General features: G+C 40.8%; 1 protein-coding gene and 1 non-coding gene across 2 annotated transcripts; one reads left to right on the top strand and one right to left on the bottom strand.

Moving 5' to 3' along the window:
- Nucleotides 1-40,430: 40,430 nt before the first annotated feature.
- RAP2A (RAP2A, member of RAS oncogene family) lies at nt 40,431-69,767 on the bottom strand. Its single transcript, XM_008143984.3, has 2 exons — nt 69,185-69,767; nt 40,431-44,224 (listed from the first exon to the last, which is right to left on the bottom strand). The coding sequence occupies exons 1-2, from the start codon at nt 69,496-69,498 to the stop codon at nt 43,987-43,989; spliced, it is 552 nt and encodes a 183-aa protein (XP_008142206.1). The 5' UTR covers nt 69,499-69,767; the 3' UTR covers nt 40,431-43,986.
- On the top strand, nt 52,788-52,894 carry LOC114232403 (U6 spliceosomal RNA). Its single transcript, XR_003618460.2, has one exon. It is a non-coding gene; the product is annotated as a U6 spliceosomal RNA (small nuclear RNA).
- Nucleotides 69,768-72,089: the final 2,322 nt, after the last annotated feature.

The raw sequence follows: 72,089 nt of genomic DNA, 5'->3' as shown, positions 1-72,089 counted from the left end.
TAAAAATATTTTTTTCAGTCAATTTTGTTACAGGTATGTGTCAAAATTTCATGAAAATCTTGCAACAAGGGGAAAATATCCTCTTACAGGCCAAGGAAGATTCACTTTTGGTAAAGATGTTTTACAGAAGAAGACAATAAGTAGATTATCCTTCTTAGATGGATTCTTAAAAGAAAAGCAAGTCATTAGAAATAGTCACTAGGCTCTTGACTGATTAATCAGCTGTGGTATGGGTAATGATTTATGAGAGAAAGTCTTAATCCCATTAAAGCTAATCAGTAAACTGCTTAAACATTCGGTAAAATCCTAATTTCTTTTCAGGAGGAGGCTATAAATTACATCATACAGACCAGGTTCAGGACAATTTTTTTTTTCTATTACAACCTTGTAGGGTTATTGCAAAGGCTATATGAAGGCCTGGTGCATAGAAAATGCTTGATTCATGTTCATTGCTATGTTGTTGTTTTAGGATGATCTTCCCTCCATTTTACTCAGATCCCAACTTTGAATGGGCTCTGACTGGTCTGGTTAGGAGCTGCGTAGGAATCAGATGCTGATTTAACTGATTCTTTGTTGGTTGCTACAGAAAAAACAAACAAACAAACAAAAAAACCCCTGGATACCTGGTCCTTTGTTAAGCAGGACCTTCTTAATATAATTTTTGACATTTTTTGATATTTTGAGGTTAATCTACTTTTAGGAGATAGAAAGTTTAATGTAATAAAGAAATAGGACTTTGATGACAACTGTTAGCTAGAAACGGAAGAGAGTTGGAAAAAGCAAGAGGCAAGGAGACTGCAGTAAGACCAAAGTGTTTATGTGCCCAGTAAAGAAATAGCTACTTAATTCATAGTTCAATGATGTCAAATATTGCATTTAAGTTTTCTATGTTTTTCTTGAGCAACAATCTCTTTCTGTCACTATAAAACTTAACTAAAAGGCTGCCTTGTTTACCCCAAATTATCAGTACCCACGACTGTGGAATATAGCCTCCTGGCTGTGTGGCTGTTTTTGGCCGAGAAGAAGTCACCATAGAAAGCAATAGGGAACATGACTGAAGACATGTCTCATTTAGGGAGTGGGTGTTGTGGGCTCCTGGGACATCTAGCCCCTTTGGTGCTGAACTTGAATGAACCACAGTTCTCTGAGGTCCAGTAGGAAAGAAGTTTTTCTTAAAAAAATTTAGTAAAATAATTTTTAAAAAAATAGTAACAAGCAGTGAAAGAATATATACCGTACTTTCCGGTGTATAAGACGACTTTTTAACCCAGGAAAATCTTCTCAAAAGTCGGGGATCTTATACGCCGGAAAATACGGTAGGTTAGAAAAATCTCTGACAATGTATATCAGATTGCTTAAAACCCAAATACCATATTTTCTGGTGTATAAGACCCCTGACTTTTGAGATTTTCCTGGGTTAAAAAAGTCGTCTTGTACGCCGGAAAATACGGTATATATATAAAAGGCTAAGTGTCTGTCCGACTGTCCAACTGACAGATAGCTATTGCACACACTGACCACCAGGGGGCAGATGCTCAAAGCAGGAGCTGCCAAGCTGCGGTGACTTGGCAGTGGCGGTTCTTGGTTGATGCACCTGGAACCAGAGAGGAGGGAGCCCCATTCTGGGGTGTGTCACCTGAGAACCTCCCTCTCACAATCCAGAACCCCTCGGGGGATGCCATAGAGCTGGTTTCGGCCTGATCCTTGCAGGCCAGGCTGAGGGACCCCACCTGCCAGAGGAACCCCGCTCACTCTGCAGACAACCTTCAAGCCATGGTGTTGCCCCAGGCGTGGCTGGCTGGGAGGGATCTCAGGAGGTTGGCTCCAGGGAGTGTCCAGCCCATCTTGCCCAGTCCCACCCTACTGGCCACCTTCTAATTAATTTCCTTTCAATGTGCATGAATCCATGCACTGGGTCACTACTAATTAAATAATATTGTGAAAGTTTCTAATCTTCCCATCACCCTCAATTTTATTTCCTAGGGGAAACCAATGGGTATCCCTTCAAGTGTTTTCTGTGCCTCTGCGAACATTTCTTATACATCATGCATGTATATTTGTATATTATTTGCATACTCTCTGCATGATTTTTTGGTGTTATCTTATGACACAAATGCAGCATAGGATCAGCATCCAACCTTGAAATTTATTTTCCTTTGTTTTACTGCTCAACACAGATCATGCATTTTTGTGCTTACCTTTCTTGATTGAATCTAGAGTGAAAACTAAACTTAGATTGGTAGACAACCAAACTTAATACAATGGAAACAAAAGCATGAACTGACTGAGTGTTTTTAAATTCCTAGGGAGTAGGACCAAGGTCAAGAGTTGAGTTGGCATTCATAGGCAATAAGAAATAGGGAGGAAAGAGGGCTTTCTAGGAAAAGGAAGCAGTGGAAACAAAAGCTTGGAAGCACATTGATGTGGTGCAGAATTTGGAAATAAAAAGTATGGGGTTGTACAACTTGCATAAGTCAGAATGGAATTCACAGAGTTCACCATTGGTTAATCATTAACATTTACTAAGTGACCGAATGACATCCTCATGCAATGAAAGGTTTGCTTCAAGTTTTGCTTAACAGATTGAAGTTTTCTTGTTAAGCTTTCTCTATTTGTCCCTAAACTCTATTTTCAGTGTGTATTACGGTGAAGGCGCATGGGTGGAAAATGGACTCAGGGAAAGTTTTATTGGAGGTATTTTTATCTTTGCCAATAACTCTGGAACAAATCTGTTAAGAAACCCCCCAGAGGAAGACAGACAGGAGTTTGTAAATTGAAGTAAGTTACAATATCTTTCTTTAATTCCAAACAAAGCATTGGGCTTTCACTGACCTAACCACTTTTCTCTGGAATTTTGGTTTAGGCTGGAAGCAACCCTGAGACTGCCTACTAGGCAATCTCCTTTAACAACTGTGTCTGACTCTAAAGCATGCCCTCACCTGTCCCACTGCTAAATAAATGACTTTCTGCTCTTGCCTTTATGGTTAATTTTTATTTCTTTTAATGTTATTGTGTTTGGGGCTCCACTTTTCTACAATGGGATATTTAGGGGTAGCTCTTGTAAAGTAAGTTTGAATTTCATTAAATTACTGATAGTCAACCTTTTTTGTTAACTACAAAATGGCAGTTTCTTATTATTCAATCTAATATATTTAACTATATTATTTCTTGTCATTAAAATTGGGGTTCACAAGTGCTTTGTTTCTTACTAGTTTTCTCACTTACAAAAACTATTAAAAAATGGATTTTAGAGATAGAGGGCAGGAAAGGGAGAAAGAAATATATTGATGTAAGAGAGAAACGTTGATCAGCTGCCTCTTGCAGGCGCCATGCTCCTGGGGATCAAGCCTGGGTATGTGCCCTGACTGGGGATTGAGCCAGCAATCTTTTGGTGCAAGGGACGATGTGAAACGAACTAAGCCAAGGCACTAGTTGTCTTACTTTTAATTTCAAGGTTAATAAAAATGAATTTTTATGAACTTCAAAACATCTCCCAAATTCATCCCCTTTCTTCTATTTGACTGTTAGCATACTAGTTCAAGTCCCCTTATCTTTTACCTAAATCAGTGGTCGGCAAACTCATTAGTCAACAGAGCCAAATATCAACAGTACAACGACTGAAATTTCTTTTGAGAGCCGACTTCTGTGCATGGGCCACGAAGTTTCAATCGCACTGTAGGTGCGCGCCAGCATGCGGTGTTTTGTGGAAGAGCCACACTCAAGGGGCCAAAGAGCCGCATGTAGCTCGCAAGCCGCAGTTTGCCGACCACTGACCTAAATTATTTGAAATGTCTTTCTACCTGACTTCCTGTCTCCTAAAAAATTTGTCAATTTTTCTTGTCAGTGTAATCTTCCTAAAGCACAATTTTTTTAATCCTCACCCAAGGATATGTTCATTCATTTCCTAGAGAGGAAAGGAGAGAGAGAGTGAGAGAGAGAGAGAGAGAGAGAGAGAGAGAGAGAGAGAGAGAGAGGTGAGAGATAAACATTGATCAGTTGACTGGGGATCGAACTCACAACATATACCCTGACCAGGTATATAGGTATATACCCTGACCAGGGATCGAACCCGAAACCTTTTGGTGTACAGATGACACTCCTACCAACTGAGTCACCTGGCTGGGGCCCTAAAGCACAATTCTTGATGACATAACACTTTAAGATCAGTTAGGAGGCTCTCACAAGATAATCCAGCTGCTTCTCCTCTCTGTTCCTCTTCTTTAGCTCATTCCTCACATCTTGCAACTCTGAGTTCACTTTTGCTTACTTCCATTTGCTGCAGAGCTTACTTTACCTTATCTTACCATTGCTTCTGTGCAATTGTTTCCTCCTCCAGACCATAAGCTCTTTGAGGGCAGAGTCCTCCTCAGACTTTGACACATGCAGCATCTAGCATGATGGTCACCACATATAGCCAAGCAGACTTTGGACAGCACAGTCCTGAGGAGGCCATTCTTAGAGACCAGGTTGAAATGGCTCCCCCAGGAGTCATGCAATGACGTGGCCACTTCTAGTTCAGTGGCATGCACAGAGTAGATTCTCTATAAGTACCCACAGAATCTCAATTTAGATCCAGTCATAAGAAGTGCTTCTGAAGCACTGAAATCATCCATCTTCTAACCTGGAGTTCCAGTCTGATCTTAAATGGAAACAGACATAAATAGGGAAGAGATGCTGACTACAACATCTCCACTTACTTGAAGAAGCTCCTGGATCCTCAACAAAAATCTGTTGAGCGTTGGCCAGTTTCTCAGTGGTTAGAACATTGGCCCACAGACCGAAGGGTTGCAGGTTCAATTCTGGATCAAGGGCACATACCTCAGTTACAGGTTCACTCCCCGCCCCTGGGTTGAGCTGTGTGTGGGAGGAAACCAGTCCATGTGTCTCTCTCACATGAATATTTCTCTCTCCCCCCTCCTCCTCCCTCTTTCACTCTCTCAAAATAAGTAAATAAATAAATAAATAATCCTTGGGTGAGGATTTGAAAAAAGAAAAGAAAAGAATCTGTTGACAATCTCTCCATGATTCCAGGATAGTCCCTGGGCCTTAGGCTTGTGGGGGAGGAACAAACCTCAAGGTTCTTCTGGCTGGCCTAATAATCACCAGGACATGAGATAAATTAGCAAGTGAAAATAACCAAGCTTAATACATACATATGTATGGGAACCCCAAATACATGAGAGACTCAGAGACCCCACATGCAGGAGAGGTTCAGAGAGATAAAGGGGGATTGAGGTATATAAGCCATTCTGAACTAAGGATGAGGTAAGGAACCTTTGGGCTTCCAAGGGTCATTGCATTGCAGGATGATAAGAAGAGCAGATGTTTAGTACAGTAAATAGAAGTTTGTCCTGCCCTATAATTTTTGTTGTTGTTAATCCTCACTCAAGGATATTTTCCCATTGATTTTTAGAGAGAGTTGAAGGGAAAGGGAGAGAGAGAAACATCAATGTGAGAGAAACACATCCATTGATTGCCTCCCACACACACCCTGACCAGGGCTAGGGATCAAGCCTGCAACCAAGGTAGTAAATACCCTTGACTGGAATCAAACCTGGAACACGTCAGTCTGCAGGGCGGGTGCACTATCCACTGAACCAAACTGGCTAGGGCTATCCTACCCTACAGATAGGTCAAAAGAAGTTACCTCTGAGAATCTCTTATTGTGGGCACGTCTCCTGATTCATGCTCTTCTAGGTAGTTAAAGGGAGCGGCAGAAACTTCTTTTGAGCCTGAAGCTAATACTGTCTTTAGCTCAAAGTAATGTGCACACCACAGAAGCACATCTTGGGGGTGGCTCTTCCTAAAGCTCCACAGCTCCTCAAAACAAAGGGCTTTCCTGCTGCTACACTCTGTTCCAGTTATCTGTCCTGCAGATGTCTGCGCCGTTTTCCCGCTCACAGGACTGCATGACAATATGAAGCTAAGAACTGTAGCTCAGATAGGTGTGTTTCATTGGATGATTCTGATGGCTGACAGGGCAGATATAAATTAGTTGGTTATATTTTCTGCCTCGTCCTCTCATCCCCTCAAAATGAAGAATGAACACTATAAAATGATCCTCCGGAGTCTTCTAACTGGAACCACTTTCTGCGGGTATCCACCACCTCTAGTTTATCTTGATCAAGTCCCCATTCCCTTTTGTTGCTGTGTTTCATGTATAACTAGGAAACACAATCTGGCAAACTAGTACTGGCTTTAAGAATTTCGGAGGTAGGGGTGGGGGTGAGGGTGAGGGAAGAGTTTGTGGAGGAATGGGGGGCAAGCTGTATTATATGGCCAGCCCCACAAGGAGCCCTTGGAGCTCTTGTTAAGAGAAAATGATGAGTTTGATCCTAGGAAAGATTTTTAAAAAATGGAGCCCAATTAGCTTTTGGAAATGCTTCTTGTGTGTAAAGAGGAGTCCTGAACCAGGCAATAGCTGAAATTTACTGAGCAAATAAGGAAACAGGCTGCCATTGTTGAAACCATGTGGTGCAAAGGAAAATGTATTGCACTGCTATGAGGTGTCAAATTGGGGAAGGATATTAAGAAGCTAGAAAAATTCCTTGGCAAGTGGAATGAGGAAACTGAGACAGATAGCTGAACAAACTGGCTGAACAATTTACAGCCAGATATAGAGGGTCACCAGGGCGGAAAGCCCTGGGTGTCTAGCAATGGGCAAATCTGGCAATGGGCTTTGCCCCCAGGCTGGCCTTTCCTCCCCTTGCATATGGCTGGTCACGAGATTTAGAACTCCTGACCATTTATCCCTAAAAATAACACCTAGGCCTCAGTTGTATTTCAGCTCCTGGCCCAGAAAAGTAGCAAAATCAGGTAGGCAATGCTAGGACCAGCTGCAATGACCCTCTACCCTAGTGCCAAGCAATCAGTGAAAACCACATCCCTGAAAGGGCACACCTGGAAAAGCTGGTGAATGTTCTATTGAGACCTCCCCCTAAGACTGCCCCCAAACTCCCAGTCTTTAAAAACCCTCAAAACAAAGAAACCAGCACATGCTCTCCCTCCCAGGAGCACACACCTTCGCCTTCCCTTTCCATCTCTTCTTTCCCTTTCCCTTCTTCTTTCCCCACAGGGGTGCATCTCCTAAACTCGAAGGATCCTCATGAGACTTGCAATCAGGGGAGCAATGGGCAGTGGTAGCTGGTCCTGGGCTAACCCCCTGAACCTGTCTCCAGGGTCCCTTTTCTCTGACTTCCCAGTGAGCTGACAGCAGCTCTGTCAAGGCTCTCTCCTGTTGCTTCCCTATCCTAAACTCTTCCTTGTTTCACTATCCCCAGCTTTAATAAATAGACTTTCAAAATCACCTGGACTTATGTTGTGAAATCTTTCCTGCATGAAGTGAAGAACCCACACACTACCGTCCGGCCCTAGGCAGACCCCCTCGGGGAGGGCCCAGTACCCTTTCCAGTAACAAAATTAGGAAAATATCCATAATGAGCTGCCCAAGGACTTGCTAAAGAGGGCAACAATGGGGAACATAATGATTGATTTAGGAATGCACACTAACTGTAAAGTTTCCTGTGGGAAAAATAAGCAAATATTTAAAACATCAGAAAGAAAATGCCATGGGGAATTTCAGCCCTTCTTCAATACAGTATGTCTTGGCACCAGTACAAGAAGGCTGGAGTTATTACTGTTCCCAAACCGGGCAGATGTAGCCCAAATGACCCTCTCAGGCAGGGTCACATCCAAATGTTTAACTGGGGGACTGCAGGGCGGATGTTGTTGGTATACATCTTTAAAATCTTAAGAACAATTTTAGGTAACTTGTATTCAAACTTGGAGTGAGAATGAGGTGAAACGAGGAAGGCAAGAAGCTAGGAATAAAAATAATTTTTTTTTTCTGTCTTTAGTGTGGGAAAAGGCAATAGTCCATGGGAGAACAGCAGGACCAGGATGGTATTCAGAGGGCTCTGAAGGCTATTGGTGGGACCAGCTGAGCTGGAGAAACCCTGAGTGCAGAGGCTGCAGGAAATTCCGAAGCTACTCTTGTTCACTTCTGGACTGTGTCCCAGGCCTGGGAAAGCCTAGGTCCTACCCCCACGCTGTGAAGACTTGTTGGCTCTGGTGCAAATGGGGGAGGTGGAGAACAGGCCTGGAAAGGGCCTGTAGAAACCAAACATTCAACTGGCTCCAATAGAACTGTGGGAGCCAGTTATCCCCAATCCTGTTGAGTACCCCCAGGAGCACCCTTCTCCAACCTCACCTCCACTCCCATTCAGCACATCACCTGGGGTTCTTGGATTGAGGAGTAGGTCCCATAGCTCCTTCCCACTTTTCGAGAGATGGAAGTTTAGGTTTCGTTTCAGCTGGCACTGAAGGCTCCTCTCATTGTTCAGAGCAGGGGAGATGGTGGTTAGATGTTTATGCTATGTACTCATTTCTGTACAGTTGCTCCCAGAAGTGGTTTACTGAAAGATTCAATCAAATTGGCCAAACCAATTAAGTTTTCAAGAAGATTATTTTTCATGAATTTCAGTGTGTTCAGGGTATGCTTCAAATGCAAGCCCTGTTCCTTTCTTTCTAAGCACTGGGTCCCTCCATCTGTTTGGAAAATTCCTAATGGAATGAAGGGAGTGTGAAAGGATAGTTCTCTGGCTCACACAGGTTTCTGGTCCTGAAAAGAAACTGTCTACATCAGTTTGGCTAGACCCGTGGTCGGCAAACTGCGGCTCGCGAGCCACATGCGGCTCTTTGGCCCCTTGAGTGTGGCTCTTCCACAAAATACTACGGCCTGGGCGAGTCTATTTTGAAGTGGCGTTAGAAGAAGTTTAAGTTTAAAAAATTTGGCTCTCAAAAGAAATTTCAATCGTTGTACTGTTGATATTTGGCTCTGTTGACTAATGAGTTTGCCGACCACTGGGCTAGACTATCTCCAAATAGCCAGCATCAGGCAACGTCTGTGTTCTGTCTCCTGATTTTCTGCGGCCGGGGTATAATTTCCACTTGGCCCAGTGTGTTATATCAAAGGTGCATACAAGAAGTTCAAGGCAGGGGATGAATTGCCACTATAACAGCACTGACAATTTCGAGCTCCAGCAAAGCTGAGTTTTCAATAAATGACTTTTCCTCTTTCCTCCCTGAAGTGAGAATCAAATAGCCAACTATTTTTTTCTAGTGCAATGATGATGTTTCTTCTTATAATGTTAAAAAAGGAAAGAGTGCATTTATTTACCTAACACCATGAGTCAACAGGCATATACAACTTCAGATTATCAATAGATATTTCAAATACATCAAGAGATATTCTACTCAAAATTTCCCCCATTTGCAACCTAGGACCCTCTATCACCTTTCCTTGCTTAATTTTTCTCCATAGAATTTATTATCTGACATACTGTGTATTTTACTTATTGTAGACAAAAAAATGTTACCTCTCTCCCTCTTTTACACACACACACACACACACACACACACACACACACACACACACACACGCACTCCAGAATGTTCACAAAGGCAAAATTGACTCTTTTGTTCACTGCTATGTCTTCTGAACCTAGAAGAATGCTTGTTGCAAAAAAGGCAGCCACTAAGTATTTGTTGAATGAATGAATGCCTCAGAAGACTGTTTTCTCTGAAGTAGATATTTTGACCTTCTTTTCTAACCTGTGTAGATGGAAGCTAGATCACGTGACTGCAGTAAGAATACACCCTTTTTACAGCAAAGTCTGAGAAAGACCTGGCAAATGGCTCAGGAATACAGTCCAGCCTGAGGGTCAGAACCACTGATATACCTTCTGGGCAAGCCTGGGTTTAGTCTTCATACACTAAATCAATATTCCAGACACACTCGGAAACATAACCAGAGAATAGAGGCTGGATTAGAAATCCACTCCCTCCACGCTAAACTGCCAATTGCTCCTTTCTCTTCTGCAAACAGTTCCAATCAGAGTTTTCAAATAAAGAAGAATGATAAAGAACAAAATTCCAAACAAAGCCATGAATGGACAAATGCAATAAAATTCCATGATAGATAGATGTTTTATGTTTATTTAAAGCAGGGGTGGGGAATGCCCTCGGGCCGTATAAGACCCGAGAAATCACTTGGTCTGGTCCTCCCAAGGCATTAGGGGTGAGTTAATTAAATGTTTGACCAAATAGAGAAGGCTGATTTTTAAGTTGATGATTTTGTGTGGCCCGCCAATGAAGTTATAAATATCCAAATGGACCTTGGCAGAAAAATGGTTCCCCAGCCCTCCTTTAAAGGTAAGTTCCTTTGGAGAAGGTGTTGGGTCTAATGCTGTCTGTTAATGTATACATGCTCTGCAAAGGGAAACATTCATCCCTTCACTCAGCAAACATTCATCGGGCACCCTACTGCCCTAAGCCCTATGAGTCACTTGTAGCTACGAACAAGACAGACGTATTTGCTGCCCTTCACAAGTTGGAGTCTAGTTAGCTTACAGTTAACTGACAGTGACCTCAAACACACTTGTGATGTTACCACACATCACATTCCCCTGTAAAAGTGAACCTAATTCAGGGCTGGCAAACTTGATTGTAAAGTGCCAGATAGTAAGGAAATACATAAGGCTTTGTGGACCATACAGTATACGGTCTCTGTCACAGCTACTCAGCTCTGCTGTTGCAGCATGAAAGCAGACAATACACTGATGATTGACCATGGCAGCATCCCAATAAAACTTTATTTGCAAAGACGCAGGCTGGATGTGCTTCTCAAGCTGCTTGCTTGGCCCTGCTCTCAATGCTTTTTTTTGCAGATAAAACTATTGTTTTGGTTTCAAATCTCCTTTTAGTTTGCATGCAAAGATTTATGAAAATATGGGTTGATCAAGGAGTACAGACTTCCAGTTTTCAGATGAAGAAGTTCTGGAGGGGTAATGTACATCATGGTGATTATAGTTAAAAATGCTATCTTACCTAATAATAGACAAACATGTAAATTGACTGTACCTTTGCTACGCCCATAGCCAATCAGAGTGACTATGCAAATTAACCCAAAAATGATGGTGGTTAATTTGCATACATAGGCGCCCAGCACCTGTGTCGGAGGAACATCCTGGCACCTAGGTCACTGTGAGGTAAGGCCTGGGCAGAAGCAGACCCCCTGAAATCGATCGCAGGGAGCTGGTGGTCCGCTCCTGTCCAAGAGGCTTTCAGCCTGGGCAGGGGTGGAGCCGGTGATCAGAGGGAGCTAGAGGGCCCCTGCCCAGGCCTAAAGCTTCAGCCAGAGGCTTTAGGCCTGGGCAGGGCCCAGCCCGCGATTGGTGTGAACTATAGAGGAAACACTTTTTCTGACTGCACATTGGCTGAGCTTCCTGTATGCCACTGGTAATATTCTTAGTAACTGGGGTAATAAGAATCCAAAAAGGTCATCTAGGGTTTTTCCACCACACTTCTGGAGAAAAAAACGAAGATTCGCTGCTGGAGGGGCTAAGAAATATCATATCCTGTCCTAGCCGGTTTGACTCAGTGGATAGAGCCTCGGCCTGCCAACAGCAGGGTCTGGGTTCGATTCTGATCAAGGGCATGTACCTAGGTTGCAGGTTCCTCCCTGGCCGGGCGCCAGATCAGGGCTCATGCAGGAGACAACCAATCAAAGTGTTCCTCTCACTTTGATGTTTCTATCTTTCCCTTTCTCTTCCACATTCTCTAAAAGTCAATGGAAACATATCCTCAGGTGAGGAGAAAGAAAGAAAGAAAGAAAGAAAGAAAGAAAGAAAGAAAGAAAGAAAGAAAGAAAGAAAGAAAGAAAGAAAGAAAGAAAGAAATGCATATCCTATGAAAGACACATCTTGAAAATGCCTAAAGAAAGTTGTCATTTTTTCTTGGTGGAGGGACTGGAGTCCGTGTTTCTGAAAACACCTTGGTGACTGTGGTGACTGGCAGTGGCTGCAGCAGCGGGGTGATGGGGCTGGTGCCTTCCTCTGATCAGCCCGGTTGCCTCCCACAAAGGGAGGCCAGACTGTGGCTTAGGCCCGCTCCCCATGGGAAGTGGGCCTAAGCCATCAGTAGGACATCCCCTGAGGGCTCCCAGTATGTGAGAGGGGGCAGGTTGGGTTGAGGGACCCCCCCCCCACCCCCAGTGCACGAATTTCGTGCACCAGGCCCCTAGTAGTATATAATTGAAAGAGAGTAGTAGATCTTGTATTCTCACCACAAAAAATAAATAGTAGTTATGTGACATGGAAGTGTTAGCTATCACGCTAAGGAAGATAATCATTTCACAATATATAAGTGTATGAAATCAACACATTTTATACCTTAAACTTACATGATGGCATATGTCAATCATATCTCAATAAGTGAAGAAAACATTATTATTTCCAGAGTTTATAATTGCTATCTATGGAAAAGTTAGTCTAAAAAAGCTACTAAAGCATTAAAAAACAAAGAAGAAAATATAGGTTCATAAAATACTCACTGGTAATTTGCAGTTCCTCAGCAAGTATTTCTGTCAGGATGAGGAATACAGGTTATATGCAACTTTGCCTCCGTGATTATAATTGTCACATCTGCCTGCTTATCCCTGGGCCCCAATAGAGATAGCTTTGTTTTGTCTCCAGATGTTTCCTATACATCACTTAGTGCAATGACCAGAGAACAAACTGACCCACTGACCCCTAGCCACAGGCTGTATTTATAACTTGAGACTGCATGGCTATTTAACCATCCTCAGCTTATAGTTATTTTGGCAAAAGAGAACAGGGCCATCTTGTCATGGCTCTTGGTTCATGAATCATTGTTCTGACATCCCCGTCTCCTCTGCTGAATCTCTTTCTTACCTTCTATAGCTGGTGTGGGCTCTACCTCAGCCTCTATCTATAAATAATCTAGTTGACCCCTGGGTTGGATATTTTTTATTTTCCTCTCCAGACCACTCTCCCTCTCCTCCCACTGTTCTCTGCCCCAGAAGACTGACTTGTATGGATCAAAGGAATCTCAATATCCCTTGCTTCCTTTGCGTCCAGCCAAGGAGGATTCTTGGCAAGACGTGGAAGGAAGGAAGAGAGTGAGGATGGGGTATTTATTCCCCGGATTCTCTTCCTGTAAGGTCACCTCAGGCTGGCTGCATCCCTTAATTGAAGGTCAGTGCTCTTGTCTAATCAACCAATTGCCTTGAGCCTTTTTCCAGATGCTGTAGCCACTCCCCCAGGTCTAGGGGCTGGCACAACCACACTGCTACCAGCTCAGGTTCCTGTATGAACCCTGTGCTTCCCCCACGCCCCACCCACACCTTTGCACCTTAGTCACTTTGTAAATAAACCCTTCCTTGATTATCCTAATGTAATGGTACCGACTGTGCCTGTGGGGGACCTGATTGATGCAACAGATTTGGGCTGTTGGCTGCACCATTACTGTACCCTCTGGCAGAAAGCAGAAAAGCATGGAGAGATTTCTAGGAGCTTCTTACAACAGCTCCCTCCCCTCTGATACAGTATCTCTAATGGTTAAGTCATCCAGATGTTGAATTCCTCTGAATGCAGCGTTCTCCCTTCAAGCATAAGCCTCCAACTAGATGTCATATTGATCTGCCAGGTGTGCCTCATGGCAGCCAGTGTACAGGGCTGTGAGTGTGACTGTGGCCCGCAGGGGCACCTCCTCATGAGGCCGAAGTCACGAGCCTTCCCAACTCAGCATCACCCAGTCTCAGAGCCAAGCACGGTTCTCAAAGGAGAAGGTAGACCCTAGAACAGTTTCTGGAAACAACTTGCAGAGTTTAGATTAGCTGGATCTTAATACCAAGTACCCTTTAAAGAGGTGGTGTGTGTGGTGACCAAGGACAGATTCTGGAGCCAGCTGAGTTCTGTCCCAGTTCTGTATGATGTGACCTTCAGAACACACCAGTGATGGGACCTTAAGCAAAAGGCTTAACCATGGTTGGTCTCTGTGTCCTCATCTTTAAAACAGGGGCTTCTGCAAGAATTAAATTGGCTAATATTTGTAAAATATTTAGAGCAGTGCCTGCTACATAGTATGTACAGTAGTCATTAGCTATTACTGCTGTTGAAGGAGAAACTCTCCCCACCATCTTCTGTGTTGGAATCTGCTTGGTTACTCTTGCAAGAATGACTCCTCACCCAAAATACACTTTAAAAAAATAAATAATAAAGGAACCCATTACAAAGCACAATGACCCGATATGCTTTGCAGAATTTTTTACATGGGGTCACAATTTCCTTGTTTAATTCAACCCTCAGTCAGCAAGCATAGAATGTGCTCATCCTCACTGTGTGTCCTGCATCATGCTATGTATGACAGAATGCAGCCATGAGCAAGAGAATCCCAGGCCCCACCTTCATGAAAGTGCTACAGAAAAATACAGCTCAGGCTGGGAGCCAGATGTCTTCACGACTGCATTTAATTTGAAATCAGGCCACTTGAGAAAATTCATCTGTAAGTTTGGCCTTCTCTCATCTCTCTGAGCACAGAGCAGCTAGCTGCAAGCTGTGACTTACTCAGACTTTTCCCATCAAGGCTCAGGTTCTTTCAGTGGATTCCTTTGACTGGAGAGTAAATAGAGTACCTATTAGCACCTGTACTCTGAAAGAGTCTTCTGGCAGCACGAATGGGCTTTCAATTTAAAATGCTTGAAATAAGCAGAAAAGTCTTCTGGTTACTTTTCTACAATGAACATGTGCTGTTTTTGTAGTGGAAACTAAAGATTTCTTAATTTAAAAAGTTTACAGTTGCAATGCCTAGAGTATCCTTATTGAATTCTAGTGAAGCACATCATACACAGACACACCACAGGTAACACTAATCACATTGAATAATATGTCCAAAAACAAGTGGGAAAATTCAAAAGTGTTCAAGCTTTTTAAAAAAAATATATTTTTTATCGATTTCAGAGAGGAAGAGAGAGGGATAGAGAGATAGAAACATCAATGATGAGAGAGAATCATTGATGGGGTGCAGGAGGCACCGGGATCAAGTCTGCAACCCAGGCACATGACCCGACCGGGAATTGAACCATGACCTTCTGGTTCATAGGTCGACACTCAACCACTGAGCCATGCTGGCTGGGCCATGCCTTTTTTTTTTTTTTTTTTACCTTTAAGTTGAGAATTGGGAACCCCAGGCAGAAGGGGCAGAGTGTTGAAGGCTACACAGGCATGGGATATATAAGACGCTCTCCAAGAAAGTTAAAGGAGCCAACAAAAAATACTTTTGTTCTTATATTAAACCATATAACCTTCAGAAAATGCAGTTAAAATTGCATGACAACATTTCTTGTCACTTGCTTGGTTTGGGAACGCCTTGTAGAAAGTTGGACTCAACAGCTGTAATCTAACTAAACTTGGTCCATTTTTCTTCCACCCTTGTTTTCTAGCAGAAGAGAAAATTCCTGCTTCTACAAAAGGGATCAAAGGTGGCTCCTGGATTTCTTGGATCACCCTTTTCTTTCTTGTTCAAGGTCCACTTAATCTTTATGTCCAAAGAACCAAGTATAGTGTCTTTATATGTTGTCAATGCCAAATGAATGTTTGATATATAAATAGGTAGATGGATGGATGCATAAATGAAGATAATAGAATTTGGGGTTGAGGAAAAAAGTTAAGGTAACTAAGAGAATGGTTTCACTACTATTTGACATAGATAATGTAGGAAAAGGAATAAATTTGCTTTTATTTAAGCAAATTTATTCCACAGTGAGCTTAGTCTGGGCCATGGCCTTGTGGAGCATCTATGAGTCTTGTGCAGTTGTAAAAAGTTCAAGTTCTATGATACTAAGTATACTGCAAAAGAACGAAGAAGAGCAGAATTTACCAAAGTTTAATCATGGTTTTAAATTGTGAGAATGCTTTGTCATTAGCAAGAAGGCAACTGGGTATTGAATTTTTTACATGTTTGGTTTTATGATACCTTCTTCATAGTAGTATGTTCCATTTGCATTTACACAAAAGTGAATTCAAATTGATTCAGCAGAGAGTTCTTGACATACTTGTCCAACATGGTGCAAAACCTAGTTTGAAAGTTTTTCTTTTAATCTTTGCACTGGTTTCTAAGGGAGGTTGAGAAATGGCTTCTAAGAAATCCTTCAACCAGGGCAGGCCACAACAGTGGCTTGATTCATTAGCACCCACCTCTAACGGATAAACAAGAGGATTGCTCAAATCTCTTTCAACCCTTGAATTGTTTGGTTTTACAGTCTCCACCTTCTACCACTGAGCCAAGGTTTTTGTTGTCCAGGCCCACTATTTTGCAAACTCTACAGCTCTTTCTGCCAAAACCAAATGCTATCTCTTTTCCCCCTTTAGATGATTAAATCGCACAACCTTGGACCAAAATATACATCCACATGCCAGCAGTCAATGTTTTAGCTCCTCTTCTGTCAACATTGTCTCTCTGCCCAGGGCCAAAAAAGTCAGGAAGATCAGTGCCAAATAGTACTGTGCTTTTATATTGATTCTCCTTCTTAAAATTAATTTCCTTAGAGACTTCTGAATATTTTGTTTACATTAAGTTTTATTTTTTTTTCCTCTTGAGTTCTCACTAGAGGGTGTTTTATCTTTTCAAATGCTTTAAAGACAATGGGTGTGCATATAAAATATGTTCTGCTATGTTCCATTTATTAGCCTAGTTCCTGGAGATTTCTGACTTTCAAAAGGTCAATGTACACATTTACAACAGAAATAACCACAACAAAAATGCCACAGTATTTGATTTTTATTCATTTTCAAGGCAACTGTCCAAAGCAGAGTCATTTTATTTTTTTAGTTTTAAATCCTCACCTGAGGATATGTTTTCATTGACTTAGAGTGAGAGAGAGAGAAAGAGAGAGAGAGAGAAAGAGAGAGAGAGAGAAAGAGAGAAACATAAGTGTGAGAACGAAACATTGACTGGTTGCCTCCCATTCATGCCCCAAACAGGGATTGAACCCACAAACTAGGTATGTGCCTGACCGGGAAAGAAACCCACAACAGAGCCACCCAGCCTGGCAAAGTGGGGTAATTTTAAATATCCAAGTCCTCTGGTCCTCTGTGTAGATCCACACAGTCACTGGGCTCAGCAAAATTTGCCTCCATTTGTTTCTGATTATATACAGGAGATTCCTAATGTATTGAACATATCTTTTTCAATAGCTATATAAATATAATATTTGATGTCACAAACTCCTATTCAAAAAGTCCACAGAAAGAAATAAAGCGAAAATAACTAGGCTTTTATTTACCATATTATGCAAATGGTGTTGAATTGACAAGCCAGGGCACTATAGGATCGTGAGTTAATGTTTGAATCTGCAGATATTCAGATACAATCTATGATTCACAATCTATGATTATGTTCAGAGCAGTTTCAGATGAAATATCTTTTGTTAAAAAGATTTTAGTTATTTGGGAATGTGTAAACTGCATTTATATTTATGGTAATACTAGAGGCCTGGTGCATGAAAATTCATGCATGGGTGGGGGGATTCCTCAGCCCGGCCTGCCCCCTCTCATAGTCCGGGAGCCCTCAGGGGATGTCCTACTGATGTAGTCTAGTCTCCCTCTGCAGGAGGTGACAGGGCCGATCAGGGGAAGGTGCTGCCCCCATCACCCCGCTACTGCTGCCACTGCCGGCTGCCATGGCTGCTGGCCCTTGGCCCTCGCTTCTTAGCACTGGCCCCGCCCCCTGCCCACTGGTGGGTGGGGGGAGATCTGGGGCCAGGCTGGCTGGGAGAGGGGCTGTGGGAGGTTGAGGCACAGCAGGTCACACCCCATCCAGCCTCTGTGGAGGTGTGGTGCCGGGACCGGGCCTGCGCCACTACCTCTGTGGCTGCCTCTGCAGAAGGGGCAGCACTGGTACCAGGGCCGTGCAGCCCCTCTCCCACGCCGCCGGCCCTCAGCCCTCGAAGCCGCTGTGGCTTTGTCCAGAAGGACGTCCGGTCTATCTGGTCTAATTAGCATATTACCCTTTTATTAGTATAGATGAGGGAATCAAGATATTCAATTTACCAGAAAACTCAGTTTCTAACTATCCTGAAAAGAGGGAAGGGGTGAACTTGGGGGTTGGGAGTGGGGCAAGGAAGGATGGGGAAGGGAAGCCTTGAAGAAGCTAAGCTAGCAAATGTAGCTTCAAATATCTCTCTGGTCTCTTATTCCAATTTCAGTCATTTAGTTTTGCTACCCTGTTCTAAACTTAGGTTTATTTTCTGTGCTGCTTTAAGAGCATGCTCTGATCTTAGAAATACAACACTTTTAAATTGCACATTGTTTTCTGTTTAAAATTTTGATCCCTAAATTTGGTTCTCTGGGGCAAAGCCTAGCTTTTCCAATCTTAGCCACAAATATGTTAGGAATTATCTCAATGCAACTCTTAAAATTCTCCCCATTGCTTAGTTGAGATAACAGAGGGTTGTAGAGGTAAAATACTTTGGACAAAGTCATAGAAGTAAGCAAGTGAATAAATTGGAATTTTCACTAAGATTTGACATGTCATGAGGTCCATGCTCATTTTCTTCAATATTTCAGGAAATTATTATATATAGGTACTCTCTGATTTTCATTAGATAAACAATATTCATTAATAAGAATCAAATGAATGTGACCCTCAATTACTTTTTAGTTGAATTCCTTTTTTAAAAAAGAAAAATAAATTATAAGAATGGTAACTCTATTAACAATAATTAAAACATAAACTTATATACATACAATTCCAGAAACTATTCTGTCATTCCCCTAAAACACATTAGGTGTAACATTCTACTCTTTAATATTGTAAATATTATAGAACAATTAATATCTTCAGAGATAATCTCAGGGCTTTTAAAAAGCTCAAATCAATGCCAAAATACTAAACTAGTTTAACATCACTAAGACTGGAAAGTAGATTTATATATTTTATTTCATTTAAAAAATGTTTAGATCTCAGCCCAGTTGGTTGAACATTGTCCCATGCACTGGGAGGTTAGATTCCTGGTTGATGTCGGGTTGTGGGCTTGATCCCCAATGGGGCTTGTGCAGGAGGCGGCCGATGGATGTTTCTCATGGATGTTGCTATCTCATTCTCTGTCTCCCTCCCTTTCTCTTTCACTCTAAAATGAATAAAAACATATATTTAAAAAAGTGTTTAGATCTTAAACTTTTTCTTTAATTTTTTAATTTATAGTGGCCTTGTTATCAGTGGGGTGCCTTCTGTGTCCCCACCTGTTGCCCCTGGAAGTGAAATTCTTGGGGTGCTGTTGGGAAAAGAATTTCCTACGCCCCCACGGGAGGATGAGGTATCTTGGAAAGCTTTATTACTGATGTAAAATTAAGGGGGATCCCTTCCAAGGCCCCATTTCCCTCCTTCCTGCCAGGGGAAAAGTCCAATCTTTTCTTCAGCCAGGCTAGGATTAAAGCCACTCACTGCCCAGAGTCTCTGCTCCATAATAAAGCACAGCCCACCACCTGGCTAGCTTAGCGTGTGTTCCCAGCTGCAGTCCATTGCATGTGGGGTCTGCAAGACCATGGGTCATGCGGCTGCTTAAGGCCTCATGGCTATGGAGAGAGGATAGGCGAATGTGGTTGAAGGAGCAAGTGAGTGCAAGGGAGCAGGAGGGAAGCAAGAGCAGAACAAGAGTTTGAGAACTCTTTATCTCTGGTTATAACAGTGCGAGAACTCTATATCTCTGGTTATAACGAGGAGCTTAACCAATTAACCCTTAGTATCTCTTGCACTTGCAGTGGCTCTGCCCCTCTAGCCAATTATCTTTTTTCCAGGTTAGACTGACAGGCAAGCACCTTCCCTTTGTCACCCTGACTTCACTACACACGTTCCCATCTCCCCCTTTGCTTTTTTCCTTTTATTGCTATTAATAAACTAGTTAATTGTGATAACAGCCTAACTGTTCTGAGATGTGTTGTTTTAAATAACCTATATTTTCTCTTATAAAACAAATAATTGCTTATCGTAGAACATTTAGAAAATACAGAAAAACAAAGAAACTCAATAATCCAGAGATAACATTATATACTTTTTTCTGCCATGTGCAGATATAGATAACTACATGATTTTAACTTACAAAATTGAGCATTCTCTATTCTGCTGTAAGCATTTTACCATGTCATTTATAGTTTCTTATTTGCATAAATATGTGTAGCCTAAAATATTCTCATGAGGGTAAAGCATATTTTACTTAATAGTTTCTCTGTAGCATACCTGAGTTGCTATATATAACACAGCAATTATATTTTCTCGTATCCATTTTTCCCCAAGTTAGATTCTTGCACATAGTTATTGCCTCAAAGGGTGGAGGCATGTGTGGTGCTCTTGATAGGTGTTGGTAAATTAATCTCCAGTAATGTTGTACCATTTTTCACTCTAGGGTCAACCTCACCAAATTATTGCCAGAAATGGATATTATTGTAGCCTGTAAAGATTTAAAATATGGTTTTACCAGAAATTATTTGCTTTATCAGCTTTAGAAAATGACCCTCTTCGGGTTCATAGAAAATGTTTCCCTAAAGGTTCTGTTGCCTAATAAAAATAAAAATGTGACAGGTCTTGTTTTAAAAGGTAAAAATAACTCTTAATTCTAATCATAGTTTATTACATATACTATACGAATAAGTGTATATAATTATGTATCCTAATATATAAAAACCCAGGGTCCATAATGACCAACTGAAGGCTCAACCAAACACTGGAAATCAGTCCTGCAGTCAGTGCTGGGTTGCCACAGTAACCCAGCACTGACTGCCAAGGGGGCTTCGGATCAGGCCCAGAGAGAGGCCCAAAGAGAGAGGCAGGGTCTGATCTGCAGCCTCCATGGCAGCTGTTGATCAGCCATTGCCTCTCTCTTTCTCTCCGGGCTTCACCAGCAGCTGTGCCTCTGTTTATCTCCAGGCCTCAGGGGCTGCTAATCAGTCCTGCCTCTCTGATCAGGCCCAGAGATAGGCCTGGAGATGCTGACTGGCATAGAAACCAACCAATCAGAACCAAATTTGGGTGAACTGTGAGGAGCCAATAGCTGCCTAGGAGGCGGAGCTTTTGATGCTGACTGGCATAGAAACCAACCAATCAGAACCAAATTGGCTGGCAGAGGAGGGCCATTGGGGGCAAGATCAGGCCAGCAGGGGAATGCAGTTGGGGACAACCAGGCCAGCAGGGGAGGGAAGTTAGGGGTGATCAGGCAGACAGGCAGAGGCAGTTAGGGGTGATCAGGCAGGCAGAGGGGTTAGGGACAATCAGGCAGGCAGGCAGAGTGGTTAGGGGCAATCATGCAGGCAGGCAGAGGCAGTTAGGGGCAATCAGGCAGGCAGGCAGGTGAGCAGTTAGGAACCAGCAGTCCCAGTTGCGAGAGGGATGCAGTCGGACATCCCCAAGGGGTCCCCAATTGGAGAGGGTGCAGGCTGGGCTGAGGGAAGCCCCCCTCCGTGCATGAATTTCATGCACCAGGCCACTAGTATAATTATAATAATTTTCTAAATAAAAAGATTGTCTTAAAAAAGTTTAGCTACTTGCTCAAGATAGCAGTTAAGAGTTGGTACAGTTTCAACCAGTTCCAACTCTGATACATATATAAAAATTTATTTAATTTTTTCACCAGACACTTTAAGATTAGGTACCCAAGATTTATCACTCCAGCATTTCTCACAGTATTAAAATGTCTGATCTCTTCCTTTCCAATTTTCCAGATGAACTACATAATCATTTTATCAATTCCCTCAAAACTGACATTTTAACTTTTGTTGCATTAGGGTATATATTAAATTAAAAAAAAACAACTAACATCTTTATAGTATTGGATCCTTCAGCTGCTCCATGTCAATTGCCCATTTGCTATGTTTCCTTCAACATAGCTTCTTCATCTCTCTTGTTAAGAAAATTTTTTTATTTGTTTTCTTTTTTTTTTTTATAATAATGAGTGGGACATTTTCTTTATTATATTTTAATTGACTAAAGCAATTAGCACTGATTTGTGTTCCTTAATAGTTTACTATTTGATTTCCTAAGGTTTCCAAATATACATACAATTTTGTATCTGCAATATTTTTTCTTAAGTTCTTATCTCTGTCTTTTTATTATTTTATTGAATTGGGGAAAACTTCTAGCATAGTGTCAAATATTAATGATATGGTAATTACATTTAAGGAACATCTGTTTTTGTCCTTTACCATACTGAGATTATTTCTAGTATTTTACCTTTAAGTAAATGTGTGTGTGTGTGTATGTGTGTGTGTGTGTGTGTGTGTGTGTGTGTGTGTGAAAACTGTAGTAAAATATAGGAATAATGAAGTTAGTGGAAATGCCATCTTGACTTTGGCAATTTGTCAGTTTTTAGTTTTCAGTATTTTTATGGGCAATTTCATGGAAGCATGTGTATGAAACCCCAAATTTGCTGCTATTATAACTTTGAAATGAACACATACATTTTAGAAAGATTTTCAACAAATGGTACATTGTATTGCCTAATTAACTTTAAAATTCAATGCATTTCCCTAAGCATCTCAGCCCTCTGAGATAAGATTATAATTGGCTTTTCCTAATTAGATTTATCTCACACTCTATTATTTTCCACTATACATGCTCTTTCTACCTCCCATTAGAATGTATAGCTCTCCAGACCAGGACTAGAGAAAGTCAAAGTTACAGTTAATAAGAAAAAAGCTCTTGAGCTGAAGGTCCACTATCCACCACACCCCAGTGCCCTAGAACCCACTGGTTTATGCTGTCAGACAGGAGAACTTGGTTCTGGCTCTTCCCAAAGCCTGAGCTCTTGATAACCTTAGGATCAAGCAAGTCTAGCCACAGGACTACAGGAACTGGGATTTCCTGAGGATAAAAATAGATGCTCTTGTCCATGGATGAATAAATAAGTTCCAATATATAGACATATAATGGAATTTTATTCAGCCATAAAAAGAACGAAACCTTGCCATTTGTGACAGCATAGATGGATCTTGAGAGCATTATGCTAAGTGAAATAAGTCAGACAAAGACAAACACTGTATGATCTCACTTACATGTGGAATCTAAAAACAAAAATGTAAAACCTGTTTAGAGATACAGCAAACAGATTGGTGGTTCCCAGAGGTGAGGGGAGGGGTGGATAAAATGGGTGAAGGCAGTTAAAAGGTACAAACTTCCAGTTCTAAGGTAAATGTCACAAGAATATAATGTACAGCTGGTGACTATAGTTAATAATACTCTATAAGAGAGTAGATCTTAAAAGTTCTCATCACAAGAAAAAAAAATGGTATCTATGTCTGGTGACGAAAGTTAATTACTTTTTGTGATGATCTTTTTGCAATATATACACATATAGAATCATTATGTTGTACACATAAAAATGAGCATAATGTGTTATATATATCAATTAAAAAACATAGGCTCATAGTGGGGAACACATGCAATTTTACATTTGTCAAAACTCATAGAATGCACAATACCAAGAGTAACCCCCCATGTAAACTATGGACTGTGGGTGATAATGACTTGTCAATGTAGGTTCGTTGATTAGAACAAATGTACTACTCTGGTGTGGAATGGTGATAGTGGGGGAGGTTGTACATGTGTGGGGGCGGGAGGTATATGGGAACTCCCTGTATTTCTCACTTTTTCTGTGAACCTAAAATTGCTCTAAAAATTGTATATGACAGGATACATAAAATTTATATAATATTACATACCAACTATAATAGACAAATATGCAAATTGACCGCACCTCGCTATGCCCAAGCCACGCCCCCAACCAAGCCACGCCCGCCAGGAAACCATTGCAGGGACTTTGGGGTGTGGCGGAGCCCAAGGCCAGAAAGCCTCGGGCGGAGGCTTTCCCGGCCTTGGGCACCAGCAGGGAGCCTGCACGGATCGCAGGCAACGACCAGGGGTTCGGCTCCTACGATCCGTAGCAGGGACGTTGGGTGCGGCCGAGCCCAAGGCCGGGAAAGCTGCCCGAGGCTTCAGCGGGGAGCCTGCACGGATCACAGGAAACCACTGGGGGTCGGCTCCTGCGATCCTTAGCAGGGATGTTGGGTGCGGCCGAGCCCAAGGCCACCGCCCGGGGCCAAGCCCCAACCCTGAAAGAAGGCAGAAGGCGGTGGCCACAGCCAAGGCCTGGGTCCCTGGTGCCGGCAGAAAACTGGTGCAGGCAGCCAGGTGAATGAAGGTCTATTGTATCTATAATAATAATATACTAATTAGACCAGATGTCCTTCTGGACTATCTTCTGGATGAAGCCGCGGGGGCTGAGGCAGAGGCAGCCACGGCGGCAGCGGGGGGGGCCAAGCCCCTTGCACGAATTTTGTACTTCGGGGCTCTAGTATCTAAATAGTAGAAAGAAAGAAAAACCCACATACACAAATACATATGGGCTTAATGGTCCTCAAACATTAACTGAATGTCATGCCCAAAGAGCCCAGGGACTCCATCTCTGCCTCTTGTTGAATGTCTAGCATCTTCCCACAGGACATCCTCAGTGTTCCCATGCAGGATTCTAAATTCACCTGGGCTAACTGTTTTTCTGCCCCTATCTCCTTCTGTTTCTTCTGTTATTCCTGCACTTTCAGCCCCACCATTCCCCCTATTATGAGGGATCTGAGGAGGGTCCTTCTATAAAATAACCTTGGCCCCTAAACTCTAAGACAACTTTTGAGAGTCCTTTTCTTATTCACTTCATTTTTAAAAGTTCACTTACCAGCAACTGGTATTATCACTGTCCCTGAAATCTGAAAGTAACAAACACCCTCATCTTTTGGTAATACTCTTAAGTAGAATATTTCAAAACCTGCCCTTTTGCTGAAAATCCACAAAATTATTCCATAAACATTAAGCATTGGGAAAAATAAATGAGTGACAGGGATCACAGAACTAAACAGGACATGCAGCTCTGTGGTGGATGGTATGATTTGCTACATCATACTGTGCTCCCCTAACAGGGATCCATGGGAACATCTGGAACAAACCTCCAGAGTTGTCTTTATCTTAAGGACATTTGAAATCCTATAGTCTTGTTTTCCTCTTGACTTTGGCTGCCAGGGAACTCAAAATCAAGTGTGAAGAGCTCAGCTTTCAGAAATGCAGGATATTTGGCATGTGTTGTAAACAATTTTATCCCTGTTTTGGGGGGGTGGGTTTTGTTTTTCGTTTTTCTAATTTGTCTATTTTATATTCCTTTTGCACTATTTCCTGGTCCATTTATGCAGTGTGCTTTCCTGAAAGCCCCCAAGAGATTGAAAGGAGAAATAAGTACTTTTTAAAATGACATTTCAATTCTTAAATTGAGTGTCTCTGGCTTTGCAAATTTCATGCCATTTTCTCTGTCATGGGGTACATACCTGGATCATACAAGCTCATAGAACGCAACACCAACACAAACTCTAGTTTAACGCAAACATAATTAAGCATCAAATTTTTCAGACAAGTACCTCATGTAATGAATTCCCAATGTAAGCGAAAATGTATTATTACTATCACTGTTATTGTCTGTGCTATTTTTTCTCTTTTTCTGGCAGCTACATTAAAAAAAAATCTAACCAAAATTTTATTGGAAGAAAACTTTCTCCTTCATGCCACAGTACATGCATCAGTCAGAATTGGTGCTACATTCATCCTTTTTTTATTATTTTTATTTGAATTTGACCATGAAAACATGGTAACTAATAAGTCTTGGATGATACTCAGGTTGCATTTGATTCTTCCTCCTGTATCTATTGTTAATGTTGGGTTAATCACAGCATGCAGTTTACCAGACAGCAACAGTAGGTGTGTGTCACATAATTTTTTATTCAGACCTGTAACAGTGTCTTGTATATAACAGATGTACCACATTTGTTGAATAAATGATTGTGAGAGTAAAAAATTGACTGGATAATGAATAAAACTAATCAGGGTAAAGCTCAAAGATGAGCTCTGGCAAGGCTGTTTAAGGGGAAGGAATTCTACTGTGGGCAATTCAGAATCCAGGTTAGAAAACACCTGTTCATGAGAGAACCCAACTCTCCCTTAATATTGGAGGTGCCAGTATGCAGCTGTAGGCTTCTATAATTCCTGGGAATAGATGTTATTAACAGCTGAATCCCCAATGAGGATCTCTGTTGAGATGGTCTAAAGGATTCCAGGCACTTTAATTTTATCCCATGTGCCAACTGTCCTTTCTTACTTTCTACAGATGGTCGGAAAGGAGGTGGGAAAAACACTAATTACAAGGGAAGGGAAACAAAGAACTCAGCACCAAGCTCTATCTCACTTGTGCAGAACTGGCGACATAATTTGAGGAGCCCAGTACATAAAGGCAGAGTCCCTTGTTCAAAATCATTACGAATTTCAAGTTTGTGACAACAGAGCATTAAACCAAGCATGGGGTCCTCCTTAAGTGCAAGCGATTTGTGACTATACAGGTGGCACACCCTTACAACTAGCCTTGCATGTGTGTTCTTAATCTCTTGTCGTTTCTGAGCAAAGACAATGTAATACGTCAGATACAAGCAGTTTTTCTTGTCAAGTGGTATCATTCAATAGAACTTTCTGTGGTGATGGAAATGGTCTGTCAGTACATAGCCACCAACTACCGACAGCTATTGAGCACTTAAAATGTGGGCAGTGTGACTTGAAATTTGAGTAGTTGTACTGAAGAATTATATTTTAACTTCATTTAATTTTAGGTAACATAAATTTAAATAGCTACATGTGGATATGGCTGCCATATTGAACATAGAAGGTAAATGAATCAACCAACCCATAGACATTAAAGAAAATAGTTCCATATAGAATTTGGAACAATTTTATAGCAATAAAATTTGTAACATTTTGTAACAACGAACAGCAAACAATGCCTTCTGTATTAATTGTTTTGAGCAACTGACAACAGCTAAGTTTGCATGTTATCCCAATGGAAGGTTGGAGCATCGCTTCTAAACTCATAAATAGAACAAGAAATTTCTTTAAGACACAGAACTGTGAAACTTGGAGGAGATCCCTGCCTCCAAAACTTCCTAAGGATAGAGAGTTTCTATGGCAACGAAGAACCCATCCAAATGTAATTAAACGTGAGTGACTAGGGTATCGTACATTGTTTAGTTCTAGGACATTTTACCTTTCATTATGTTTTTCTAAGCCACTGACGTGCTAATATGTCAGAGAACATTTTTCCAGGACTGAGGCAGACAAGTCATTGTACGAAGAAAGAAAAGAGGACACAGTCATCTTGAAGCCACATTTGGAACTGAGCAGGTAGAATAAAACAAGAAGGAAAAATGTATTCTTTTGTTACTTTTTGTAGTTCCATGGAGGGGTGATGAAAAGGCCAGCCACGATTTCAGGTTTTCCACTTTTTAGTATCACATTTCCCCATCAAGGACTCCTGCCAGGAATCACCCTTTAAGGACTTTCCCTTGAGTCCCAAGCAGCATCCATATGGTTCCCTATCCAGGTTGGGTTCCAGAATCCGAGCCCATCCTGCACATGCATCTGGGCTTCTTTGTGCCCGTCCCGCCCAGCCCAAGGCCATGGCCCTGGGCAGCTTTGGGAGGTCCTGACAGAGGAGTTCTGGCAGACACCATGGCAAACATTAACCATCACTGTCTCCTTGGTTTAAAGTCAACGACCAGAAATCGGTTTTGTTACATGTGATATTTGTGGGGGGGGAAAGTTTGTCATTAAAAAAAATTATACATTAGGGGGGTGAACATACAGATGACGTATTATAGAATTGTATACATGAAATCTATATAATTGTATTAACCAATTCACCCCAATAAATTCAATAAAAATATATATACAATGAATACCAGTGGTTTGAGTGAAAAGAAGAGGTTTTTATTTTGTTATGTTTTAGTTGCAAATCACATGTCCCTGAATGTAAACGAAGGCAGTTGCTGAAGTGAGCTGATTTACCGCTAGAAAAAGCAACCAGAGCCCCGCCCGACGTGGCTCAGTGGTTGAGTGTTGACCTATGATCCAGGAGGTGACAGTTCGATTCCTGGTCAGGGCACATGCCTGGGTTTCAAGCTTGTTCCCCAGTAGAGGGCATGTAGGAGACAGCAGATCGATGATTCTTTCTCATCACTGATTGTTTCTCTCTCTCCCTTTCCCCTCCTCTCTGAAATCAATAAAAATATTTTTTAAAAACAACAACAAAAAGAAAACCAGAGCTACTACCTGTTCACATAAGAAACGTCCAAACCTGTGGAGAATTTTTATGAGTTTATTTGAACCAAAACTGATGACAATTGCTGGGAAGCAAGATCTCAAATGCTCTGGAGAGTGACAGTTTTGCAGTTTTGTGCTTTCGAAATCAAGGAGGGAAGGTAAGGAAGATGACAGAAAGGTGGGAGAAAGCAAGGCAGGGATCTGATTACAGGGAAGATATCAAAACTGGGCTCTACTGAGGGTCACTTTTGGAGGAGGGGTCTGAAAAGAGGTCTTTCAGGGGTGTGTTAACATCAATGTGCAGAAACAACGGGCAGGGCTTGCTTGAGGCAAAGATAAGCCTTTTAGCCCAGCCAGCTGTGAACCTATGAACCAGGAGGTCAAGGTTCGATTCTCAGCCAGGGCACATGCCTGGGTTGCAAGCTTGATCCCCAGTAGGGGACGTGCAGGAGGCAGCCAATCAATGATTCTCTCTCATCATTCATGTTTCTATATCTCTATCCCTCTCCCTTCCTCTCTCTAAAAAATAAAAATATTATATATACAACACACCTTTTACTAAAGAAGTTGTATGCCTTGGGCGTCACTACCCACCATGACCTGCCCAGTTCTGAATTTATGGTCAAATCATCCTATGAGGTTACTTCCTTTGAACATATAAAAACATATGTTCAATTCACACACCAAATGAAAAATCATTCCTAAAAGGAAATAATGTTAATGACTTAAATAGGAATTGTCCATGTTTAGGCTGTGGAGAAAGCTCAGCTATCTGGGCTATGGGAGCTACTGCTGGCAAAAAGGAAAGGATGAAAGAAGGAAGGGAGGGAAGAAGAGTGTAATGAAACTGTGAATTGGTTTAAGGCAGAGTGGGGAACCTTCTTTTCTGCCAAGGGCCATTTGGATATTTATAGCATCATTCGTGGGCCATACGAAATCATCAACTTAAAAACTAGCCTGCTATATGTGGTCAAACATTTAATTAACTCGCCCCTAATGCCGTGGCAGGGCCAGACCAAATGATTTTGCCGGCCTTATATGGCCTGTGGGCTGGACATTCCCACCCCTGGCTTAAGGGAACAATTGGTATCTATCCTACATTTTTCATTCGGGTTTCACAGGGTAAACTCCAAAATTACTTACTTGCTCTCGCTTTGGCCACAGGGCAGCAGAACCCGGGCTCTCATAGTTTGCTTTGGTCAGCTGTAGGGTAGCTACAAATGAGAAGTCCAGCTCTCTGAGCAGTGAGTAATATGAATATTATGTCTGCTCAAGAACAAGCCCTAACGTAACCCAGCGATTCTCTGCAGGAAGGAAGTGGAGGACAATCTGCAGGGGAAGGATGTTCCAAATCAGTGGAAAGACTAGATTTTTCTGCAGAGATCCACAGGGAGATTGTGATGCACTCCCTTTAGGGTAGGGTCCATTTTCCTTCTTTTGAGACTTTCTACATGCAATAAAAATTTGCCTGTGGAACCACGTTGTACATGTGAAGGATGAGAAGGCAGAAAAATGTCGAGGCATTGTTTCCTTTTTTCCCCCCCTTAAGAATGCCTGTTAGTTTCTTCAAATGTAGAACAGCACCCCACTCCACCCCATTAGTTTTGTCTGTCTACACAAACATGTTTGTAGCATCCAAGCCTATTTTTGTGGAATGTCCCACAATGAGGATTTGAGTGATTCTGGGGTGGGGGGTGGGGGGAAGAGAGGAGAGACAAACTTTCCCCTGCCCTCAAGGTTCTTCTGGCTGGTCTAATAATCAAGTAGGTGTGAGGCAGATTAGCAAGAGAAAATAACAAAATAAAATACATACATATATATGTATGGAAACCCCACATACATGAGAGAGTCAGACAGAAAGAGGGATTGAGGTATAGAAGATGCCCTGAGCTAGGGATGAGGTAAGGTGCCTTGAGGGGCTTTCATGGGTTATTGCAGGATGATAAGAAGAATAGATTTTAGTAGATAGAAGTTGGCCCTGCCCTAGAGATAGGTCAAAGGAAGTTATATCTGATAATTCAAATTTTTCTAGGTAGTTAAAGTGAGGAGCAGAAGTTTATCCGGAGCCTGAAGCTAACATTGCCTGTTATCTGCACACCACAAGGCACGTCTTGGGATGGGTTCCTGTGAATCCCCACACTTCCCCATGAGTAGATTCAGGTTGGCTGTTCTGGGCCAGAATACCACATTGGTGACATGAGGGGCTTGTCACTGTGTCACAGCAGAGGCCTGTGAGAGATTCTGATCACATTGCTGGTGGTGCTAAATTTGATAAGTTGGTTCAGTTGGGGTCAGCTAGATTTTTCCACTGAAAAGCTACTTCTTACCCTTAACAATTAAGAAGTAATTGTTCCAGGCCCTAACTGGTTTGGCTCAATCGATAGAGTGTTAGCCTGTGGACTGAAGGGTCCCAGGTTCGATTCCGGTCAAGGGCATGTACTTTGGTTGCTTTAGTTGCGGGCACATCCCCAGTAGGGGGTGTGCAGGAGGCAGCTGATCGATGTTTCTCTCTCATTGATGTTCTAACTCTCTATCCCTCTCCCTTCTTCTCTGAAAAAAAAAAAAATCAATAAACTATACTTAAAAAAAGAAGTAATTGTTCCAGTTTCCTCATAACTTTTCTACCCAATAATCTTAGCAACCTTGCCTAAACTTAATTTTATATGGGGGATTGCAAAATGACGATTTCCTGATTCTATCATTCTTTCTATATTTGTTAACTAGTATCCCTCTATAGCAAGGTATACAAATAAATATATAAAAATGGGTTATCCTTAATTTTAGTACTATTTAAAAATGTAACTAAGGACTCTGGGATTCAGTTTTGTGACTTCCTTTTTTTGTTGTTGAACATCATAATTTTATCTTAGATATATTTACTAAACTAGAGACCCATGAAACACCAGTCCTGTGAAACGCTCTGAGGAGAAAAGCATTCTGTGGCCAGATAATTTGGAGGCAGAATGCAACTACCGTTTTTGTGTGTTTTTTTACAACTCATAGTGCACATTAGGATACTGGAGACTCCAAGGGGTTCTATAGTAAAGAACCTACTTAATTTTGTTTAACCAGGGGTTTCTCAAACTTATTTGATCATGGAATCCTTTTTCCTATTCAACACAGACTTAGTACTTGGTGACATACATTTAGGGAAACACTGGTCAAGAACCAAACTTGTCAATTAAAAGTTTCAAATTTCATCAATAATATGAAATAAAGACTAATTCATGATGATAGCAGTATCTCTATTTCTTCAAGAAACTTATATGATTAAATTATTCTACCATTATTTTTTATATAAGGTCAACTCAGCATATCATTGAGGTATTAGAGGTAAAAAAAAAACCCAAAACAATCCTAAAGTGCCTTGGCCAGTGTGGCTCAGTTGGTTGGAGCATAGTCCTGTGCACTGAAAGGTCACCAGTTCAATTTCTGGTCAGGGCACATACCCAGGTTGTGAGTCCCATCCCCGGTTCTGGGTGAGCTCGGAGGCAACTGATCAATATTTCTTTTTCTCTCTCTCCCTTCCTCTCTTTCTAAAAAATCAATTAAACATATATATATATTATTTAAAAAAAAGAACAAGCGAAGCTACCCAGCGAAGCTATCATTTAGAATTGAAGGTCAGAGAAAGAGCTTCACAAGAAAAAGCTAAAGGAGTTCATCACCACCAAACCAGTATTATATGAAATGCTGAAGGGTATTCTTTAAGAAGAGGAAGAAGAAGAAAAAAATAAAGATAAAAAATTATGAACAACAAAGTGACAACAAATACATATCTATAAACAAGTGAATCTAAAAATCAAATGAATAAAAATATCTGATGAACAGAATAAACTGGTGAACAGGACAGAATCAGGGGCATGGAAATAGAACAGACTGATGATTCTCAGAGGGACGGGGGTGAGGGGGGTGCGGGAAGAAATTAGACAAAGATCTTATATGCATGTATGCAGTACCTATGGACACAGACAGTAGGGTGGCGAGGGCCTGGGGCGGGGTGGGAACTGGGTGGAGGGGAGCTATGGGGGGTGGGAAGAGGGGCATCTGTAATAATCTTAACAATAAAGATTGAAAAGAACAACTCTGAAGTGAGGAAAGATTTCTTTAAAAGAATACAAAAATTGCTAATCATGAAAGAAGATTGGTACATTGACTTCATTAAAATTAAGGACTTCTGTTTATGAAAAGACTCCAACAAGGTGGAAAAAGGCAAGCTTTAGGCTGGGGTAGTATATTGACAAATGCAGATTAGAAAATATAAAGAAATCCTACTATTTCTTTTATTTGGATGGGCCTAGAGAATATTATGCTAAGTGAAATAAGCCAGACAGGAAAAAAAATCATATAATATCATTACTTATATGGGAATCTAAAGAAAAAAATAAACAAACAAAGTACAAACATATGATATAGAGACCAAATTGACGGAGGCCAAAGTGGGGGGTGTTGGAGGACAGGGTAACAAAAGGTGATGGGATTGGTAGTTACAAAATAAGCATGGCAATGTAAGGTAAAGCATAGGGAATACAGTTAGCAGCAATGTAATAACTATATATGGTGCCAGCTGGGCACTTGAATTACCAGAGGGAGCACTTTGTAACCTATATGAATGTCTCCTATCTGCTATGCCAGACACCTGTAAGTAATACAAAGTAGTGTTGAAAGCAAACTGCAATTGAAAAATATAATTGAAAAGAAAGAATTCCTACCAATATACAAGGAAAAGACAAACAACCCATTTAAACAATGGGCAAAAGACAGGTTCTTCACAAAAGAGGATAACCAATGGCCAATAAGCATATGAATATTACTGACCTTTGAGAAATACAGAGTGAAATCCACAATGACATACCACTACACACCCACCAAGATGACTAAAATGCAAAACACTGACAGCATTAGGTACTGTGTGTGGGTGTGTGGTAGACACTCTGAGGCACTGCCTGGAGCTCCTTTCAATGAAGTGATTGTTGCCCCCGCTGCCAAGAGTGCTGACAGCCTCCATCTCCAGTCCTTCAGAGATTGCCTGGGCTGCATCTTATTCAAGGTCACAGTGACAGATGGCCCAACGCGGGACAATTCTGAGAGGCCATTCTCACGTCCCACCCCAATCCCAGGTTGTTGGCCTGCATTGCAACTCTACTTCCTCTGTCCACGCTTACTTCCTACTACTCCCTTCCACAGGAGTTGATCCCAAGGGCACTCCGTCATAAACATCCTGCACACTGAGCTTTGACCCTGCTCCCCAGGGAGTCCCTCCTGTGACATGGTACAACTGAGTTCTCACACATTGCTTGGTATTGTGTAAACTGGTTCAACCACTTGAGAACATTGTCTATTGTGACTTAGCAATTCCCTTCATACTATTTACCTAGAAGAAATGAGCATTGTGTCTGTCCATTAAAAGCCATCTGCAAGCATGTTCACAGCTTTATTCATAATAGACCCAAACTGGAAGCAGCCCAAATACTCATCAGTTGTAGGCTGTATATATAAATGTATGTTTTTACACAGGAGTACTATACAGCGATAAGAAAAAACAAACTACTGTTATAGGTAATAGCATGAGTAATCTCACAGACATTATGCTGAACAAAAGAATCTAGACACAAAAGAGTACAGACTGTGTGATTTGATCGATACGAAGCTCAAGCACTGGCGAAACTAACCCTTGGTGATAGAAGTGAGAACAGTGGTTACTTCTGGGGTGTGGATATTGACTGAAAAGGAGCACAAAGGAGCCTTCTGGGTGACAGAAATGTTCTCTCTCTTGATGTGGTTGGTGGTTTGGGCATCTTACTATAGGTCTGCTGTTGGTCAGTTAAAGAAACAAGCCTCAGCCCTGGCTGAGTGGCTCGGTCGGTTGGAGCATTGTCCTATGCACCAAAAGGTTGCCGGTTAGATTTCAGGTTGGGGCACATACCTAGGTTGTGGGTTCCATCCCTAGTCTAGGAGCCTGCAGGAAGCAACCAATTAATGTTTCTTTCTCTTCCCTAGTTCCTCTTTCTCTAAAATCAATTTTAAAAATATATCCTCAGGTGAGGATTAAAAAATAACAAAAAACAAACCTCAAAGGTAAACTCTTTATTAACCCACTAGAGGCCCGGTGCATGATTCTTGCACTGGGGGGGGGGGGGGGGGTGTCCCTCAGCCTGGCCTTCGCCCTCTCACAGTCCGAGACCCCTCGGGGGGTGTCCGCCTGCCAGCTTAAGCCCGATTCCCCTGGGGATCAGGCCTAAGCCGGCAGTCAGATATCCCTCTTACAGTCCGGGGCCCTTGAAGTCCTTGCTCCTTACCACCCGCCTGCAGCAGAGGTGGGAGAGGCTCCTGCCACTGCTGCTGTGCTCGCCAGCCATGAACCAGACTTCTGGCTGAGTGGCACTCCCCCTGTGGGAGTGCACTGACCACCAGGGGGCTGCTCCTGCATTGAGCATCTGCCCCCTGGTGGTCAGTGCATATCATAGCAACCAGTCGATTTGCATATCCTTTTATTGTATAGGACAAGAGTCCAGATGCATGAAGATTCGTGCAAGAATGGGCCTTCCTTACCCTGGCTGCCAGCACTGCCTTCACTCCAGCCCAGAGCCGCCTTTCCTCCTTCCTGCCTTCCCACGCTGCCCAGAGGCCCGGAGCGGCTGGGGGTGTGGAACGCATGTGTTGTTGCCATGGTGACAATGCAGGCGTCCTGCCCCGCCCCTGGCTGCTCAGTGCCTGTGTATGCAAATTAACCTGTCATCTTTGTTGGGTTAATTTGCATACTCACTCCTGATTGGCTGATGGGTGTCGTGAAGGTATGGTCAATTTGCATCTTTTTCTTTTATTAGTGTAAATTACAGATAAACTGGTTTGTAGACTAAATTTGGTTAAGGTGCTACAGTGACCTATGGTCACATTTCAGAGATAGTGGAGTTACTAGTCCTGACTAGCTCATTGACAGGGTTCCTGCAGCAGAAAGAAGCTCTGGTGGGGGAGGAGAGGGACATTCCAGGTTTCATGCTCCTCAAAACAGCTTCTCCCATCTGGGTATCTACTACCAGGTCTTATCAGTTGCCTCTTTATTACAAAGGCTCTCTGGGAGAAAAATCTCTCTAGGAAGAAAGATAATCTCATTTCATGGGCGTATTAAAATAATCCATAAACCAAATCAGTTAATGGGCAACCAGATCTGCTTCTCATTCTAGGTTCTTGGCAACCTGAGTGTGTGGGAGTACAGTCAGTGCACTAGAATTCTTCACTGCAGCTCTACAGTGAAATCTCCAGCAAGCAATTGCTGTTCCCTCACCCTGGTGTCTTGGTGTGTGTGTGTGTGTGAGTGTGTGTGTGTGTGTGTGTGTGTGTGTGTGTGGTGTGACCATGGGTACACAGGAGCTTATATCTCTCTTAAGGATGATATGGGGATGATCAAGGGTAAGATTCAGGGATTTCTTGATGTCAGACAGTGCTTTCTTAATGGTACCCCCTCATCATTTCCTGACATTGGCCAAGGTCAAGGACACTGGTGAGTCACAATGCAATGGGGTGGGTACCACAGTGTGGGGAGAAGGTCCAGGCTGCTATCTCCTAAGAAAAAACACTCTGTTGTGAGCCTATGATTAGACATATATCTTCTTTTTTCTTAAAAAAAAATATATATCTTCATTGATTTCAGAGAGGGAGAGGGAGAAAGAGATAGAAACATCAATGATGAGTCAGAATCATTGCTCAGCTGCGTCCTGCATGATCGAGGATTGAACCGGCAAATCCGGGTATATGCCCTGATTGGGAATCAAACCGTGACCTTCTGGTTCATAGGTCAATGCTCAACCACTGAGCCATGGTGGCCAGACCGATTAGACATAAAGACCAGCCACTATAGGCTTTAAGGAGAAAACAGTTATTGTTTATTTTTATTTATTTATTTTTATAATATATTTTATTGTTTTTTTTTACAGAGAGGAAAGAGAGGGATAGAGAGTTAGAAACATCGATGAGAGAGAAACATCGATCAGCTGCCTCTTGCACACCCCCTACTGGGGATGTGCCCGCAACCAAGGTACATGCCCTTGACCTGGAATAGAACCTGGGACCCTTGAGTCCGCAGGCCGACGCTCTATCCACTGAGCCAAACCGATTTCGGTAGAAAACAGTTATTGTTTAGACGTGACTTTTTTCTTTCCTTCTTCCTCTTCTTACTTTTTTCAAGAAGGTAAGCTCCGAGGGCAAAGGTTAAGTATGAGTCTGAGGAAAGTGGACAGAGGCCACAGTGCGCTCGCCATCTCTCTCTATCCTTCACTCTCCTCACTAGAGTCTCAGCTTCACAAGTGACCCAGGCCCAAGATCTGGACAGAGTCCCTACAGCCCGCTTTGGAAGGCAAATATCTAACAGCAATTTTTCCCAAGTTTTGCTCCAGAGCATACTATTATGTATTACATGAAGATAGTGTCCTGGGGTCAGGTTAGTTTTAGAAACATCAGTGGATTTTTTCAGGGCCTTTTCCAAGAAGTGAGATGTATTATGCAGTTTTCAAATTTATTTGACTTGTAGAATAATGTCCTGCAAAACATCTCATGGTATAAGATCTCTTCAGAACACACTTGGGGGAAAAGTTATCCAAAGAAATAAAGAATGTCCACGTGCTAGAATGTTCCATGGCAGATCTCCCTCCAGAACCGGACTCACAGACTGTAGGTCATGGCTTTCTCGCTTTCTTACCCTGGAGACATGGCTGAGGGCTAAATAAATGAAGTCCCAGTTACTTTGGTTCACACTTTTTTATTAGCTGTCTTACTCAGATTTTGTGATTCTTTTTACAGAAATTCTGTCCTTCCACTAAGAGTATGTAATTTCTTGGCTTTCATAGTGTTCCTCACTTAAAAATGATTTATTTCAATTGCTCTAAGTATATGTGAATCACCCCTCATTTTGTAGGAGCAGCCTAGAAAATGCTTTCCAATCCTGACATTTTTAACTAAAAATCTCACTAAAATCTAAAAATGTTGCCCTAGCTGGTTTGGCTCAGTGGATAGAGCATTGGCCCTTGGACTAAAGGGTCCTGGGTTTGATTCCTGGTCAAGGGCACATACCTGGGTTGCAGGCTCGATCCCGTACCCTAGTCGGAGGTGCATGTGGGAGGCAACCAATCAATGTTTCTCTCTCTCCTCCTCCTCCCTCCCTCTCACTCTCTCTAAAAATTAATGGAAAAACATTCTCGGATGAGGATTAACAAATAAAAATAAATAAATATGTCTAATTTTTAACTGTAGGCATGGACCCAGGGTTTATTCTTCAGTGTAGTATCTGATATATAAATCCCTCTGACCCCCTCAGCTTTGCTACTGTCCCCAAACTAGCTCAGTGCCCCGCTGTCCACCCTCCAGGAGCTGGCCCCTTGCAGCTCCCATTGTTAGCCTGAACACTTCCTTAGGAAGCAGACACATCCTATAACAGCGGAGCCCTGGAGCTCTGTTGCATTGCCATCCACCCCCACCCTCCAGCATCCAGATGCCTCAAGTTCTCAGAATGGAAGAGCTCAGGTTGGTCATGCTGGCTGTTGAGAGAACTGAGCCAGCAGCAGCCTCTGTGCGCTGTGCCCAGGACTCCGGCTTGGCCTGCGTTACTGGAGTACTGGTAGGCAGAAGTAGAAAAGGTACAAATGAATTATTTCTTGCCAGTAGGGCTAGTTTGTATCTACTTGAGGTAAAGGGAAAGGCAAGGGGACAAGACTAGAGCACTATACTAGTATAGACTGAATGGTTGAATCCCCTCAAAATTCATACCTGGACACCTAATCCCCAGTGTGATGGTATTGGGAAGTGACTAGGCATGAGGGTGGGGCCCCCACATGGGGTTAGTGTCATCATTAAAGAGACCTCAGAGACCTGCCTTCTCTCTTCCACCAAATGAGGTTACAGTGAGAAGTCGGCAGTCTGCAACCTGGAGATGGGCCCTAACCAGACCCCAGATCTTGTCACTTTAAAAAAATATATTTTTATTGATTTCAGAGAGGAAGGGAAAGGAAGAGAGATAGAAACATCAATGATGAGAGAGAATCATTGATTGGCTGCCTCCTGCACACTCCCCACTGGGGATCGAGCACACAACTAAGGCATGAGCCCTGACCTGGAATTGAACCGTGTTCTCCTGGTTCTTGGTGGATGCTCAAACACCAAGCCACACCGGCCGGGCCACATATATCCTTCTCAATCATAGACTTCCCAGCCTCCAGAAGTGTGAGAAATAAATGTTTGTTGGATAAGCTACCCAGGCTATGGTATTTTGTTATAGCAGCCAGAACTAAGCTGTGTATCGGGATTATGTATTTCCTATTTGTGTATTGCTGCATCATGTTAAATGTAGGTGTAACCCTCAATGAATAATAGCTGAATGAGCCTGGTTAAGTGGAAATCATTTCACTAAAAGAATTAACAGTGAGGAAAAGATTTCAAGTTAGAAGCTTGGGTCTGCAACTTAACTCTGCCACTTTATTAGTCAAGTGACCTTGGATGATTTGTTTTATAGCCAGTTTCTCATGAGTAGCATGGAGTTATTCATCCTTCTACCTATGTCTGTGTGTGTCTGCATAGAAATATGTTTGGAACAATTTACAAATGTTAATATGTTTTGTTTTTGTGGATTAGGGAATTGGATGGCTTTTCCTTTTATTCTTTGTATCTTTCACTAATATCTAATTTTTTAAAGATAAAAATCTGTTATATCCCAAATGCTGTCATTGTAAAACTGTAATCATATGATAAAGCAATGAAATATGATATTTTTGAGTTTTTTTGTTTTTGTTAATCCTCACCTGAGGATATTTTTCCCATTGATTTTTAGAGAGTGGAAAGGAGGGGGAGAGACAGAGAGAGACATCGATGTGAGAGAGACACATCAATTGGTTGCCTCCCGCACCCTCACTGATGATCAAGCCTGAAACCTAGGTACATGCCCTTGACTGGAATCGAACCTGGGACCCTTCAGTCTGAGGGCCTGAGCCAAACTGGTTGGGGCTGATACTTTTGAGTTTTTGAAATGGGAGAAGCTTATAAAAAATTCCCCTAATCCAAGTATTATTTCTTTAGCTTCCTTTTTCCTAATTTGTGTGTACTTAAAAAGGTGTTTGTATTTGATCTTTTAAGTAGATAGTCTTCTCCCTTCTTCTCCACTAATAAGACTTGGAGGAATTCTTAGACACTAACATGAAGAGTAGTTCTAAGAAAATATCACAAGAAATAACACATCACCTTACACCTGGAAGAGCGACAGATCTTTAAGAACCTAATACCATAGAAGATTTAAACCAAACAAACACCAGAAAAACAAAAGCAAACCCATTTAACCAATGAAGTGCCACTACGTCTTATTAGTATTTATATGGAAACAGGGATATTTGAAATTAAGAAAGGTCCCAGAGGTCAGATGGGCTCCAAATTGGGTGGCACCTTATTTCTTCAGCTACTTGTATGTCCACTCATGGACCTCTAACGACCAATAAACTGTGTAACTTGGGAGAATTTCAAAATACTATTTTTTTTTTTGTCACAAAGAAATTCTTCCAATTGAAATGAGAATTTGATTAATTTAAATACTTTACAAATTCTTCCAATGAGAATATAAAGAAAGCTAACCAGCAGATAATTATCTATGGTGCTAAAACATAGGCACATTTTCCTTTAAATATTTGAGGTTCTGTGGACAGTACCTCTGTTATCTTCATTCAAATTATTCTTATATCCTAAAACAATAGAGCTTCTACACTGGTGGAATGTTGCCAGGGGATTTCAACAGAGATTGAAGGCAACATAACCAAAAGGCATAGTTTAAATTGGCTTGGGAATGAATGGGCTCCTTATCAGAGCAGCTGAAGCTGTATATAATTAACAGCATCTGTCAACATTCACAGGGCCCCATGTAGAACAGGCAGGTCCGCCAGCTCTGCAGAGCAGCTACCTCCAGCTTCTGGCACCTCAAACTCCCCAAGACCAGAAAGATAGCTCCAAGCCATCACTGGAAGGACACTGATGCGTTTTGGTGATACTAGCAGGACCATAAAACAACTGCTAATTAATGTTGCCTAGAACAATTCTGTTAAGATTAGCATTGAGACTTCAAATTAGCCAGATAGCATTATTTTGTGTTGAATAAATTTGTGGGCAGAAAATGAAAATAAAATATGTATAAAACTATTTAGGAGATAAGTTTATATGTATTTGTGATTACTGATTTTTAAATCTTGTGTTACTTTTTTATAAAGGGTATGAAAATTATCTCCTAACCTCCCTTTTAATATGATGAATTCTCAATTTTATTCAGCTTGAATATCTCTGTATGAAGAGTATTAAATTCATTTGGTAGCAATTTCTAGTTGTTGGCAAATACATTTCAATCATGAACATGTACAAAACCAAATAAAATCCAGAGAAAATTTCATTAAATAAATTTATTTGTTAAAATAATTTAACTCCAAATACAACTGTTGAATTTGCATTGAGTTGTAACTACAATTCATGTTTTAATTGAAATGTCAAGGTTTAACAACTGACATTGTTACAAAACAATAAACTGTTGTTAAATTTTAAATGGTCAGTTGTATTAGAGCTCAACAATTAACTGTGAACTATATTTATCTCTGGGAAACCCCAAAACAATAATGATAAGTCTGTTTCCAAAATCCACTGCAGTCATTCTTGAAACCCTGATCAAGATTTAATAGATGCACAATGACATGTTAATTAAAAAAAGAAAAGACCCCCATAGTCTTTAAGATTTGATTGGCTAAGGAGACATTTAAAGCTTACCCAGTGCTAACACAGGACTACTGAGAAGAACAAAAAACTAAAAAACAAAACAAAAACCAACAGCAACAAACAAAATAAGCACTTTCATACTGACACATAAACAGACAACATTCCCACTGGACAACTCTTGAAAACAAATAGCAGACATCCTTAGGCAACATTTTTTATATAGAAAAGCAAATATCAGTAGTTTTATCACAGAAAAGTGATGGCAACTGTAGTAGAGTCACGCTCGGTCCTAATTCTACGAACCAAAGGAGAAAATCATCAAAGCACCTTTCAATAGTGTAAGGAAGATTTTATGTAATACTTTTGATCAGATGCTGGCTTGTTTTGTGTAAGTTGAACAAAATGAAAAGCATCAGTTACCGTCACTATCACAGCTTAAAAGAACCAAAAAAAGCTGCAACCTAAAACAATACAAAAAACTTAACAAATGCTGCCTTTGTATAAAAGTAAAACAAGACAAAACAAAACCAACAAAACTTATAATACCTAAAAAAAAAAAAAAAAGTGGGTCTTTGGATCAAACCATAATATTTTTAAGGCATGTTAGAAAAACTTCCACTTATCTAGTTGCTAGTCTGATCAGGGCATAAAATAATAGTGACACAAGGTCACCAACTTTTCTCTGTAGCCACTATTATTTCATGTGCCAACAAATTTAAACCTCCTGTTCTTAAGCTTTTTATTAACATCTCAACAAACACATTCATTCAAGCTGAGTTATATTCATACCAGATGAAATACCGACAGTACGAGCACACGAGGGTTTCCACCTTTCTGGATATCGCCGCTGACGTTGTGTCACCAAGTACGTAGGCAACACTGTCATCAGGCAGCCAAGTCAGTTACTATTAACATCGTTACAGTGAAAGCCACCTTACTGTCTGACATGAACACTTCTAACTAAAACCCCAGTTTTTAAATAATCTTTTCACCTTACATTTTGCCATACCTTTCATATTATTAAACTTATTTTTCTTATCTGCATAGCAATCCATTAGGTAAAACTGCAGAATCTTTATAGATGTTTCTAATATGGAATCTTAGTTGTCATAAATTGCTGTTAAATGTGAAATTCTATCATTCTGAGAAGTTAGAGGCTTCAGAACTCAACCAATTCACTAACAAATGTTTACATTTCAGTAGAGAAATCACACTTCTTAAACCTTTGATTTCTTTACAGGTTGAGTCAAATCAACTCTTTTACACAATGAAATTGGTTTCAATGAAATTGGTTAGAATGTTTTGTCCTATAAACAAGGTGCTTCAGAATGGGGGTTTCTAAAAAAAAATCTATACTGAAGAATGGAGACATTCATAATTCAAAGACTTAACAACCCTGGCCTGGTTTTACCCACACACTTGTTTTCTTGTCTATAAGCAGTCACTATCCGCCTTTTTTCTATCCTTTAAGCTTAATGCCAGTTTACTAAACACTGGGGGCTACCAATGATTTCAATGATGTTTAACAAACACGTAAATAATTTAAAAGAAAAAGATGTTTTTGATACATTATATTCTGCAGCACGGATTCTCAGTATAGGCAATCATCTCTGACTTGTGCCAAATTCTTAGGAACGATAAACACACATGCACACACAACATACACTATTCTCTCAGTTACACACGTAAGACCAGAGGTTACTTGCACAAGAGTGTGAAACAACAAAATGTGGGGAGGTATGTAGACCACAGGCTCAGCGATATTGCAGTTCCGAAGGCCAAATTTACCTTGCGAATGAGCTTAAGGTACTCTCTTCAGCATTTATAACTCTGAGGTTCGGTAAAAACCCTTCCTATGCTTGACTGTATAGGTTTTTCCTGTGCCATTAGTCATGCAAACGATAAATACTTCACGGCTATGCAAACCAGAAATGTTGAAGCTTGAGCACCTTTTCAAAACAAAATATTCTCTAGCTTTATTTGCCACTTCAGTAATCAGGGCAAAATTGTTATAGGAAAATTTTTATATAATTCTCCAGAAATATTAAAGATAAAAGATTTTTTTTTTTGGTCTCTTACCTTCCACTTTATAATTTATGTTCTACTCTTAAGCCCAAATTATTTCACATGGTTATTCAATCTTTTTAAATGCCTGCAATAAAGCTCTGCTACAAGCCAACTTGATTTGGAAAGCAGTTTAACCAAGAATCACACCACAACCATAGCCCTTAAAGGCAAGAAGGAATTTGCTGCTTTAACAAACATAAAAATGCAAAATACTTGTACTGTCCTGTGAGGTTTCTGCAAACGGGAACATGTGGATGCAACATGGCTTCATTTTCCTTACATGATGGTACTAGTTCGGCTACCACTAGAACGCTTCTTGTTAGTAAGGCTGCGCAGTCTCTTTGCATCACAGTTGTTTCCTTCTTGTTCAATAATGTAATAAAAACCATTATCTGCTTGATTACCAGAGGGTGGGTCTGGGGTTTTAATTCAGATCAAACCCTTGTAAGAGCCTCCATTTTCTGTGGCAAAGCAGGTGACTTTACACTTCTAAAGCGAGATTGTATGTTTTCACAACCTGTTTTGACTTTTGCTCTAGCAAGGACTGATGCATGAGTTAGTACTGTGTCACAAATTAGGATAACATCTACAATTAAGCATCAATTTTGAAAAACAGAAATGTGTCAGTTGAGCAAAGAATCTCTCCCTGTAATGCTGTTGGCAGGTCAGCTGTTATCTTACTTGACAGAATACATTGATTAGAAGCACTATCTCAATTCCTGAAATTCAGTACTCTTGTAGGAAAATATTTCTCCTTTACTTATTTTTTTTTTTTTACAGAAGATAAAATATTTTAATTGTAGTGGTCATAGGAATTCTTCCGGTTTCTCTCTCATGATTACTTTTAATTTATACAATAGTTGCTTCGGTCAACTCAGCGACAATGCCATCATTGCTTTCAACGGAGATCACCCTGTAGATCGATTGGCTAGGCCTCAAAGTTGCAGGTGCATGTAGGAGACTGAGGACAACGGTGGAAACTGGAGTTACTGAACCCAAATGTTACTCAGAGATATCAATGGACAATCACTGCTGAATTCTGAATGAGGGCTGCTATTTCACCGTAGATGCACACCACACATCCTGCAAACTCTGCAGTCGGGCAGACGAGGCTTGTATCGCCTATGATACTGGGCAGAGCCTGTCCAGGATAGGCATTTCTGAATGCTATTGTATGTTACATGCAGAACAGCACGGGTCATCTTTGTCAGGCTGCGCAGCATAGTTCATTTGCCTCACAATTTCTGCGAAGAGTTCGTCCACCATTGTTTTGCTCTTAGCAGAAGTCTCCATAAAGGGGCAGCCCCACTCTTCAGCAAGGGCTCTGCCTTCACTGGATGACACTTCTCTCTCACTTTCCAGGTCCACTTTGTTCCCAACCAAGATGACTGGCACTTTCTCATACCTAGGAGAGAATAAACAAAACACACATGTATTGTAAAAGTTAGCACAAACTTCAGGTAAAACGTATTTTCTCTATATTCTACTTCAAATATTCTCTTTTGTTGCATGAAAAATTATTTGCCCACTGGCTTGACAGATATCTACCTCAGGGCATTCAGCTGAGGCTCCCATAGTGAATCATATACAGGTTTTTTAAAATGATGTCTTTTAATTAATTAATTACACACCCTTTAAAATCAATTTACCTTTCCAGATATACCTGGCAAATTATTCTCAGAATAAATCTTCTTAGATGGATTTACACTTTTTTTCATTATAAGAGATGCTTTCTCAATATTTTTTAACATTTCATTTGATGAGGTAATATACTTGAGAAAACAATTTATAATTGTCAGCATTTTACTATTCTCTGTAATATACAAAATCGATCATGTTCTAATAGTTCCAAAATAAGAAAAAAGCTCGTAGAAATCATTAGGATGAAAAACCTTCAAAAGAAGCTACACTCTATCCCTTTATAAAACTACTAGAGGCCTGATGCATGAAATTCGTGCAAGGGGCTTGGCCCTCGCAGCTGCAGCGACTGCCTCGGCCCTCGCAGCCCGGCTTCGTCCGGAAGGTCGTTCAGACAGTTGTTCCGCTGTTTGGCTGTCCGGTCTAATTAGCATATTACGCTTTTATTATTATAGACTAGAGGCCCGATGCATGAAATTCGGGGGCTCGGCCCTCGCAGCCCCGGCTTTGTCCAGAAGGTTGTCCAGAAGGACATCTGGAAGGTCGTTCAGCTGTCCCATCTAGTTAGCATATTATACTTTTATTGTTTAGCTAGTTGAAAGATAATTATGATTCTTTTCAGCCTGACAAGGATTAAGCATTTCAATTTGATATTATCTCTTCTTTTCCTTCCTAACTAGAATAGGTGTGCTAGAAATTGAATGTGTGTGTATGCCTCCCCCACCCCATTCATATTCTGAAATCTAATTCCCAATGTAATGGTATTTAGGAGGTCAGGCTGTTGGGAGGTCATTAGGTCATGAGGGTAAAGCCCTCATGAATGGGATTAGTGCCCTTATATACTAACTAGTAGCCCCTTGCAGGAAGATTCCTGCAATAGGGCTTCCTGCTGCGCTCTCCCTCACCCCGCCTGCTTGCCTCCCTTCTCTGTCAGCCGGCCCCGCCTGAACTCCTCCCTTCTCCACCAGCCCCACCTGCTTGCTTCTCTGCAGCTTTGCTCCCTTCTGCAGCGCTTGGCTTCTTCCTACGCTGTCTTGATATGCAAATTAACCGCCATCTTGGTTGGGTTAATTTGCATACTCGCCCTGATTGGCTGGTGGGCGTGGCTTAGGCATAGCAAAGGTGCGGTCAATTTGCATATTGCTCTTTTATTAGGTAGGATAAGAGACTCCCTTGCCCCTACAGCCAAGTGAGGACATAGCAGAAAGATAATAGTCTGTGAACTAGGGAAGTGAGCCCTCACTAGACACTGAATCTACCAGAGCTTTGATCTTGGACTTTCCAGCATCCAGAACTGTGAGAAATAGATTTCTATTGTTTAAACCACCCAGTCTATGGTATTTTTGTTATAGACTAAGGTAAGGTGTCTCGGAATGAACATGTCTGGTAAAAGCTAAACTAATAAAGATAACAAATGATATGAAAAGAACAAAGCAAAAAGACCCTAAATCACTTTGGAACCTAAAGATGATTCTTTCTACAATGGTTATTCACTGTATAACAATTTTACTTTAAACATCATTTTAAAAGCTTCTGTGATTGCAATATAAACCATTGTGTGTGTGTGGGGGTGGGTGTGTGTGTGTGTGTGTACTTTCCCTTAAGCAGCATGCATCTCTAATTTATAAAAGAAGTAATCTGCAAAACTGCACACAAGTGATAACAAATGTGACAGGACACAGCTAATCTGTCAGAAGAGAAAACTACATAGCCAAGACTTTACTGAGGCAGGAGTCATACAGAATCTTTATCATTCAGGAAAAATAGGCAGGAATGTTAGCGACAATACTTCTACAATTTCATCATCCTTTCAAGATGGTTCTCTCACTCACCCTAACATATAAAGGAAACTATATTCCCAACAGAATCTCTTTTTCTTCCTTTGGCACTAGATCAAACCTTGAGTGGTCTCAATATGAGGGCATATTCTAGGCAGTGTGCCATTTAGCAATCTGAAATATAAAAACAACTTTAAAATGAGTGGGGAGAACAATATCCACAGTAAAAGCTAGAATTTGGATATTACCATCTTGCAGGAAATGGGTTTGGAAAATTTATATCAAAGAGCTTTATATGAATGTACTGTATACCAACTGTGCCTATGCTTGCTGGCCTCAGGTCACACAGAGACCTCTGAACACAGGACACAAGGGTTTTCCACATCCAGGACTCGTACAGCATCAATTATGTGTATCCTTGGCCTCTGGGTGGACAAATGGCAATGAGAACGAAGCTGCATTAAAAACCTATACATCAGCTGCTTCACACACAAGCCTTCTTGACCTGCTGTACAGAGAAGCTCTGTGGGGAGCAAACACTGCCTATAGTGTTAGGACAATGTCAGTTCCTAATCTGTTTCACTTGCAAAGATATAACTGCATTTTCTTTTTCTTATGAGACTATATACACACACACACACACACACATATATATATATATTACAGTATGCTCTAGAATGCTTTGTTTGGCAGTGAAGTAAAATAAACATTAATACAATTCAGTAAAACTGGTTGAATTTAAGTTCAAAATTAATTTCAATCTGTTTACAATTTGTAATAATAAAAAAGTGATAAAACATCACTTTATATTATTAGTTAAGTGGTAAATATTGTAACAAATACTTCTTAGTTTCAAAAGAGTATTATACGTAAAAATATTACTTACATTTTTAATTAAAAACTAAAAATACGTAGATTTTTCAAAACTTGTGAATTGGCATACTGTTTGAATGAAGACTCTGAATAAATATTACCAACAGATTCTCAAAAGGGCAACAAAATACTGCAAACATAGGTCTACATTTAATAACATTTAATAATTGTTAAATAAAGATGGCAATTTAGTCAGTATCAGAACCTAACCTGTCCATTAGATCACTAGCCAAACTCAGTGGTCTTATTTTCCCTTCTGATTTTGAGAGTACGTTTATTAAAGCTGGGGACAGTGAAACAAAGGAAGGGCTTAAGATAGAAGAAGCAACAGGCGAGAGCCCAGGCAGGGCTGCTTTGACCCTCTAGAAACAAAGAAGTGAGCCACACAGGGCAGTGTGGACTCACTGAGAAGTAACAGTCACAGTAACAGAAGTGAGCCAAGGCGGGGCTGCTGTTAGTGCACTGAAAAATCAGAGAAAAGGGTGCATTGCAGGCAGGTTCAGGGGTTAGCCTGGGACGAACTGCCACTGCCTGCTGCTCCTGTGGTTGCAGTCTCGTGGAGATACTTAAGAGTTTAGGAGAGAAAAGTAAAGTTGTACGCCTGAGAGGGAAGAAAGGCGTGGGCATGCTTCAGAGAGAGCCCCTCCTCTCCGAGGTCTGGTTTAAAACCAAGAAGCTATAGAAACTCAGAGTCACATTCTCAGAATACTTTCAAAGACTGAATAAGATCTTCAGGAAGAAAAGGCATCATATGCATTTCGTAATACCGATCAGCGATACATTTTAGTCTCTCTGTCAACCCTAAAATAGGAGACTGTAGAAAAGATATAAACTAGGATTTGGAGGCTCAGTTTCCAGTCCAGCCACGCAGAGGCTGAAAGACAGAGCGAATCATTTACTCTACTCATCTGTATTTCACTTCCTTGTCAGTAAAAAAGGAAACAAGAATATCTGTTCCCACTTAACACAAAAAGGTTTCTGAAAAGGTCAAAGGAGATAATGTAGGAAAAAAGTACTAGATAAATGTAGTGTGGTGTTTCTTTCCCCTTCTGCACACTGAGACCACAGCTTCGGTAAGTTAAGACGCAGGAGATACTAATCAAGGGAGGTGAAGAGCTCCTGAGGAGAGGTGAGCCGAGTCAGGGTGCTGGTGCGGTGCGGTCAGACAGGCAAAGAGAAAGGGAAGGAGTCAAACGGAGTACAGCAGCTGCCTGATGTCAGTCTAGCCCTCCTCCGGTCCCCAAGCTGAGTATCACAGTAATGAGGAACTAGAAAAGGGGAACTGCCTCCCCCAAATACAGACACCTGTGGGGAAGGGTTAGGCGGCTTTAGGTTGGGATGATAGAATAGGTCCTATATCTGGAAATAAGATTTGGAGAAACCTGGACCCTCCTTAAGAAGATGAGTGAGGAGAAGGGAAAAAGCAAAGAGTTGTGTTGACAGAATAGAAGAGGGCATGAGGAAACTGGTTTTGCTCTCTGCTGTAGAAATGTGGTGTATTAAAAAACAAACACTAACCTGAAAGAATATATGCACTCCTATGTTTACTGCAGCGTTATTTACAACAGCCAAGATTTAAAAGCAGCCCAAGTGTCCATCAGTAGATGAGTGGATAAAAAAGCTTTGGTACAGTAACACAATGGAATAAATACAACTTGGCCATAAAAAAGAACACAATCTTGCCTTTTGCGACAGCCTGGATGGACCTGGAGAGTAGAATGCTTAGTGAAATAAGCCAGTCAAAGAAAGACAAATGCCACATGATTTCACTTATTTGTGGAATCTAATGAACAAAATAAACTGACAAACAAAATAGAAACAGACTCATAGATAGAGAACAGACTGACAGCTGTCAGAGGGGAGGGGTGTTGAGGGACTGGCTTAAAAAGGTGAAAGGATTAAGCAAAAACAAACAGACAAACAAAAAAAAACAGACACAGACAACAGTATGGTGATTGCCACAGGGCAAGGGGTTGGGGGAGGTCTGAAGAGGGCAAAAGGGAATAAAATGGTGGCAGAAAAGACTTTGGGTGGTGAGCACACAGTACATTATGCAGATGATGTGTTGTAGAGGTACATACTTGAAACCTGTATGGTTTTATTAACCAATGCCACCTCAATAAAAAAATGTAAAAAATATTAATAAAAAATAAATAAAAATAGAAAGCCAGAAAACAAACAGCAGCAGCAAAACACCCAGACGAAGTATTCCAGTCACAGAACTGCTTCTAGCTAGTTTTGTGAATTTAGAAAATTAACTTAATTTCTTGGTTCTTCAGTTTCTTGAACTTTAAAATGAATTGGACTACAGAATTTCTAAGATGGTCTTTAGCTCTGAAGTTAAATATCAGAAAAGACATAGTGGGTCACTCCTGTAATCAACACATACCAGAGTATTTGCTCAGAGCTTCTGCTCTAAGAACAACACCTAACAGGCCGATCTTTACAAGAGATAGGAAAGTGCACATCAGGAGGAAGGCCAAAAGGTAAGGAGAAAACCTCAACAGATTCCGTGGGGCCAGGACACCAAGCAGCAGAGATTTTTGACTCCAACCAAAGCAGCTACAGCCAACATGCTGACTCACAGGCAGAAAGTACTCAGGACCAACGCAGTTCTATTTCACTGACAATACTGTTCAAACACAAAAACGTGGGATGGTTTTAACTATGTGAATACTGAAGGCTCTATTGAAAACGGCCTGTCGCTGCATAAGTAACTAGTAATAAACAATCGTGTATCATATATTTATTCATCCATTTAATGCAAACTTATTTGATAAGACACTACTATGTGCTAGATACTATAGTAGGCACCTACAGATACATCAATGAATAAAACAAAGATATCTGCTCTCAAATAATGATAGTCTAGCAGAGGAGACAGACATCCTATATAATAAAAGGCCAATACAGGCAGTCCTCAGGTTACGTCGGACTCGACGTACGTCGTTTCATGGTTATGTCGCCATCTCCCATTTACAGTATTTATATAAAAAAAAAAAAAAAGTTCTGTCATTTTGACGTATGTACATATGTGCTTTATGTTTTTTATTATTTATTTACCACAAGTAAAGGTCAGGAATTGTTATCTTTTAAATTTTTTTTACTGTTTCACTTCATTACTGCTGTGTGTGTGCTCCATGTGAGTGACATAGGTGCTTATGTAGGTGGGTTCCGACTTATGGCGAAAATCGCGTTACATCATGCCATAGGAACGGATGTCCAACATAACCTGAGGACCTACTGTATGCAAATTGTCCCCTCAGGAGTTTGACCAACCGGGAGTTCGACCGCTCACTATGACGTGTGCTGACCACCAGGGGGCGGCATGGAACGAAGAAAGGCCCTGGCCAGCAGCCGGCAGATGGGGAAGGAAGGCCCCGATCAGCCCTGATCGCCGGCCAGGCCTAGGGACCCTACCCGAATTTTGTGCACCGGGCCTCTAGTCAACAGTAAATTATAGGTTTACTGCAAGGTGTTAAGTGCAATGGGAAAAAGAAAATGTAGATCAGCAAAGGGGCTGTTGGGCACAGGTTCAATTTGAAATTACATGGCCAGGGGAGGCCTTGTTGGGAAGATAGCCTGTGAGCAAAGACATGAAGGGAGTAATGGAGTTTGCCAAGCAAGAATCTGGGGAAGAGTATTTCAGGCAGGATATGGACTAGACAAAGTGAAAGCTGGTGGGAGTGGGTAGGTATGGTGGTTCAAGAAATAGCCAATGGCCTGAGGGGTGGATACCATCCTGCAACTCCTGCAGCCAGCAATCCTGCAGTGTAGGAAACTCGCTCATTTGAGGCTAAATGGGACTGAGGAATCTGGGTAGCAGACGTAGCCTCAGCAGACGAGTGTGACTTATATGACAGGGCCAACTATACTGTTAGGAAGACTAGGCATTTGGTTAGTGGGGATGGCAGTTACTTCTTTTCATGTCCTATATTTATTAATAGTTTTGTGCGTTGTCTTCATTTTTCCCCTTTTCTAAACATTTGGGAATAAAGTTGAAGATGCAGAATTCTAAAAATATTTATGTATTATTATTAACCTGACCATGAGCAGGATAGCATCTTGTCCACATCTTAAACATCAGCTGGTTTCTCATCAACTTTAGTGCATCTTCCTTGATATTTCCTTTAAGAGCATGACCAGGGTCATACAGTGGCTGCTGTTTATAGTCTGTGAACAAATACTTGTGTTATTAACATGAATTTTCATATTATTGTATTCATGAGCATGATTACATAATGTATTAATAAAGAAAACTAGTTCTTTTAAGCAACTGCTTAATATATCGAACGAAACTTCAGAAATATTGGCTTGAGTATTACTTAGCTGTACAATGTTGATGGACTTAGTGAGGCAGCTTTGTAAATATAAATAGTTAAAAGCATTTGATGTGTTATCAAGGCAAAATGTCAAGAACACTTGATGCTGAAATCACTTCCATGACAACTTGACTAAAGTTATGTTTGAACTTCTTTAATGATGCAATGAAAATAGGTTTTCTTCCTTTTCTCCTTGCTCATATTAAATACATAGTACTTATGAAAAAATAGTCTCTGAGAAGAATTAAATAGATAGAGAGGAAAATGAAAAGCATTCTTACTCTCATCATCATGAGAATAATCACTATAACTATTTTGCTGTATATCTCTTCAGACTATTTTCTTATATATATAGATATACATTTTTATTTAAAAAGTAGCTTCAATTTTCATATACTATCATGGAGCTTTCCATTGCAATATATGCTATGACTACATAGTATTCCATTTTATAGAATCTATGCAATAACTATACCATAATTTAATTACCCCCCCCCCCACTAATGCATATGAAGGGTTCTCATCCCCTCACTTTTTTCACTAACATAAACAACAATATGATGAACTATACCTAGAAGTGTGATTTCTTTCTCAAAGGTGCACGTAATATGTGTGTATGTGTCTGGCACACCCTTTGAACCAGAAAATCCTTATTTCTAGGTTAGTTCATCAGATTGCTGTGTGTCTGCACGTTCATCACCACACACACACACACACACACACACACACACACACACACACACACAGTTTCAATGGACACCCAGAAATGTATACTAAAAACAATAGTGCTTAAGTTAAGAGTGCCTATTTCCCCACTCTTGGGATAGACATTTTTAAACTTTTAATAAAATATTATGGCAGTTCTGCAGAAAGTACTGTTTTTGGCTGGGAGTTGAAGTATCCTACCACAGCATGCCTGCATGAAACATCAATACTTCTTATAAGAAAAACATGAGCTAAATAAGGCTGCCCTCTTCCTCTAAAGTGACTTGTTTTGACGTGATTAAATATTTCATTTTAAAGGGCATTTCTGGTAATTTAGCTTAAAATAATGAAAGGAAACCACAATCTTTTGCTCTGACTTTCTCCCGGTTTCAGAATACATACGGAAGAAGAACAGAGAGAAATTATAAATGTAGTGTAAAAATTAAGTTAAGGAGGGTAATGAATACTAAAAAGATATTTAAAGCTTTCAGGGATATTCCATACTATTGTAAATAAAAATAATCTGCTTTCATAGAAATCAAGAGTTGACATTTTATCAGAAGATTGGATTCCTAACTGTTTGATTGTGAGGGGTCAACTGATCACAACAATGCAACTCAGGCATTTTAAATGTTTTAAAAAACCATTAAGGGTGCTCGCTTTGGCAGTACATATACTAAAATTGGAATGATACAGAGAAGATTAGCATGGCCCCGGCGCAAAGATGACAGGCAAATTCATGAAGCATTCCATATTTTTAAGACTATCAGCTGACTTCTCAACAGAAATTTGTAGCCCAGAAGGGACTGGCATAAAATATTAAAAGTGATGAAAAGGAAGGACCTACAATGAAGACTGCTCTACCCAGCAAAGCTATCATTTAGAATCTAAAGACAGATAAAGAGCTTCCCAGACAATAAAAAGCTAGAGTTCATCACCACCAAACCAGTATTATGAGAAATGTTAAAGGGTCTTTTTTAAGAAGAGAAAAAAAAAAGGATTAAAAAAGTGAATAAAATGGCAATAACTATATACCTATAATAATCACTTTAAATGCAAATGAATGACATGCTCAATCAAAATACAAAGCTGAATGGATAACAAAACAAGACCTTTATATATGCTGTCTAGAAGAGACTCACTTCAGATGAAGAGAGACACACAGAATGATAATAAAAAGGGATGAAAAAAGATATTTCATGAAAATAGAAACAAACAAAATGCTGGAGTAGCAACACTTATACTGGACTATTAATAGACTTTAAAACCAAGGCTACCATGAGACAAAAAGAGACCCAGCAATTCTACTACTGGGTATTTATCTGAAGAAACCCCAAAAAGACATATACACCCATATGTTCACTGCAGCATTATTTACAACTAGAGGTCCTGTGCTCCACATTCGTGCACTGGGGGTTGGGGGTCCCTCATCCCGGCCTGCGCCCTCGGGGAGCGGGCCTAAGCTGGCAGTCGAACATCCCCTGAGGGGTCCTTAGCGCTGCTGCGGAGGCAAGAGAGGCTCCCACCGCTGTGTTCGCCAGCCTTCTGGCTGAGTGGTGCTCCCACTGTGGGAATGCACTGACCACCAGGGGGCAACTCCTGCGTTGAGCGTCTGCCCCCTGGTGGTCAGTGCATGTCACAGCGACTGGTAGATTTGCATACTAGGGTTTTATTATATAGGACAGACAAATAAGGTGTTAGAGATTACTTTCAAGAAAGGGGAAACACAAAAAACAAATAAACAATATAAAGACTGTGATAGCTGTAACAAAGAAAGCAACTACTACTGATTAATATACAATAAATTGGGCAGGCCAATATTACATGAGGTGATCAATAAAGGCATCTCTAGGGAAATGAAATCCAAGCAGAAACTTGAAGTTGAGCATTGAGTCAGCCATAAAAAAACTAGAAATATTTTAGACATAAGGAAAATAAAATGTAAAAGAGAGGCAGTAGGAAAGTGCTAGGCTTATTCAAGGAAAAAAATAAAATAAAAAGACCAGCATGACTAGAACATAAAGAGCAAGGGGGAAGAAAAGCATGAGAGATGACTGAAGAAGAACCAGGGGGTGCTGTTCTAAGAACAGGAGAAAGCCATCAGAGGTCTTTCAGCCGTGACGTTACATGGCTTATGTGTTAGGGATCAGCATGGCTAATATACAGAAATGGATTTTAGGGGCACAACAGCAGAAGCATGAAAGCAGTTAGGCGATGACTGTAGTGTTCGATCTAGGCAACAAAGATGACTGGAAGTGTGATGAAGGCAACAGTAGTAGAAATAAGATTTCAAATATATTTTGGAGGAGCACGAAAAATACATAATAATGAACTGGTTGAAGGAGACAAAGTGGGTAGTGGTTTTGACAAAATAAGAAATGACCCATGCGTAAACTATTGTATTTAGAAGTATAATTTTATCTTATGACTTAAGAGCATAAGATTCCAACGGAACAACCATATATGCCTCCTATTACTCTGTTTCTAATATACCTGCACTGTGATCATGTTTAAAATTATCTTGGTTATCCAAATAACTACTTATTATAAAGGAACTTTCAATATATCATGGTGATCTTAATAAACTTTAAAAATGATCCCCTCTTAGGTTAAAATTTACAAAACCATTTTTTCCCTGTAAAAGTGACTATTTCCTTTTCCTATGGAAGTTTAATTTTTTCAAATATCTTATTCAAATTAATTCATGTTTATTTTAGTATTGATTCTGGATTTCCACCTATCCTTTACTGATTACTTGAGAGTCTTTCTAAAGATGTATGTTGTTTTCAGATATAAATTGTTCTTTTACTATATAAGATAAAAATAATTTGCCACTCAAATTTTACCTAACAATACCAAATGTTGGCTAGGATGTAAAACAAATGGAACTTTTTTTTTTAATCTTTATTGTTGAAAACATTACAGATGTCCCCTCTTTTCCCCATGGACCCTCTCCAACCCACCCCCACCTCAAACAATTGGAACTCTTAGCGATAAAACAGTAACCATTGGTATAACTACTTGGGAAAATCAGTTGGCAATATTTATTAATGTTGAAATGCATATGACCCAAGAATTCTACTCCTATGTATACACCAAGAGAAACTGTATGTATGTATATATATATAAGTACTAGATTGTTCACAGTAGCATTACACATATAACTCCCATACAGAAACTATCCAAATGCCCATCAACAGAATAATGAAGTCACCGTATATTCATACAAGAGGACTACTTCACATCAATGAAAAATTAACAACTGCTACAAGAAACACAGATGAATCTCACAAAGAGTGTGTTGAAGGCCAGAGGCCAGAAGCTCAATAACAGGCAAGATTCATCTGTGTTGGTCTTTGAGCACAAAAATGTCAGGGATGCAACATGAGGAAACCTGCTGTGTTGCTTGAATGTCTGTCCTACATCTTCACCTGGGATTTGGTTACGTGTATGCACCTTGATAAAAAAAAAAAAATTGAAACAAGGAAAAAATTAGTAAGAGAATTATCTAAAGGATTTCCTCATTAAAATAGGAATAGTAAAATAACCTTCAAGACAAATGGAGTGAACATGCATATTGGTTATGGGGTTTAAGTCACATGAAGTGCATGATTAAACTGATCAGTCAGTCTATTACTCAGCCAAATACTGCTAATCAATTTCAAATTTCTGGCCAAGTCCTATGCTGTTTAATTTAAACTCAAAACAGGCTAAAGACTAAAAGTGTAATAAATACTAATACCAAAGTATATGTTATTGGAAATAAAAACAATAACAATTCTGAACATTTTCTTCTTCACTATCAGATCTATAAATTGCATCCATTTGACCACGATTTGTTTCAGCATATCAAGATAACACAGTCCTTCAAATATCCATGCAAAAAAGAAAAAATATAATGATGACTACATCTAATCGGCTTTTTATTTATTAGAAATGAAGATTATCCACCCAACTAATGCATTATTTGTGAGGAAGTGTTTGCAACTAGAAGCCTAATACCTTATCATTTAGGAATCAAATGCAAAAGTTGTCTAAATAAACCAGTTGAATCTTTTTTTTTTTAAGCAAAATATCTGCGATACCAGAATAAGGTAAAGCAGTTGTTGGTCTATATTTGATACTTTAATGTGTAGCTAACTTTCAATCTGCATTTTAATGTACATTCAGTTACCAAATCAAAAATTTATCATTTTCAAATCTGTCAATAAAGCATGATCTTCTTATGTAATTTAAATAGCAGGGAAAATTCAAGCTTGGACCCATATATAAAGAATACACAGCTTTAATTTATCAAAGGAACAAAGGTGTTCAGACATATCTTTAAGGAGAGTTGAAATCTGAAACCTGTGCATTAAGAAATAGGTCCCCCTGCCCTGGCTGGTGTTACTCAATGGCTAGAGCATCAGCCCATGCACCGAAGGGTGGAGAGTTCAATCCCTGATTAAGGGCATGTACCTGCATTGCAGGTTCCATACCCAGCCCTGGTTGGGGCCTGTGTGGGAGGCAACCAATCCATCTCTCTCTCTCTTTCTCTCTGTCTTATACTCCCTCCCACTCTTTCACACTCTCTAAAAATCAATGCAAAATATACTAGTATACTCAGGTGAGGATTAACAAAACAAAAAGAAATAGGTCCACCTATTATACTTGAAAAGACTAAATTGAGTTGATTGTTCAGAAATATGCAATTTGAACTGTTATCTAAATTCATAAATTAAAAGATATATATTCTCAGCACACCTTCATTTCAGAACTCTTGGCAAAAATGTTTATGAATGAAAATTTATATGTATCTGGTATACAAAGTTCAATTACAAATACTTTTAAAAAGCTACCTTTGGATGAAGAGGACTTAAGGATGCATAAAAGCTATGATGAACTAAGACTTCTTAGAACTTTAAAAATTATTAATAGAAGAGCTTTGTCCTGGAAATTTTTTTACTTTTGATAGTAAAATCTTAAAATATTTATTTCCAAATTACTAAATACAAACAGCCCTGAGTAAAAGTTAAAAAAACAAAACAAAACAAAACAAAAAAACTCACACACACAAAAATCTACCAGCTTTCAAGAAAGCTCAGGTTATTGGACCAATAGAATTAGCATTTCTTCTCTCCAACAATAAACAGCTCGGGGGAAGAAGACATCAAATATATATGACATGTAACTGGTTGGTTCTCCTGGCATGAGATTGATTGATGTCTATTAAAAAGGTTTTTTCATTTGAACCAGGAGAAGTAACAGGTGACAGGTGGAAAAGGCAAAACAAAACAAATGCACAATAAAGAAAGGAGCTGGAAGCTATCATTATTGGCAGAGATTAGGTGCCCAGCAGCTGCCAATGGAGAATGATGAGCTACAGATACTTTCACAGGTTTCACGTCAACACTGAAGTAAAAGAAGTTAGAAACAGTTATAAGAAATCATGGTGGAAGCAAGGGAGAATGGGTGTAAAGCAAAAAAGTCTTCGATAGTCTCTAGTAGTTAATCAGGTTGAGATGAGAAGTTGTAACCACAGGTCTAGTATACTAGTGATTACAGGGGATGGGCAGAGCAAGAATTAATTGGATGTCAGAAAATATGCCCCTTTATTTTCATTCCCACTATAAAACCACTTTCATTCCCTAAATAACTCATATCTGAGACATCTGAGCTATGCAACAGTCTCCTAACTGGACCCACCTCCAATTTCTCACCCCTCTCCCAGTATCCCTAATCCACTACCTTGGAAAAATGTGGAGACTCTACAATGACTAGATCAAGTCTATCCCTAACAGTCAAGGCTAACCACAATTTAGTCACTGGCTAAAATCAAGATGGAATGCACTACAAAAGGGGAGAGAACTGGATTTGGATTTAGAGGACCTAAAAATAAGATCCAAGTTGGATCCCTTGAATATGTCATGTGACCTTTCTGAGCCTCAGATTCCTTATTTGTGAAACAGAAATATTAATGATACTTAGTATTATGTCAGGAAGATGATGGTGATGACTTGACTAATAATAGCAAGCTAGCATCAGTAGATGTTTTAGTTACTGCCAGATACTACACTAAGCAGTTTAAAGTATTATGGCTACTGTAAACCACTACAGAAATGCTAATTATTCTTTTCTAAGTTTTCACAAACCATCTGTTAGTAAATCAGTTCTAGAACCATAATTGCGGTGACATATCTGTAAAAGAGCACAAAAATTTTTACTTAGTATCTTATCTCCTATCTCTAGCTTCCATCCCCCTGGCAAGGAAAGCCAAATCTAACTATTTAGCTTGAAGATCATTAACCCTTGTGAAAAAGATTGGAGAGAAACAGGATCTATAGTGTTCCCTCTATTCAGGGGCTGAAAATTCTTTAAACAGAAGTACCTTTCTTTATCCTAGTCATGTTTTCACTTCAAACATTGCTAAGGCAAGTCACCAGACATGAACCATGGCTCTGAAGCTCTAGTAAGGCAATGTGGGGTAATTAAAAAAGAAAACAAAACTCCGTAAAACTAGTTCTGAAATAGTTTTGTTTCTGCCTTGAGCAGGCTATGCTACCTCTGCAGGTACATCTGGGACCTCAGGACTGAAAGGGCCAGTATATTTTTCTACATAGCCGTATGTCCAATGCTGGAATTAACTCTTAATACTTATAGGCATACAAAATAGAATGAGTTAATGAAGTGGGCAAAGGGGGACAAAAAGGGAGGAAATATATATGTGTATGTGTGTGTGTGTGTGTGTGTGTGTGTGTGTGTATGTGTGTGTGTATACCAAAAAATGTTAACGCACACTTTGAATAATTATAAAGGGAGTGTTTATTAAAATGTATTTCATTTTTAAAATTGAGCTATCAGCTGCTAAAGTGTATATTTTTTTGGAGACACCCTGCGTAGATATATAATTAACTCCACACTGTCAAATATATATTTATTTAGAGTACATTTTGTCAGATAGTTATCTTGTACTTATTTTGCATAATGCCTAAGGCAATGTTATACAAATGATGTGGTTATAGCCGTAATATTTGATGCTGACAGTGATGACTTTTATACACAGACAGATCAAACTTCTTCTGGAATCAATTTATTAAAAACCCTGTCAACACATTACTATATATCCATCAAGACTGTTAAAATTATCTTCATCCCATGCAATTTTTGGAATTTATAAAAAGGTCTATAATTGCCCAGCTGGTGTGGCTCAGTGGTTGAGCATCGACTTATGAACCAGGAGGTCATGGTTCAATTCCTGGTGAGGGCATATGCTGGGGTTGCAGGCTCGATCCCCAGTGTGGAGTGTGCAGGAGGCAGCTGATCAATGATTCTCTCTCATCACTGATATTCTATCTCTCTCCCCCCCTCTCCTTTCCTCTCTGAAATCAATAAATAATATATATATATATATATTTTTTTTTAAAAAAGTCTGTAATCAACATTTTTAAAAAGAAAAATGTCACCTGGGGTGGGGTGGAGATTGGGCAAAGGGGGACAAAAAGGGAGGAAATGGGAAACAGCTGTAATACTATCAACAATTAAAAAGAAAACTGTCATTTAGCAAATATTTAATATTTATGCCTGATTGCTTTTTATAAAGTATTTTTAGTATTTAAATTATATGTATAAAAATCATTACCATTTTCTGTGAGTCACAAAAACATCTTGTCACCATTTAAAGCCAACATAGTCTCCAGGGGAAGAGAAAGACTCAAAGCAATCAGGGTCTGTGCCCTGAGGTTCTCTAACATACTCTACTATCATTTCAGATAAAGAGGAGAAAGCAAAGGAAAAGATGGAATTGAAATACTAGATTAGCTATATAATTTATGTGGATATGATAAGGCAACTGAGTCTCATTCCTAAGAAATCCTGAGGTAGCACATTGTTTGATAAATGTCCGGACTTCATTCCTATTTATGTAAATTTTGGTGAAACATTTTTTATTGACATTTTAGAGCTCCTACGTAAAGAAACACTTTACATTCTGTACCTCATTATTTATTATATTATACTAGAGGCCCAGTGCATGAAATTTGTGCACTTGGGGGTGGGGGGGGGGGTCCCCAGCCTGGCCTATGCCCTGTCACAGTGCGGGAACCTCACAATCAATCGCCCCAAAGAGGTAGGCTGGAGCCGGGGGTCCCGCTTCCGTGCCACGTGGAGCCGGGAGGAGGTGGAACCCCCAGGCAGGCCTTGCCATGCAGAGCCAGGACCCCCTAGGCAGGCCTCACTGTCCAGAGCCGGGGGACCCCTAGGCAGGCCCGCCTCGCGGAGGCGGGACTCCCAGGCAGGCTCCGTGCCACGCATGCAGCTTCAAGCCCAGCCCTGCCCACCTGTGCACGCCCACTGTGCAGGCAGCTATCTTGTGACGGTGTGACAACCACTTAGGCTTTTATTACTAAGATTTACCGATAAGGAAATTGAGAGTCAGATGATGTTAACTTGACCCTAACTACATAACTAATATGTACTGGAGCTCAGCTTTAATGATAGCAACACTTAACTGTCTTCAAAGATGAGATTAAACCAATATGCACAATTAAATAAAACACTGAATTATAGCAATTATTATATATATAGTATCTCTTATGGTCATTGGAGAACTAAGTTAAGGGTAGGATGAATTTAGAACAAAACTCTCCATCTAAAAACAGAGAAAAACACTCTAAGATTTCATATTTGGAGAGTTGTAAAGATACCTAGAAAAGAAGAAAATACTAATATGTACTGAATTATTAATAAAATGTAGGATTTCCACATTTGAATTATTAATCTTTAAGGGGATACTCCTAGGAAAGCATGATAAATAATACTAAATGTTTTAAGTAAAGGTTTACAATGTTTCTCTTGAGTAATTTTACTAATTGATTTTAAGACATCTGTAAGTATAGTTATCTTCATCTATTTTTACTGTTTTATAAGGAGAGCTGAATCAATATTTTCCTGGACAGATGCAGCAAACTGCTTCAAAACATCAGTTTCCAAAACCTCCTCAGCAACCTGTTGCAGTACTTGAGAATTCTTGCAATCACATACTAGTCTGAACAAGAGAGCCCGTTCTCTGTCCTAAATTTCACAAGGCAGGTGCTATCCTTCCTTATCAGAATAAACAAAATTACAGAAGTATGTCCTTATATTTCTAACATGCACAACGAACAGTAATAAATACTTTCTCAAAAGTTACACTTTAGCCCTAGTTGGTTTGGCTCAGTGGATAGAGGGTCGGATGGCGGACCAGAGGTCCCAAGTTCGATTCCAACTGTTGCTTTGTTTCTGGACTTCCCAAACCATGACTTCAATATAGTATGCTATTAGTATTTGATTCAGATACCCAGTAACCTTATTTTGACTCACAGGCTTAAAAAAAGTATTATTTCATAGCAGTTACCCTTAATTTAAACTGAAATTTATTAAAAGTCAGTGTAATATAGGTGTATTAGAGTTTTCCTACAAGAATAAAAGGCAAAATAATTGGGCTATTATATTAGGGCTGATATTTTGAAAAAAGTTTCAATCTTTTAGAAGTCTCAAGTTAAATATATTCAAATATTATGTTCAGTATATACCATGTTAAAATCTTAACGAGAGGTTAGCTATTTTTAAATATTTTATAACCTTAAACTTTACCAATATATTCATATTTTACTTATACCTTTTGTTAAAATGCAGGTATCTAAAATTATAGCATTACCATTATTGATACTATTCTACTGAAAGACTCAGTTTGATCTGATAAAGCATAAAGGTATGTTTAAGAAACTTTTCCCTGTCAGGCTCAGAATAATTTTTAATATAATGAACCACAACTGTCAAAGTAACAAGTAAATAAAATGGCAAATATATATGGCAAATTTTTGCACACCACTAAAATTTCATGATATATTTCCCACAGAAATACTATCTTTAATTTTTACTTTTGTTACTATTCTGTGTCCATCAGTTTGATCTCATTTGAAAGTCTACTCATATACACACTCAAATATTTTTCCAAAAATAATTTAAAGAATTTATAACTCTTGTTATAACATAGGCCAAAAAAAATCCTACATAATAAATAATATGCAAATTGACCATCATCCAACACACAAGATTGCTGCCCCCATGTGGTCCAAGATGGCCGCCATGAGATGGCCAGCAGGGGAGGGCAGTTAGGGGCAATCAGGCCAGCAGGGGAGGGCAGTTGGGGGTGAAGAGGTCTGCAGGGGAGGGCAGTTGGGGGTGACCAGGCCTGCAGGGGAGGACAGTTAGGGGTGACCGGGCCAGCAGGGGAGGGCAGTTGGGGGCAACCAGGCCTGCAGGGAGGACAGTTAGGGGCAACCAGGCCAGCAGGGGAGGGCAGTAGGGGCAATGGGGCCGGCAGGGGAGCAGTTAGGTGTCGATCAGGCTGGCAGGGAGTGGTTAGGGGGTGATCAGGCAGAAGCGGTTAGGGGCAATCAGGCAGGCAGGCAGGCAGGCAGGTGAGCGGTTGGGAGCCAGCAGTCCCGGATTGTGAGATGGCCAGCACGGGAGGGCAGTTAGGGGCGATCAAGGCCTAAACAGGCAGTTGGACATCCCTCGAGGGGTCCCAGATTGGAGAGGGTGCAGGCTGGGCTGAGGTACACCACCCCCCACCTATGCATGAATTTCGTGCACCGGGCCTGTAGTAAGTACATAAAATCACAAAAACACACACACATAGTAGGTCAGAACAGATGGAGAGAAACAGGTAACAGGGCAAAATTGAAACAGAAGCAAAGGAAACCCTAAGTATAGAATCAAACATCCTTCCCCAGGGACTTAGGTTCTCAAGACAATGGCTAAGAGAAGAACTGTGTAAAAATAAATTATCCTTGAAAAAAAAAATCCTTAAGTTAAGTATGGTATACATGGTTTTAAAGATGACTGCTTAGAAATGTATATGAAAGTATAATCTATGCATTTTTATGTGCCATATGTAATTTCAAAGAAAATAGCATATAGAAATTAAATTACTCAAATGTATTGCTACTGAAAAATTTTCCAACTTTGTTGGCACTTCCATTGGTTGTATCCTCTAGAAACATTTTATCAGTTCCTCCATCTCCTTCTTAATGTCTATCTGTTAATTAATTACCCAACTTTTTCCTAAAGGAGAGCTAGAAAGTCAACATTACCCAACTCACTTAGTGGCCTGAATATTTTTCATTCAATGGTCAGCCACGTCACCTTTCACACTTTACCGCTTCTCTCATTGAACAGACTAGATAGAAGTACTCACAGAATGTCAGAGCTGAAAGGAGATCATCTACTCCATCAGCAAAGTGAACTTAGAAAACATTCCCTTTCAGGAAAAAATTGGGCTGTAAAAAGTGACTCATGGCTATTATGCTCTGTAACTTGGAGGCCCAGAATTTTCTTACAATTTTGGTTCCTGGAGATATCAAATTGGGGAAGGAGGTGCCTCTGGAGGAAGGAATGGTGACAGATTCCAGAAGGTTCACTTACTTAAAACAAACATCATTTGATGTGTTCCCAGGTTTTGGCTCACAGCACAAATCTGTTACCGGTCAAGATTTATGTGCAGTAATTGGCAATCTGCCTCTATTTTAAGAGTAGGTTTTTATATGGCTTCTTATTTTGAAGAACAAAAGTGAAATCACTTGTGTCATTTGAAAGAAATCACTTAAGTAATATAGAAATATTAATAATAAAAAAATAGAAACTTATTCACCTTCGGTAGTGCAAACCAACCATCCTTTTCCAGCCTTTTTCCCAATCTTAAAACACCCCATGCCTTCTAGCCTATTGCAAAGTATTTAGTCTCCATAGAGCTTACAACTTTCAAGTTCTATCCTTGGCTATATGCATTTCTAATTTCTACTTCTGGCCATATTCATTCATTTCTATCTCTAGACGCTACACAATAGATTACATGCACTCTACAAATCTGAACTACACAGCTCATCCTGAGTCTTTTTATATTCTTACGTAAATGATGTTTCAGGCTTTACTCAAATATACTAATTATTTATTAGGTGGATCTATGTGGATGATTACTATTTCCAAAGCTTGAAATAATCTTCCCAAGCTATTCTGCCATATTTCTATTCACACATTTTCAAAATGTCAGTTACTTTTGACCTTTCCCTCTTCCTCTCCCATTCACTTTAATTCATTCTTTACAACATTAATTTCATCCATTCTTTCTGCTACTAAAAACACCATGCTAATTCAGAACCTTTACACTTAATGTAGAAACTATAGAATATTACAATTTTTACAACTATTCCTCCTGACTATTCTATTGCCACTAAGCCATATATCATATCACCACGTTACTATTTCTATAATGATTTTGATAATGGTCCTTGACTTGTAAGATCAAGTCCAAAGTCTTCAACCTTATCATTTAACTTCACATTTTTAAGCCTTGCCTCCTCTCACACTTCTATATTAATTCCTGGTTTAGCCAATCTGGTCTATTTCATTGATAGCTAACAATATATTCTATGTATTTCCCATGTCATTTCCCACTAATATTGTGCTCCTGATTTTTAGTTTCTTAATCCTCACCCAAGGATATGTTTTACTGACTTTAGAGAGAGGGGAAAGGAGAAAAAAAAGGGAAACATCGATCCGCAGCCTCCCTGACTGGGGATTGAATCGCAACCTAGGTATGTGCCCGGATTGGGAATCAAACTGTAAAGCTTTAGGTGCATGGGATGATGCTCCAACAGAGCTACACCAGCTAGGAATGTGCTCCTGCTTTTTTTTTAACATATATATATATATATATTTTTTTTGTTTAGAGAGAGAGGGAGGGAAGAAGAGAGAGAGAGAGGAAGAAACATTGATGAGAGAGAACACTGATTGGCTGCCTCTTGCACACCCGTCATCATCAGGGATTGAGCCTTCAACCCAGGTGTGTGTCCTGACCAGGAATAGAGCCAGCGACCTTTTGATGCATGGGTTGACGCTCAACCACTGAGCCACACTGGCTGGTCTGTGCTCCTGATTTTTTATGGTTCATATTAAACTTTACCTCTGCTCCTGTTGCCCTAACTAGATATAAGAACTCTCACAGAAATGTTAGAGCTGAAGGAAGATCACCTACTCCATCTGCAAAATGAACTTTAAAGAATCATTTCCTCCATCTATAAAATGAAAATGTTTGGGGAAACTGAGGCCAAAGGACAATAAAAATACTTTTCTCTCTGAACACTAGTTTTTTCCAACATATTTTTCTTGATTGTTTCTATGTACCAGTAGCTGTGCTGCCCACATGGGATCAGAGTTTACTGATCAACGGTATATAAATAATCACACAAATAACTAAGCTTTATGAGTGCCTCAGAAAGAGGGAAGTACAGGTTGCCACTGAAGTCTGAAGTACCTGTGGTTGAGAGATGGGTGAGGCAAGAAGTTAGTCTAGAGGGGGAAGATGGGAAGGTGTTATCCAGTTGAGGAGGAGGAAAGCTTCCCTGAGGGGAAGTCTAGGAATTAACTCTGCAAAAGGCGGAAGATTTCCACAAGTAGAAGAAAAGCTCAGAGACAGACTCTGAAAGGCATGAAAGAAGGTCTGGGTGTTGGCATCTGAGGGATGAGGAGTGTTGCAAGAGGTAAAGTTGCAAAGGCAGGAAGGCCCAAGAGCACTCTCTGCATGCCTGGGAAGGTCACACTGCGGATTCCTGGGCTTTATCCTAAGAATAACATGCCTTGTTCAAGGATACTTCAAGTCTGGACCATGGCTCACCCTGGGAGGAATGAGAAAAGCAGTTATGAAATCAGAAAGAATTCTAGTGTTATTCCACTTGAAACATTTTCTGTATCCCTATCACTCTTCCTTGTGTGATCTCATCCAAAGTAAAAAACAAAACAACAACAAAAAAAACCCATATAAATTATATAGTAACTTTTAGTTAGCCCACTTGGTTTGAAAAAAGATTGTGTACATATGTATATATCTGTGCACTTGTAAATATTTAGAGTATTGGCCTGTTTCACATTTTTTTTAAAGCAAAACCTTCCATACAATAACAATTGAAAAGCTCTATTTCACTGTTTGGCCATACATTAGCACTAGACTTTAAGTTAAGTGTTCATTCTTTTGCCCCTTCCTATTAGACCTTAGTAAGAAAAAGTATTTAAGAGAACACCAACAAAACCTTTTGTGGGTGTGTGTGTGTTAATCCTCACCTGAGGATATTTTTACGTTGATTTTTAGAGAGAGTGGAAGAGAGAAGGAAAGACAGAGAGAAACATCAATGTGAGAGAAATACATAGATTGGTTGCCTCCTGCATGAGCCCCGACCAGGGCCTGGGCCAGGGAGGAGCCTGCAACCCGGGTATGTGCCCTTGACTGGAATTGAACCCAGGACCCTTTGGTATGCAGGCTGATGCTCTAGCCACTAAACCAACTGGCTAGGACCAACAAAACCTTTTTAGGGATTGTTTTCATCTTAGTTGCTTTTTAGCCTCATCTTGTCTACACTAGGTAATGAAATTAAAGATGCAATCACAAATTTATTTTCTATAATATTACATTTATATTAAGGATAAAATTTAAAGGTGACAAAGTTATTAATAAAAGAACAACTGGAATTTTAGAGCAATTTCTTTGTTCAAGTATTGTGTTAGACACTTTAAAATATATCTCATTTAATCCAAAATATATACACTTTAGACCTGCACTATCCAATATGGTGGCCAGCAGCCACATGTAGTTATTGTTAAAGCACTTACAACATGGCTAGTCTGAATTGGGATGTTCCACAAATGTAAGTAACACACTGGATATTGAAAAATTAGTATGGTTTTAGCCTGTGTGGCTCAGTGGTTGAGCATTGGCCCATGAACCAGGAGGTCACAGTTCGATTCCAGTCAGTCAGGGCACATGCTGGGGTTGCGGGCTCAAATTTCAGTAGGAGGCATGCAGGAGGCAGCCTATCAATATTTATCTCTCTCTTCTTCTCTCTAAAATAAAAAATATATATATTTTTAAAAAAACAAAAATTTGTATGAAAAAGAAAGTAAAATAAATCAATTTTTGAATATTGATTACATGTTGAATGATAATATATTTTATATATTTTATTTTGTTAATCCCACCCAAGAATTGGGTTCATCTCACCCAAGAATATTTTTTCCATTGGTTTTTAGAGAGAGAGTGTGTGGGGGGGGGGGGGGGAGAGACACATTGATTGGTTCCCTCTCGTATGTGCCCAGACTGGGCCCAGATCGAACATGTAACCCAGGTACTTGCCCTTGACCGGAATCGAACCACGCTCCAACCACTTAGAAACACCGGCCAGAACTAAATGATAATATTTTAGATTCAGTGGGTTAAATAAAATGCATTGTTAAATGAGAATGGAGAAGTAAAAAGCTATCAGATTCATATTTTAGAACAGCAGTAGAGGCCATGAAAATGTCTACTGTATTCTAGTTTGAAATTTAATCGAAGAAATAATATACAAAATTTTAATTTAGGTATTACAGTAGATAATCAATGAGTTAATGGGGACGGTGGTCTTGGGGAGAAGATCTCCCCTTTGATCCATATGTTGGATTAAAAATCCACCGCTGGTGCCCAGCAGTGTGGCTCAGTGGTTGAGCATTGACCCATGAACCAAGAAGTCACCAGTTGGATTCCAGGTGGGGGCACATGCCCAGGTTGGGGGCTTCATCCCCAGTAGGGGGCATGCAGGAGGCAGCTGATTGATATTTCTCTCTCATCAATGTTTCTCTATCCCATCCTTCTCCCTTCCTCTCTCTCTAAAATCCATAAAAACATTTTTAAAAATCCACCGCTGATAATGATTTCTTGACCACCCCTGAGTACACATGACTTGGTCCTTGCTCTTTCTCAATGAGTAAACTCAAACTGACTTGTAATGTGGTTGTATCTACAGCACACCTACAACTATCTTTCTGTAAATGTCTCCTCATTTTGAGCTATAGGCAGAATTATGTGGGGGAAAAGATGATACTATATCAAAATTATAAGCAAGTATTAACTAATTATAAGAACCAGACAAAACAGTAATATGTAATTAAACAGTAATTAGAAAAATTTGCTAAATCTTTGAACTAAGATATTACTACACTTCTAATGCTTGAAATAAGGAAAAATGCAGTCAATTTAAGAGAAAACAAACATTTTAAGCCATTTAAACTACCAGCCATATTTCCAAAGTACATAGTTTATATTAGGAAAACCGTAGCTGCATTAACTTTACATTAGATAATATACCTTTAAAACAGAAAAAACAAAAAACACACCAGATAATATACTTGTCACAACTTTGAAGAAACTTCTGTTTTGTTTCCAGGAATGCCTTCTTTTCCCCTCTTTTTTTTTTTTTTTTTTGAGGGGGTAAGACAGCTAAATTTTTTAAAAAGTTAAGCCGCATTCTTTAATGTGAATGGCATATTTGATCTCCTACATGCTAATATTCTCTCAACCCCACTGCGCTGTTAGGATGTCTTCAAATAATTTGATAATCTGTCTTTAAAGTTTCATCTTAATTGAAGAGTTCATTTTTAAAACGCCTTGGCACCATTCATTCGCTTATGAGATGAGCAAGGTCTCTTTCCTCTCGACTTGACATTTTTACAGTACGTACACTTATGTGTGTAATTTCTGCCGTCAGATATTGCAAAGGTAGGTTTTTTTGCTTTCCTTCAGTCTGAAAACGTCTCCACTCTACCTGCACAGCTGCCCTCTTCCCACCACAAACCAACGCACCCCTCAAGCCTCTCTGCAAGTTTTAAACTTTGTTTCCTTTGGGGTTGGTTCTGCACAGGCGCTACTAATAATATCCACGAGACAAAGAGCTGCGCTGCTGGGTTCCCGGGATGCAAAATTTGAGGTGTGAAACAAACAAAGCACTCAAATTTGACACTCAAGATGATGATGGTGACGGTGATGCAGGCAAAATGAAAAAAAAAATATTATAAAGCATAAGACCCCAGAGACATTTTCCCAGATAGCTCCCTCCGTCCACGGCCACCCCCGCACACGAGGGAGGAAGAGGGAGCTCTGGCCCCGGGACGGCGGCCGCCCGGCTGCAGAGCGAAGCCCCCGGCCGAAGCCCCCAGCCCTCTCACCGCTTCACTCGGATGATCTGGTCCCGCATGGGCTTGATGTCCTGGAAGCTCTGCTGGTTGACGAGGCTGTAGACGAGGATGAAGCCCTGGCCGTTCTTGATGTACAGATCCCGCATGGACGCGAACTGCTCCGTGCCCGCCGTGTCCAGGATCTCCAGCACCGACGGCGACGAGTCCACCTCGATCTCCTTGCGGTAGAAGTCCTCGATGGTGGGGTCGTATTTCTCGATGAAGGTGCCGGTCACGAACTGCACGGTCAGGGCGGATTTGCCGACCCCGCCCGAGCCCAGCACCACCACTTTGTACTCGCGCATCGTCCCTCCGCGGCCGTCGCCGCCGCCGCCGCCCGCGACATAGACCTACGCCCGCCGCCCTGCGTCCCTGGACCCTGCCCCGGCGGCCAACCCCGCCGCCTTACGCGGCCGCTCCCGTCTCACTGCCGCTGCAGCCCCCCGGGCGCCGGCGGAGGGAGCGGCGGGCATGGGCCGAGCCGAGCGGCAATGCGGCTCCGAGGACGCCTGCAGGCACTGAGCGCGAACAGTGTGTGGGAGCCGCCGGAGACCGCCGGCCCGCAGTGCTGTCCTCCCGCCCCGCCCCTCGCGCCTCCACGCCCAGCTCTCCGCCTGCCGCCGCCGCCGCCGCCGCCGCTTTCCCGGGCGCCGGAGCGCGCGCCCGAGCCCACGCTCCAGCCGCAGCGCAGCCGGGGGCGGGGCTCGGCGTCCAGGGGCGGGGCCCAGGCGGCGCAGCCCCGCCCCTGCTCTCCCGTCGCCTAGGCGACCGGCCGCGCGCTCCCGGGAGGCTCTGCGCGGGGCGGAAGCCTCTGCCCGCACTTAGGTAAACAACCACCTTGGCCACCCGACAACATCCTGGCCCGCGCTCCCTGGCCAACCCCTGGGCCCGCATACTGAGCGTGCGCAGTTCGTCTGCCGGAGCCGGGAACCGAGTCAACTGGAGAATCCCACGCTCAGAATTTGGCGGAGACAAGATGTCAGAGGGACCAGTCTCCAGCAATATCTAAGGAGGGGAGTGAAAAGAAGAGACGGACAAGGTCCCAAAGGAGGCCTTGGCTTGAGGGTCTTTCCCGACACCACCCAGTCTGTCAGCATGCCTAAGAGCTTTAATTTTAAGTTGTATAAACACAGCGAGCTTTGTTTAAGGGGCAGAACATAAATACAATAAAATTAAGCTTTAAAGGTCAGGATACTGAATGAGAGGTGACAGAGACGAAGCCGAGACGAAGGCCAGAGAGTAAGGAAACCGGGCCCACGCCCGGTGACGTCGCCGGGAATCGGGCCACCTTCCCCTCAGCCCCGCCCTTCCTCAGTGCTGAACTGAAATGGAGCTCTTCCCACGCCCTGTCAGCTATGGGCGCTTGGAAAACCGGGAGCGCGGAGCCAGCCCCGAGCCGCAGAAGGCGGCCTAGGGACACCTCTTAGTAACAGCCAGCTTGGAGACCTAGTAGGAAGCTGGGATTCCTTCCAGCCAACCAGACCACGTCTCCGGACCCCGTGCTACCGTTCTTGGCCAATAGAGGTCCGCTTCATACCACGTGTTTCCCCATCCCCTCCCTTCCTTGTCCCCCTCTCCCTCCCCACCCCTCCCCGCCAATGGGGGGAAAACTCTAGTGGCAGGAACAGCTAACCCACCTGCCACTGGCCAGGCTGGGCGTTTGACGAAGCTTGAGCTGAGCCAACCAGAATTCGCGATTTTCCCCCTGCCACCAAGGACAGGTAGTGTGGAGACACCCCCAGGGCTAGCGGGGTTTTGGGAGGAGTCAGAGGCTGAGGACCTGGTGGCTGCACTCTATTCTGGCACTGGAACAAGATGCTTTTCAGGCGAGAGGGATGAATTCCGCTTTTAACGCTGTTTCCGCGGCATCCTACCTAAATGATGAGCATGAAAATAGCGCTGAGGGCTGTGGACCGAATTGTGGGATGAATGGAGAAAACAGGGACTTTTTGTCTGCAGGGTGAGACATTTTTCGGTGCTTAAGGAGACATACTGCAGCAGTTGCACGGGTCCTCCGTGCGTACCTCCTACAATTCAGTTTTAAAACTTACCTTCTGTTTCCCTGTATTGCTAGATCTTAGTTACACACTCTCTCTCACCCATAACGTCAAATTTAGAAGTTATATCCTCCAATATTTCTGGATTGTATTTTGTAATTGTTATTGAATTTACCTTCCGAAAACTATGTCCTTCTAGAACTAGTCTACATCCATCCATTGTTATGTCACATTTCTTGGGAATAGTAAGTTTCTATAGTTCTGATGTTTTATCATAGCATACCTCTTCACTCTTCTTCCTCACAAGGTCATCTTGTAGAGGGGATTTTGATCTGAGTTCCCTGAAAAACCAGGTGTTCTTTTATCATCTTTTCTGTTACTTATCCAACTTCTACATAGATGCACTCCAATTTGGCAGTGCCCTTTTTCACTCCATTATATTAGAATGGATAACTTACATTACATTATCTTTCTATAGTATAACACACACCAAATTTTTGTTTAAAATAATGGAGGGCAAGTGTCTTGTCAAAATATGTAGTAAAATATAACTCAGTCATTATTTCTTGATTATATCACATATGAAAAGTTACATATGAGCTGCCAGAATTAGCAGTGAAGGCAATTTGCAAAAGAATGTTTTAAGATAATTGAAACTAAAGAGGATCTGATATCTTATTATAATCTAGTAATGTGAATAAGTGAATGAAAATTAAGAGAGCTCACATAGATATGAAATGAAGCTTCATATCTGAGCTTTCTTTGGCAGGGATATTTCAAGAGAAGTTGTAGAAGAACACAGTGTTCACCTAGGTTTATAGAAGCCTCACATTTTGTGTAAAACATGTATGTTCATTTGTGGTTACTTTAGCTTAGTAACAGCTGCAAACCAACAAACC

Source organism: Eptesicus fuscus, chromosome 8 (genome assembly GCF_027574615.1).
Source record: "Eptesicus fuscus isolate TK198812 chromosome 8, DD_ASM_mEF_20220401, whole genome shotgun sequence".
NCBI classification, from domain to species: domain Eukaryota; kingdom Metazoa; phylum Chordata; class Mammalia; order Chiroptera; family Vespertilionidae; genus Eptesicus; species Eptesicus fuscus.
The sequence above is the reverse complement of the archived record's forward strand: the minus strand, read 5'-3'. Positions and strand labels throughout refer to the sequence as shown.

Bases quoted from the DNA above. Each gene is read 5' to 3' on its own strand.
- RAP2A (XM_008143984.3), bottom strand. From the start codon at position 69,498: ATGCGCGAGTACAAAGTGGTGGTGCTGGGCTCGGGCGGGGTCGGCAAA. The intron at 44,225-69,184 runs GTGAGAGGGCTG...ATTCTCTCCTAG, and splicing joins CAGATCATCCGAGTGAAGCG to GTATGAGAAAGTGCCAGTCA.